This window comes from Papio anubis, chromosome 4 (assembly GCF_008728515.1).
Source record: "Papio anubis isolate 15944 chromosome 4, Panubis1.0, whole genome shotgun sequence".
Classification (NCBI taxonomy): domain Eukaryota; kingdom Metazoa; phylum Chordata; class Mammalia; order Primates; family Cercopithecidae; genus Papio; species Papio anubis.
The window spans coordinates 129,054,225-129,115,228 of record NC_044979.1 but is presented as its reverse complement, the minus strand read 5'-3'; the positions used below and the strand labels follow the sequence as shown (position 1 = coordinate 129,115,228).

The following is a 61,004-nucleotide window of genomic DNA, read 5'->3' as shown; positions in this document are numbered from 1 at the left end:
AATGGCGTAAACCCGGGAGGCGGAGCTTGCAGTGAGCCGAGATCGCGCCACTGCACTCCAGCCTGGGCGACGGAGCGAGACTCCGCCTCAAAAAAAAAAAAATAAAAATAAAAATAAAAAAAAATAAAAACAAAAAATAAGTGAATGTTTCAAACTGCTATCCTTTCCCCCTGCCCCTTTGTTGGGAGAGGCTTTGCAAGTCCTGTTCCAATGTGAGGAAAGCCGTGGCCCTTGCTGTACAGGAGGTGGTTTCTTTCTCATTGTTTAGGTCTAAGCTGTGAGAGACCTTCCCTAGCCTATCTGAAATACTACCTACCCCAACCTACCCTACCCTCACCTCCATTGTGGACCCAATTCTCTATGTCCTATTTCTTATATTTCTTTGGGGGTGCAGGGGTAGAGGCGGGGTCTTACCACGTAGCCCAGGCTGGTCTTGAACTTTTTATAGATGTGAGCCACCATGCCCAGCCCTCATGTCCTATTTCTTTGCCTTCCCTCCTCCTCCTTGAAACAGGGTCTGACTCTGTCATCTAGGCTACAGTGCACTAGTGCAATCACGGCTTACTACACTCGACCTCCCCAGGCTCAAGAGATCCTCTCACCTCAGCCTCTTGAGTAGCTGGGACTACAGGCATGTGGTATCACGCCTGGCTAAGTTTTGTATTTTTTGTAGGGACAGGGTTTTACCACATTGACCAGACTGATCTCGAATTCCTGGCCTTAAGTGATCCACCCACCTTGGCCTCCCAAAGTGCTGGGATTGTAGGCATGAGCTACTGCACCCAGCCTCCATGTCCTATTTCTAATAAATATTTTTTATTTACTTCTTTACTTGTTGGTCTGTCTCCCTCACTGCAAAGAATGCAATTTGCTGAGGACAGAGACCTTATTTTCCTTCTCCACTGTTACATTTCTAGTGATTCAAATAGTACCAGTGTGATGTTATAACCTATATTGGTTTTCGTCCACGGTCCCTGGCTGGTAACTACCATAGTCCTCATCCTAGGTTTTCTGTTTTTTGTGAGACAGGATCTCGCTCTGTTGCCCAAGCTGGAGTGCAGTGGTGAGGTCTCAGTTCACTGCAACTCCGCCTCCTGGGTTCAAGTGATTCTCCTGCCTCAGCCTCCTGAGTAACTGGTACTACAGGTGCCTGCCACCATGCCCATGGTGTATTTTAGGTAGAGACGGGTTTTCTGACCATGTCAGCCGTGGGCTGGTCTCAACTCCTGACATCAAATGATCTGCCCACCTCAGACCTCCCAAAGCGTTGGGATTACAGGCATGAGCTCACCATGGCCAGCCCCAGGCTTTGTGTTATAAGGCTGGGTGTGTTAGGCCCATGGGCAGCCTCTCTGACTTTCTACCCTCCTTTACCTGCCCCAAGGCAGGACTCACTTGATTGGTCTTAAACCCTCCCCAGAGAGGGTCCAGCTCTATACCTGAGGGATCTAATGCTTGACGTCATCAGGAAGCCCATAAAACCCAAGAGAACTGGGCTCCAGGAAGCTTAAGCAGGTAGCTGAACACAGTGAGGTTCCTGAGGGCTTACACCCAGGAGGGCATGGAAGTTCTGCACCTTCCCTAGTCCTCACCCCCAGCATCTCCCTTCACTGGACTTTGCACATCCGTTGCAATAAACCGCAAACATAAGCATCTCTCCCCTTGAGTTCTGTAAACCACTTCAGCAAATTAATCGAATCCCAAAAGGAGCCATGGGAACCCTCGGACTGGAGCTGGTCAGTTAGAGTTCTGAGGCCGGGCGCTGCGGCTCAAGCCTGTAATCCCAGCACTTTGGGAGGCCGAGACGGGCTGGATCACGAGGTCATCAGGAGATCGAGACCATCCTGGCTAACCCGTGAAACCCCTCTCTATTAAAACACAAAAACTAGCCAGGAGAGGTGGCGGCTTCTGTAGTCCCAGCTGCTCGGGAGGCTGAGGCAGGAGAATGGCGTAACCCAGGAGGCGGAGCCAGAGTGAGCTGAGGTCTGGCCACTGCACTCCAGCCTACAGACAGACTCCGCCTGCTAAAAAAAAGCAAGAAGTTCTGAGGCCCGGAGTTGCAACTGATGCTAGGAATGGCAGTCATGGAGACTGAGTCCTCACCCTGTGCAATCTGACACCATCTCCTTGGCAGATAGTGCAGGAAGTGAACACCATCTCCTGGTAGATAGTGAAGGAAGACACCCAGTCATGTGGTGTGTAGGGGAATGAATCCGCACATATGGTCATGGAAGTCTTCTGTGTTGATGAATGCTTGGCGGCGCAGAGGAAAAGTCACAGTTTGAGGAGGTTTTTCCCTGCACAACTGGGCATATCAACGCTTCAAATCTTGTTGAAAAAACAATAACTAAAATGAATAAGGTTATCAGAGACCATAGAATAACATGGCTATAAATAAGCACGATACATACCAATGCTTAATAAATACAAAAATCCCTTCCCCGGGGCCAGGTGCAATGGTTCATGCGTATAATCCCAGCACTTTGGGAGGTGAAGGTGGGAGGATGGCTTGAAGCCAAGTGTTTAAGACCAGCCTGGGCAACATAGCAAGACCCTGTCTCTATTATTTAAAAATGTTCAAAAGTCTCCTTCTCTCATGGGTGATTAGCCATTATGTTAAAATTACTCATGCTGGATGGGCGCGGTGACTCATGCCTATAATCCCAGAACTTTGGGAGGCCAAGGCTGGCAGATCACGAGGTCAGGAGTTTGAGACCAGCCTGGTCAACACAGTGAAACTGCATCTCTATTAAAAATACAAAAATTAGCTGGGCATGGTGGCATGCGCCTGTAGTCCCAGTTACTCAGGAGGCTGAGGCCGGAGAATCACTTGAACCCAGGAGGCAGAGGTTGAGGTGAACTGAGGTCCTGCCACTGCACTCCAGCCTGGGCAACAGAGAACACTGTTTCAGAAAAAAAAAAAATTATACATGCTAACCAACTTTACAAGGGAAAATAAACATCTATGGGATGGGAAAACAAACTGGGGCAAGACCACACAAGACAATACCTAACACTAAAAAGGACACACTATTAACACATGCAAAAACCTGGAGGCTCAAGAGCAACATGTTGACTTTTTTAAAAAGTGTTTCTTAAAAGGTCACATACTCTAGGATTTATACAACCTTTCCAAATGACAAAGCTACAGATATGGAGAACAAATTAGTGCTTTTTCCAGGTTAAGAGTGGTGAAAGCAAGGGAGAGGAGGGGAAGGAAAATGGTATAAACAGTTAACCCAGCAGGCTTGCGTTGCTCAAATGATGCACATTCTCAGACGGGCCTGCTTGGTCAGCTGGGTTAGACTGGCCCTTGGTCAGCTTCTAGAAACTGAGGTCTTGTACTAGCCCTATGCCCTAAGTGATAAGGGTATTTTGTATGGTTACGGTACTGAACCACACTGTACCAGCTTGTCTAGGTATTTTGTGCAAATTGTATGATTTATGGTAAACACCTGCTTTCCTTTTGGAGTTGCTCTAACAGTGGTCAGTCCCAAAGGGACTATATGCCTATGTGATATGGTTTGGATCTGTGTCCCCACCCAAATGTCAAGGTTGAATTGTAATCCCAGTGTTGGAAGTGGGGCCCGAAAGGTGATCTGATCATGGGGGCAGTTAATTATGAATGGTTTCAAGCACCATCCCCTGGTGGTTCTGTGCTTGTGAGATCTGGTTGTTTAAAAGTGTAGCACTCTTCTTGCTCCTGCTCCCACCAGGGAGACACTTTGCTCTCTTTGCTTTCCACTGTGATTGAAGCCCTGAGGCCCTCCCTTTAGCAGAAGCTGCAATGCTTCCCGTACAGCCTGCAGAACTGGGAGCTAATCAAACCTCCTCTTTCTTTTTATAAATGACTCAGTGTCAGGCATTTTATAGCAACGTGAGAATGAACTAACGGGTCACACTATGTGACTAGCCTCCAGTAAAAGCCCTGGATTCTGAGGTGTACCTGAGCTTTCACAATAAAAACACTCTTCACACGTGTTGCTAGAGTTTACAGGCTGGGGAAGTAAGCACATCCTGGGCAACTCATGGGAGAACACTTCGAATCTTAACAGTGCTGGTGTCCTAGAATCTGCTTAATGCACAACTACCCCTTTATTAATCCTGCTTTGTATCCCCCTCACTGCAACAAACCATAGCAAGGAATAAATATGTCCTGCGAGAGCCTCAAGTGAATTACAAAATCCTGGGGCAGCCCTGGGGACTGCTGATACAGGATGTGACTAAAAAGGCAGGGAGGGAAGTCTTTGGGGTAATGGAATAGTTCTGTATCTTGACTATGGCGGTGGCTACAGGAATCTACGTGAAGGAGATAAAATGCACATGACACTATAGCTACATACGTTGCACAAATATCAATTTCCAGGTTTCGACATTATATTACAAGTTATGTAAGATATAACCATTAAGCAAACTAGAAGAGGCAATAATAGACCTGTCTGTAATTATCTCTTGTTGGCTTCCTATAGATTTAAAGTTATTAATTATTCCAAATTTTGCAAAGTTTTGTTAAAAATCACATGAGACCAGGTATGGTGGCTCACGCCTGTAATCTCAGCACCTCGCAGGCCGGAGGTGGGTGGATCGAGAGGTCAGGAAATTAAGACCTTCCCATAACACGGTGAAACCCTCTGTCTTACTAAAAAAATACAAAAAAATTAGCTGGGCATGGTGGCAGGTGCCTGTGGTCCCAGCTACTAGGCAGGCTGAGGCAGGAGAATGGCATGAACTCCAGGAGGTGGAGCTGTGCAGTCAGCAGAGATTGCACCACTGCACTTCAAGTCTGGGCAACAGAGCGAGGCTCCTCCTCAAAAAAAATCACACGTGAACGTTTTTAATAAAAATAAACACCCATCATGGGACCAATGGGTACCGGGGCGTTAAAACACACCACTCATTCTGTTGTGTCGGCATAAAAAAGAGAGCAAGGGTACCACCAAAAGAGAGTGCCATCATTTAAAGGCTATGTAGTGTGGTGACAGTGTCTGTTATGGTGGAAGGCAGGAGAGTTGGCACACCCAGATTGACATCAGAGCTTACAGACGGCATAGCCTGTAAACGCAGGAAGAAACATGGGGATCAACTGCGTGAAACTCAACTCTTTCTCTCTCCTGGCAGACAGACCTGTCCCTAGACAGGTAACTACCTCACCAGCACTGCTTCCAGAGGGAGCTCTGAGGCCACACTCCAGCTCCTGTGGGAGCACCTGCATTCCAATAAAGAGGAGCTTGATTGAGCAACCTGGACATAAAGAATGCACAATTCAATTGGTCCCACTGATGTCAGACAAGACAGAGTAAAATGATTCTGCCAAGCTGGGACAGTTAGATTCTACAAATTGTGCCCCCAGGGCTAGGATTTATTCTGGGTCCAGGCACCCTCAGTACATTTGAGACGACAAAGCTTACTTTACAAAGCTCCCAGAACTATTAGTACTCTTCTTAAGGCTCTGGATGCAAGCCAAGTTTCATTCTCAGAAAAGCAAAACAAAACATTCTTTGCAGATGTGAGCAGTTTCCCCGCTATCCTTCTTGAGGGTCCGCCTTCATTCCCTGGCTCACTGTGCCCCTCAGAAGTCCTCCTCTCCAGGCAACCTTACATCTGGGACTTACAGGAAACATTCCATCAATTCTAGTAAAACGATAAGCTATCCTTTGACCTCAGTTAAGGAATAAAACTTTGGGCATTTTTTTCCTTAAATTTTCCTAAAATGAGTAAAGAATACCTACTATTGGCGGAGAATGCAGGAGCTTCCAGAGCCCACTTACTGCACTCCAGCCTATGCATAGAGTGAGACTCCATTCAAAAAAAAAAAAAAAGAACACTTACTATTTACAAAACCCGACATATATAGACAAGTAGAAAAAAAAGTTTCCGTCATCATCCAGAGACAGTTACTGTACATGGTACATATTCTTCTAATGTTCCCTCTGCACTCATTCAACAAATATTTATATACTGATGGATTACTGTACGACAGGCACTTGGGACAGGCACTTGGGATACAAATGTAAGTAAAAATAAATCAAACAGTTTGCTAGAAACAGAAACGGAATGCCAAAGGGTATGTGCATTTAAAATTTTGACATATACCAAACTGGTTTGACAAAATATACTATTTACATTCCCACCTACAGTGTATGAGAATCTGGTTTCCCATAACCTCACAAGCATAACATTATTGAACTTTAATTTTCTGTCAATCTGACAGGCAAACAAAAAAAATCATTTAACGTGCATTTCCCTAAGGTTAGCCATCTTTACAGACATTTATTGGCATTAACATATTTTCTTTGAAGAAATTAACTGATCTTGCTCATTTTTCTATGTCATTACTATTTTCTTTCGATTCATAGGTACTCTTCTTATATATCTTTCAGTCCTCAACTTCACGGTATGAAGACACCATCATTCTAATAAAAGGCTTATTAGCATTTGCACTCTGTAATCCAAGGTTCACCAACTTTCATATGATTAAATATAATGCTTCCAAAACGAATGTGAATGTCAATGTCAGAGTTTTAATGTTAAATATAACAAAACATTATTTGTCCAAACGTTAGCCTGGACAAATAATTCCAAATGATAATCAACTCCTGGGAATATAATGTAGAGCTGATTGCTGTTGGAATGAGCAGAGCAAGCAGGGCAGCATTCTTAAGGAATGAGTTTCAGACAACAGTCTTCTGTTGTACTAAATCAAGCCCTCCTTGGTTAAGCAAAATTGAAACTCTAATCTGAGCATGCCATTCTCTGGACTAACAGCTCAAAATTACACATAAGATAATCTGGCTACAGTAGCCAACTTTGTACCATTTCTCTATGCTCTCACCCAGGGAAGCAGCACAAATGGTCCATTTATTCACTAAGTTACTGACCAAAAATTATTTCTCCTAACTCCACCTAAAGGAACAGCAACCTGCAACACATGAGACGGTCTCTGTTAAAGGCATTTCTTTTCTTTACCTTTTTTTCTTTTCTTTTCTCTATCTGACATATGGTCTTGCTCTATAACCCAGGCTAGAATGCAGTGGCATGATAACAACTCACTGTAGCCGTGACTGCCTGGGCTCAAGTGATCCTCCCCACTTTAGCTTCCCAAGTAGCTGGGACTACAAGTGTGCACCAGCATCCCTTGATGCTTGAGGCGACACTTGAGGGACACTTGAGGCGGGAGGATTGCTTGAGTCCAGGAGTTTGAGACCAGCCTGGGCAACACAGCAAGACCCCATCTTTACAAAATATTTTAAAATCAGCTTTGTGTGACAGCACCCATCTGCAGTCTCAGCTACTCGGAAGGCAGAGGTGGAAGGATCACTTGAGCCTAGGCAGTTGAGACTTCAGTGACTCATAATCTTGTCACTGTACTCCAGCCTGGGTGACAAAGTGAGACCCTGTTCCCAAATAAATAAGCACCTCCTTATAGTTACTGGTCTCCTCTCCTTTGGTCCCCCCCTCTCCCTCACTCCACCCTGTTAGTCTAAATGTTACTCATTCTTCAGGACACCTGCAGAAAGTATTCCCTGATCCCTTCCAGGCTCCACACCCAACAGCATGGCCTAAATGCCCGGCTCCTTCCTCGGTGCTCCATCTTAGCTCACACTGCTTACCACACTGTTTTCAAAGTATCTTGACTGTCCCTTCTCCTCAACTGGGCAACTTCTAGACAGCAGAAACATGACTGCTTAGAAGGTCATTAAAAATTCAAATCCTGAACATTTCTTAATCCTGTGGATATGAATCAGTAACTCGTAAAAGCAAAATGTTATTTATCATTAAATATTAACAATATAATCACATTTTCATCTCTGGCAAGTTTCTTGGTACAACAATTTTAAGGAACAGACTCTTTAACAACAGTTAAAGCCGCGCGCTGGCTCACGCCTGTAATTCCAGCACTCTAGGAGGCTGAGGCGGGAGGATCACTTAAGGCCAGGAGTTTGACACCTGCCTGGGCAACATTGTGAGATCCCATCTCGAAAAAAATAGTAAATAAAAACAAAGCAGTTTTAGGTTTAGAGGGGGGATAGTAGCTCTCCAAGCCAAAAACCAACTCCCAAGGTGCTCCTGTAAACTCGCCCTGGAAAAATCTATCTAATCTCAAAGGCAAAACGAGCCCACGGGCGCCCACGACACATTTCCCAACCACAAGGATTGGTCACCCGCGCTGAGACACCGCCAGCTGCCTATGACCTAGCCTCCAAAGCGGCAGAGTCCCTCCCTCTCTCTCCCTAAACTTCCGCTATAGCATACCCCGGCTCTCCTCCCAGACGGTTCGGAAATAGGGACTTCGACTCCTAACCCCAGCCCCACAGCCTCGCCAGCAGCCACGGGGTGGAAGTCAGGACCACAGGCTTCAAATCCCCTCCCAATTCTGGGACGCTTCTGTCCCCCCAGGGCCACGCGGCATCAAGTCCCGGTGCCCCCGCCGCCGCCTGGGGCTGTGGTCTGGGTCCGCGCGTCCCATCCCGGCGCATTCCGGGGAGGTCCTGGGAGGGGCCACGAGCGAGCACAGATGTTGCTTTGGAGCCCGCGTCCTGGACGGGAAGTGGGAGCCAGGCCCAGGGAAACCGCCGGAGACGGAGGCAGCCAGGAAACGCTCCGCATCAGGCCTCCGGAGCTTGGCCGGGCACTGGAGATTCCGGCAATGAGCGCCTGAGACAGAAAGGCCGCGCACTGTGAGGATTAAAGGAGCCGAGGGCGGCCTGGAACGGGGCAGGCGGCGCTGATGGGGCGGGAACGTGGGACGACGGACAGCGGGAGGCACCGACGCGCAACTGCCCCAGCCGCGCGGATGGCACAGACCAACCGCCCCGCCGCCCCCGGCCCGAGAAGCCCCGCCGCCCCGCCACCCCTCTCCCAGAGCTGAGAGCCGCGCAGCTCTTAGGCCCAGTCCATCCGCTCTGTACCTCGCCCGCGTCTCCACCGGCGCCCAAAGCGCCGCTCGCTCGCGTCTTTCGGGTAGGTCTCGGCTCCGCGGTCCACTTCCGCCTCAAACCCACCCTCCTGCTAGCCCCGCTCCCGTCACTGCCAGCGAATGCAAGTTAGGCACGGCGTGCAAACGTCACTTCCGGCGCTTTTGGCTCGTGGCAGGAGGAAGTGCCAGCGGATCCAAAGGTGGCGCGTCCCTGTAACCCTATCTACTAGGGAGGCAGAGGCAGGAGGATCGGTTGAACCTGGGAGGCGGTGGTTGCGGTGAGCCGAGATCGTGCCAGTGCACTGCAGCCTGGGTAACAGAGTGAAACTCTCTCAAACAAAAGAAAAAAAAAAGGAACCCAAGATCAGATCACAGAACTGGCAGGTTTGGTTTCTCTTGAGGCCTCTCTCCTTGGATTATAGATGGTCACTGTCAGGCCTCTGAGCCCAAAGCTAAGCCATCATATCCCCTGTGACCTGCACGTATACATCCAGATGGCCTGAAGTAACTGAAGAATCACAAAAGAAGTGAAAATGGCCTGTTACTGCCTTAACTGATGACATTACCTTGTGAAATTCCTTTTCCTGGCTCATCCTGGCTCAAAAACTCCCACTGAGCACCTTGTGTGCCCCGCCCCTGCCCGCCAGAGAAGAACCCCCTTTGACTGTAATTTTCCTTTACCTACCCAAATCCTATAAAACGGTCCCACCCGTTTCTCCCTTACCTGACTCTCTTTTCGGACTCAGCCCGCCTGCACACAGGTGAAATAAACAGCCTCGTTGCTCACACAAAGCCTGTTTGTTAGTCTCTTCACACAGACGCGAAAGTCACCTCTTCACTGTGTCCTCACATGGCCTTTTCTCTGTGAACATGCATTTTTAGTGTCTGTATGTGTGTCAAAATTTCCTCTTTTTATAAAGTCACCAGTCGAATTGGATTAGGGCCCACCCTAATGGCATCATCTTAACTCACCTCTTTAGAGACACTGTTTCTAAATACAGCCGCGTTCTCAGGTACTGGGGTTAGGACTTCAACATATGAATTTGGTGGGGATCACAATTAAGCCTATAATGTAATCATAATTACTTTAAAAATAAATAACATGGTGCTATAGAATAAGCAGGCAGGAGTGAGGGATTGGGAGCCTAGGGAGACCCTGATAAGATGATGGCTCCAAGTTGAGACCATAAGGGACTATGAGGGTGAAGCCACACGGGACGGAAGAGGAGAAGGAAGATGCCAGCAGTTCTGGAGTTTAAGCAAGACTTAAGTGACTTTCAGACTGGTCACTCATCCAAACATGAAAACTCTCAGGACTCAGAAAATGATAGTGAGGAAAGAGAGAAACCCTCTCATATTGTTTTATATTGTTTTATACTCAGTACCTGTTTTAAGAAAAAAATAAGGAAGTAAAACCAAAGACAGGCAGCCCAACGACAGGCCTGAAACCAGGCCTGGGCCTGCCTGGCCTAAACCCAGTAGTTAAAAATCAACTCATAACTTAAAAACCGATGTTATTCATAGATTCCAGACATTGTATAGAAAAACATTGTGAATCTCCCTGCCCTGTTCTGTTTCTCTCTGACCACCGGTGCATGCAGCCCCTGTCACATACCCCCTGCTTGCTCAAATCAGTCACGACCCTTTCATGTGAAATCTTTAGTGTTGTGAGCCCTTAAAAGGGACAGAAATTGTGCACTCAGAAAGCTCGGATTTTAAGGCAGTAGCTTGCCGATGCTCCCAGCTGAATAAAGCCCTTCCTTCTACAACTCGGTGTCTGAGAGGTTTTGTCTGCAGCTCATCCTGCTACAATACGACTAAGCAAAAATGCAGCACCAGTGCAGATGTTTTGGCTTCTTCTTGTGTAGCTCATCTCATATCTCGCAGTTACAAAATTTCTTTGTATTTAATGTAGAATCAGTCTTGCTGGGATATAAACCTGTATCCTCCTGTTTTGTTCCCAGGGAAGAGATGTCACAAGTCTGTTCATTTATTGGAATACTATTATTTATCTTTTCTGCAGACTTATTTTCTGCAAGTTGTTTTGGCTTTTTTTCTGTAACTGGATCTGGGTAACCTGGCAGTGCAGAGCCAGGCCCTGGGCTTCAAGACAGGGACACACTGACGCTCAGGACACAGACATGTCCCCACTCTGCTACCCACCAGCCTAGGGACTCAGCTGGACTAGTTGGCTTTGTCAAACTCTTCATCTGGGAAACAATGTTAGATTCTAGTTAAATTTAACTCTGAATATGATCTTATCTATAATAATTTTTAAGGTTTCCTAAAAATCAAGTACTCTGTATTTCTGTCAAGCTTTGGAGCCTAAATTAGAAATAGTCCTGAAATCGAAGTCTGGTTTCTGCCTATTTTTTTTCTTTACATTCTATTTCAGCTAATGATGTTTGTTCATTTTTTGAACAGCTAAATAGCAGCTTGGACTCAAATTCACTATAAAGTTCACAATTACTCCTCGGCCATTTCCAGCCAACGGTGGCTGGCATATTCCAGCCATGCCTTTCCTCATTTCAGTCACCCACTGACATCTAAATTGCTCCCTAAATCCAAGAGTGTGTGGGCACTTGGCACATAGTTGGTCTCCATGCTGGTCATCCGTGACAATGGCCCATTTGATTTTTTTCTTTTGCTTTGTTTTGAGACAAAGTCTCACTCTGTTCCCAGGCTAGAGTGCAGTGGCGCGATCTCGGCTCACTGCAACGTCCACCCCCGGGTTCAAGCGATTCTCCTGCCTTAGTCTCCTAAGTAGCTGGGATTACAGGTATGCACCACCACACCTGGCTAACAATGACTCATTTGAGATTCTCACCTTCTGGCTTCTAACTGCCACCTCCCCTCGCAGAGTTAGGTAGAGTTGATCCCATCCAAAATCTAGTCTTATGGAATCCCCATCTGATGACCATCATCTCATTTCCTCAACACCCTTGTGTCATAAGCTTGCTTTCAGACCCTATCAGGCTTTGGACCTGTACACCTTTCCCATTTGCAGAGTCCAGAAACTGGCCCCTGTCTTATTGCTTCTTTACTTCATCCAGGTCCCATCATTCCAACCACATTCCTGAAGGTTAGCCCCATCCTTTGATGCTTACTGCTCGAGCACTGCCTCTACTCGTCATCTTGCCAGGACCGACCAGCTATCTGGCTTTCTCCCTCTCCCATGCTGATCACTGGGCCTTGTAAGACAAATGAAACACTGATCTCATCTGAGTTACTGCAACTCATCAGAGCTGGTTTTCTCACTTCATCCAGGTCCTCAGTGCTGCTTGGCAATTATTGTTTGTCTTCACACGGTTTCCTCTCTGTTTCTCCCACAACGGCTAGCCCAAAATGTCGCCACTTTGCTCCAGCGCCTTCCTTGACCTACCTGTTTCTTTACAGTTATCTTTGTTTGCTGATCCCTCACTTCTCTGATTAAAGGTATAAATTATTCAAATTACTCTTGATTTCTTTCTCCTAATACAAATGACCCTAAAAACAAGACAGGTCAGATGACCCAAGGAGACAATGACGGTGTAGACCTTTCTTTCTTTTTTTTTTTTTTTTTTTTTTGAGACTGGGTCTCACTCCATTGCCCAGGCTGGAGTGCAGTGGCCTGATTACAACTCACTGCAGCCTCGACCTCCTGGGCACAGGCAATCCTCCCACCTCAGCCTCCTGAGTAGCTGGGACTACAGGCATGTACCACTACACCAAACTAATTTTTTTTTTGTATTTCTTGAAGAGAGGATTTCACCATGTTGCTCAGACTGGTCTGGAACTCCTGTGCTCAAGCAATCTGCCCATCTCAGCCTTCCAAAGTGCTAGGATTACAGGTATGAGCCCCTGCACCCAGCCCAATGTGTAGGCTGGTCTTACATGTCAGATATAAGGTTCCAATAATTCCATGTTATTTATTTTGAATGGGTGACATGTGAATGCACGTGGGATGGCATTTGGGCAGAGCAGCAGCGCCTGAGTTCATCTTCCTCTCTTGGGTGGGACATCAGGAATAGTCCCCACTGGTGTCCACTTTGGGAAGCTCTGGGTTTCAGCTGACCTCTGCTTCTCATGGGTACCTAACTGCAACTTGCAGTGCCTTTCTCAGGCATAAGAGCTGGAATTTCCATTAATCTCTCAATATTTGCATAGGTAATGAAGTGTCTTCTGAAGTCAAAATATTTGAAAAACAATGGCCCACCCCCATTGTGTGGGTCAAAATCTCAGGTTCACCTTGGCTGCTCCAGGCTGCTGTGGATAGACATCCCTGAAGGGGTTCTTTCAAATGGTGCCTCTAGACCTTGAAACTGTTGATTATATTGCAACTGTCACACCTACGAGGACTGCTGGCCTCAGCCAACCCCTCATCATGGAGCTGTAGAAACAAGGGAGAGGCTGCCCCTGCTCATGGCGCTCTGTATAGCCTTACTGAGGGGTTCAAGTGTGTCTTGGGTAAGGCAGGCTGGGAGAAAAGATATCCAGGGTTTTCAGCTATTGGAATGTTGGATCCTTAGCCAGGGATCGGGTAAACCATGTCCTAAAAAGACAGAATGATTAGGTAAAAAACAGAGTCACAAATGGCCAGTACTGCTTATAAACCCCAGAAATCCTGGGACACGGTGAGAGCCTTCCACTCTGGAAACATCACTTGATACCTTGGTTGGACTGTCTGGAAATTCTACCTTTGGATCTCAATCCACAAATCCAGGTTGTCCCAGGAGTGTCGTTGCCACAAAAGGGTCAGAATTGCCATGCAAACAGAGAACAGTGCTGACAGGTGTTCAAAATCAAGTCGTAAACTCCATCTCAATGGAATCCTCTAGCCCATGGAAGTGGTGGAATATTCCTGCAGGTAACTGGACAGGGGATTTCCTCTCATTGTTCTGCCTCTCTGGACCAATGGGAGTTTCCAGATACAGCTGCCTTTGAAGAATAAAATTAGATAATTGGGTGGAATATCCCCTGAATATGTCTGGAAGCAATTACATTCTGCCTTGACTCCTGGGAGTGCTGAGTGAATAATGCCACCTTCATTGCATCTAATAGCGATGTGGTCAGCTCATTAGTGAAGTTCATATTTTTGTTAAGAAACTCGTGGTGAACTCGGTTTCCAGGCAAAGTATTTATTTATTTATTTATTTATTTTACTTTTTATTTTAGAGACAGGGTCTTGCTCTGTCACTGAGGCTGGACTGCAGTGGTGCAATCATGGCTCACTGCAACCTCAACCGCATGAGCTCAAGTGAACCTCCCACCTCAGGCTCCCAAGTACCTGGGACTGCAGGTGCAGGCCACCATGCCTGGCTAATGTTTTTTATTTTTTTCTTTTTTTTTTTTTTGAGATGCAGTCTCACTCTGTCGCCCAGGCTGGAGTGCAGTCACATGATCTTGGCTCACTGCAACCTCTTGTTCTTGGATTCAAGAAATTCTCTGCCTCAGCCTCCTGAATAGCTGGGATTGCAGGCGCCTGCCACCATGCCTGGCTAATTTTTGTGTGTTTTTAGTAGAGACGGGGTGTCACCATCTTGGCCAGGTTGGTATTAAACTCCTGACTTTGTGATCCACCCACCTTGGCCTCCCAAAGTGCTGGGATTACAGGCGTGAGCCACTGCGCCCGGCCTGAATTTTGTTATTTTAGACACAGGTTCTTGCTATGTCGCCCAGCCTGGTCCTGGAACCCTGGCCTCAGGCAATCCTCTCAAAGTGCTATAGGATTACAGGTGTGAACCACCATGCCTGGCCAGGCAAAATAATTAGATTCTTCCTTTCTGGTACAGAAGGTGAAACTAGTGTCTCTGCTCAGTGGGATCCTGCAGGATCCTCTGCAGCTGTTGTGGAGGCAGATGCAGAGCTTCCAGGATGTGTATCCATCTTACCTTAACTTAGGTGGATATAGAGCCTGCAGGATCCTCTGCTGCTGCTGCTGCTATGGAGACTGAAAATGCTCTCCAGTTCCTAGCAGGCCAGATGTAAAAACTGACTTGGAAAGCAAGGGACATCAGTGCTGAGAGCACCTACCTGCCTGAGAATAAGAAGCAGACAGTCCTGGGTATGGCATCACTGTCATGGTTGCCTAACAGGTATCAGATAAGGCATGGCCAGAAGTGGCCAACCAGCTTTTAAATGCCAAAGACAGGACAGTTACAGAGGGGAGAGGTGGAGAGGACATGGTGAAGGGACAGTAAACACCTGCAACATGTGCACACACAGGTGGGCCCTTGGGGCAGAGTCAGCTGAGGTATGGTTGGTGATGAAGATGCTGTGTTGAGACACTGGATACCCAAGGCATTTATAAACGTTCATACACATTGGAGGGACTTAAGCCTACTCATGATACCACCCGGATCTCTTTACAAAAATACTGAAGATATAAAGATTTCTCCAATTGGACTCTGAACCTGTAAGTTTCTTTTAATGAGGGTCAAGCTCCAAGTTTTGTGTTGCTATGTGATTCTATTTCTTGATTTTAATAATGACAGAGAAAAGTATGGATACCTCCATTCCAGAAATCTACTGGGGCTGGGCTATTTGCCAGGATCACGTGATACGGGGAAGAAATGAGGGTCTGTATTACATTAAGAGAATCCTGGCCAGGTGTGGTGGCTCGTGCCTGTAATCCCAGCACTTTGGGAGGCTGAGGTGGGCAGATCACCTGAGTTCAGGATTTTGAGACCAGCCTGACCAACATGGAGAAACCCCGTCTCTACTAAAAATACAAAATTAGCCAGGCATGGTGACGCATGCCTGTAATCCCAGCTACTCGGGAGACTGAGGCAGGAGAATCGCTTGAACCCGGGAAGCAGAGGTTGCATTGAGCTGAGATGGCACCATTGCACTCCAGCCTGGGCAACAAGAGCGAGACTCCGTCTCAAAAAAAAAAAAAAAAAAAAGATGGCAAAGGCCGAGCATGGTGGCTCATGCCTGTAATCCCAGCACTTTGGGAGGCCGAGGCAGGCAGATCATGAGGTCATGAGATCGAGACCATCGGGCTAACACAGTGAACTCCCCATCTCTACTAAAAATACAAATTATTAGCTGGGCATGGTGGCAGGCACCTGTAGTCCCAGCTACTTGAGAGGCTGAGGCAGGAAAATCACTTGAACCAGGAAGGCAGAGGTTACAGTGAACTGAGATCATGCCAATGCACTCCAGCCTAGGCAACAAAGCGAGACTCCGTGTCAAAAAAAAACAAAAAAATTAGTCTGGCGCAGTGGCTCACGCCTGTAATCCCAGCACTTTGGGAGGCCAAGGCAGGCGGATCATGAGGTCAGGACCAGCCTGACCAATGTGGTGACCCCCATCTCTATTAAAAATACAAAAATTAGCCAGGCATGGTGGCGGGCGCCTGTAATCCCAGCCACTCAGGAGGCTGAGGCAGGAGAATCGCTTGTACCCGGGAGACGGAGGTTTCAATGAGCCGAGATTGCGCCGCTGCACTCCACCCTGGGCAACAGAGACTCTGTCAAGAGAAGAAAGAAGGAGAGAAAGAAAGAAATAAAGACATGCCTGAAACTGGGTAATTTATTAAAAAAGAGGTTTAATGGGCTCACTGTTCACCATGGCTGGAGAGGCCTCACAATCATGACGGAAGGCAAAGGAAGACCAAAGGCACATCTTCCATGGCAGCAGGCAAGAAAGCATGTGCAGGGGAACTGCCCTTTTATAAAACCACTGGATCTTTGAGACTTATTCACTATCATGAGAACAGCACGGGAAAAACCTGCTCCCATGATTCCATTACCTCCTACTGGGTCCCTGCCAAAACACGTGGGGATTATGGGAGTTAAAATTCAAGATTTGGGTGAGGACACAGCCAGACCATATCACTGGTCTTTCCCCAGGTTCCCCCACCTAAGTCAGGGGATGCAGATGGATACTTGTGAGAAAGGGCACCATTGAGGTCTAGACACTGAATACACTGAGGTCCCACCTCCTGCTCTGCCAGGATACCCTGTCCCACCTGCTAGGAGCTCCCCTCAACCACCTCCCTGTTCAGGAGGTGCCATATATTCAAGAAAGAGTTTTCATAACTTTCTTTTTTTTTCTTTTTTTTAGACAGAGTCTTGCTCTGTCACCCTGGCTGGAGTGCAGTGACATGATCTCAGCTCACTGCAACCTCCACCTCCCAGGCTCAAGAGATTCTCATGCCTCAGCCTCCTCAGTAGCTGGGATTATAGGTGCACACCATCACACCCGTCTAATTTTTTGTATTTTTAGTAGAGATGGGGTTTTGCCATATTGGTCAGGCTGGTCTCAAACTCCTGACCTTGAGTGACCCACCCCAGTTGGCCTCTCAAAGTGCTGGGATTACAGGCATGAGTCATCACACCTGGCCAGTTTTCATAATTTTCTTTACTTCCACTATAGTGGGAGAACTGTCTTCAGAGAAAACCATCCTGGACAGGTGGGTTGGCCCAACCAGGAACAGGTTTCAATGAGGTGTTTTAGAAGCAGTGATGCCTGTGTACCCTGGTGAGAAGGAGCATGGCATGAACATCAGAAACCAGACTTCACCTTAGAGAAGGAGAGGCCACAGGTGGGGGCTGAAGGAGCAGTTCTCACAAGTGATCCTGTGGGCACTGGGGCCACACCATGCACCTTGGTGCACAAGTGTCAATGTGGTTTGGAGTGGGGTAGAGGACTCAGGGTATTAAAAGCATCAAGGCATCCAGGGGAGAGCCACCGCACCCAACTTTACTTTCACCCACAGACTGATGCACCCAACTTTACTTTCATCCACAGGCTGATGCACTCAAGGAAATGTTACTCCACGATGACCTCAGTGATACACACAGAACCTGTTTGCCAGGCCCTTGCCACAGGCTGTAATCTCAAAATGGGGGCCACCAAGGCTTGTTAGAATAACTGGGACTCAGAGGAAAATTTTTTTTATTATTATTATTTTTGAGACAAGGTCTTGCTCTGTCACCCAGGCTGGAGTGCAGTGGTGTGATCATAGCTCACTGCAGCCTGTCTCCCAGGTTCAAGCCATCCTCCTGCCTCAGACCCCAAGTAGCCAGGACCACAGGCGCACACCACCACACCCAGCTAAGAAAATAATTTAAACATTTTATTTATTTATTTATTTATTTATTTATTTATTTATTTATTGAGACGAAGTCCCACTCTGTCACCTAGGTTGGAATGAAGTGGCAGGATCTCAGCTCACTGCAACCTCCGTCTCCTCAGTTCAAGTGATTCTGCCTCAGCCTCCCGAGTAGCTGGCATTATAGGCGCCCACCACCATGACCAGCTTATTTATTTGTTTGTTTATTTATTTATTTCGAGATAGAGTCTCACTCTGCCACCCAGGCTGGAGTGCAGTGGTGCAATCCTGGCTCACTGAAAGCTCCGCCTCCTGGGTTCATGCAGTTCTCGTGCCTCAGCCTCTGGAGTAGCTGGGACTACAGGCGCCCACCACCACACCCGGCTAATTTTTTATATTTTCAGTAGAGACAGGGTTTCACCATATTAGCCAGGATGGTCTCGATCTCCTGACCCTTTGATACACCCGCCTCGGCCTCCCAAAGTGCTGGGATTACAGGCGTGAGCCATGGCACCCAGCCTAATTTTTGTATTTTTTGTATTTTGTATTTTGTAGAGATGGGGTTTTACCATGTTGGCCAGGCTGGTCTTGAACTCCTGACCTCGGGTAATCCGCCCACCTTGGCCTCCCAAAGTGCTGGATTACAGGTGTGAGCCACTGTGCCGGCCTAATTTAAACATTTTAAAATTTTGTTTACATTTTTAAATAAAATCTCAATTTGGTTTTTAAAACAACACTGTTGGGGTTGTGATGACTCACATTTGTAACACCAGCACTTTGGGAGGCTGAGGTGGGAGGATCACCCAGGAGTTCAAGATCAGACTGGGCAACATAGGGATACCCAGTATCTCTAAAAAGTAATGATAGGCCAGAACTGCTTGAGCTCAAACTCTTGGGCTCAAGCAGTTCTGCCTCAGCCGCCCAAGTAGCAAGGACTACAGATTTGCGCCACCACAACGGCTTTTTTTTTTCTTTTCTTTTCTTTTCTTTTCTTTTTTTTTTTTTTGTGGAAATGGGGTTCTCACCATGATAGCCAGTCTGGTCTCAAACTCTTGGCCTAGAGTAATCATCCCACCTTGGCCTCTCAAATGGATGGGATTATAGGCCTGAGCCACCATGCCTGGCCATCTAGTCTCTAAATGCTAGTTAACTGCTTTGATGGAGCGGGCACGGTGGCTCACATCTGTAATCCCAGCACTTTGGGAGCCTGAGGCGGGTGGATCATGAGGTCAAGAGTTTGACCTTCGAGGTTTAAGTGATTCTCATGCCTCAGCCTCCCAAGTAACTGGGATTACAGGTGCCTGCCACTATACCTGGCTAATTTTTAATATTTTTAGTAGAGACAGGCTTTCACCACGTTGGCCAGGCTGGTCTCAAACTCCTGATCTCAAGCGATCCACCTGCCTCGGCCTCCTAAAGTACTGGGATTACAGGCACAAGCCACCAGGCCCAGCCAAGATTCGGCCTATTTTTTTTTGGGGGGGGGGGAACGGAGTCTCGCTCTGTCCCTCAGGCTGGAGTGCAGTGGCACGATCTCCGCTCACTGCAAGCTCTGCCTCCTGGGTTCACGCCATTCTCCTGCCTCAACCTCCCGAGTAGCTGGGACTACAGGTGCCCGCCAACACACCCGGCTGATTTTTTGTATTCTTTAGTAGAGACAGGGTTTCACCATGTAAGCCAGGATGGTCTCGATCTCCTGTCTCCTGACCTCGTGATCTGCCCACCTTGGCCTCCCAAAGTGTTGGGATTACAGGCGTCAGCCACCTCATCCAGTCTTTTTTTTTTTTTTTTTTTAATAAATTTATTCATTTTCTTTTTGAGACAGAGTCTCACTCTGTTGCCCAGGCTGCAGTGCACTGGCACTATTTCTGCTCACTGCAACCTCTACCTCCCAGGTTCAAGCGATTCTCCTGCCTCAACCTCCCAAGTAGCTGGGACTACAGGTACGCGCCACCATACCCAGCTTTTTTTTTTTTGAGACAGAGTCTCACCCTGTCACCCAGGCTGGAGTGCAGTGCCGCGATCTTCACTCACTGCAACCTCTGCCTCCTGGGTTCAAGCAATTCTCCTGAATCAGCCTCCAGAGTAGCTGAGACTGCAGGTGCATGCCACCATGCCCAGCTAACTTTTTTGTATTTTTAGTAGAGACGGGCCCAGCCCCTAAGATCTTTTTAAGGAGCTTAACAAACCAGTAATTTTTAAAGAAAAAAGTAGTGGGAGTGTCTAGTACAACTAAAATCAGGAATCGAAGTCAGCAGTCAAACATTCCAGGCTGGGCACAGTGGCTCACGCGTGTAATCTCAGCACTTTGGGAGGCTGAGGCGGATGGATTGCCTGAGGTCAGTAGTTCGAGACCAGCCTGGCCACCCTGGTGAAACCCCGTCTCTACTAAAAATACAAAAATTAGCTGGGCGTGGTGGCGGGTGCCTGTAACCCCAGCTACTCGGGAGGCTGAGGCAGAATGATCACTTGAGGCCAGGAGTTTGAGACTAGCCTGGGCAACATAGTGAGACCCTGTCTCTACAAAATAATTCTAAAAATTATCTGGGCATGGTGGTGTGAGCCTGTTGTCCCAGCTACTCCAGAGGCTGGGATGGGAGGATCACTTGAAGCTAGGAATTGGAGGTTGCAGTGAGCCAGAATTGCACCACTGCTCTCCAGTCTGGGTGACAGGGAGAGATTTTGTCTCCAAAAAGGAAATAAAGGAAACAAGGAAGGGCTTCTCTTCCAAATACTCCCACTTCATTTGGGGCAATTACAAGATTCCAGGAAACATGGAAAACCTAGCTTTAGTACCTTTTTGGATGTATGCTAACGGGAAAACAAATCTCATTAATTAACTCATAGATGGCTAAGAGAAAAGGATCTTAGCGGATGTGTAGTTTCACTTCCTAAATTTAAACATGAGGGAACTGGGTACCGAAGAGACTCACCAGGTAGAGAGAGAAGAGCCTCTCTTACCACAAGGGGTCTCTCATTGAAAACCCAGCAAAACTCGTCCCCTGCCTGCATTCTCCAAGATCATATCCCAACATAGGATAGAAATGTCTCCACTTCAGAGGACAACCGGTTTGTCCTTTGCCTTTTACACTCCTTTCAGCAAGGAGTATTTCTCAACTTTGTGTTTATGCAAACTCTTGAGCAGCACAAACTCCTGAGCTAAGAGACACTCCACTCTGTTTGCAATTGAGGGCAAAGGCTGGGATACTTGGGCACCACTCCAGGCTCCTTTCCCAGAAGTCTGGGGTGGCAGAAAAAAAAAAGCATTTATTTTTCACACACTGAGTAGAGACTTGGCTCATCAAGTAAAGGTAAACTTACGCTTTTGCTCTTTTTTTTTTTTTTTTTTCCAAGACAGAATTTCCCTCTTGTTGCACAGGCTGGAGTGCAATGATATGACCTCAGCTCACTGCAACCTCCACCTCCTGGGTTCAGGCGATTCTCCTGCCTCAGCCTCCCAAGTAGCTGGGATTACAGGCACGCACCACTATGCCTAGCTAATTTTTGTATTCTTTTTTTAACTTTTTAATTATTTTATTTTATTTTATTTTATTTTTATTTATTTATTTATTTATTTTTTTTATTTTTTTTTTTTTTTGAGACGGAGTCTCGCTCTGTCGCCCAGGCTGGAGTGCTGTGGCCGGATCTCAGCTCACTGCAAGCTCCGCCTCCCGGGTTTACGCCATTCTCCTGCCTCAGCCTCCCGAGTAGCTGGGACTACAGGCGCCTGCCACCTCGCCCGGCTAGTTTTTTGTATTTTTTAGTAGAGACGGGGTTTCACCGTGTTAGCCAGGATGGTCTCGATCTCCTGACCTCGTGATCCACCCGTCTCGGCCTCCCAAAGTGCTGGGATTACAGGCTTGAGCCACCGCGCCTGGCCTTATTTTATTTTATTTTTGAGATGGAGTTTCACTTTTGTCACCCAGGCTGGAGTGCAATGGTGCGATCTCGGCTCACTGCAACCTCTGCCTCCAGTGTTCAAGTGATTCTCCCGGCCTCAGCCTCCTGAGTAACTGGGATTACAGGCACCCATCACCATGCCCGGCTAATTTTTTTGTATTTTTAGGAGAGATGGGGTTTCACCATCTTGGCCAGGCTGGTCTCAAACTCCTGAACTCAGGTGATCCACCCGCCTCAGCCTTCCAAAATGCTGGGATTATAGGTGTGAGCCACTGTGCCTCACCACTGGGTGACAACTTTTAAGTAACTGCCGTGTACTTAGTAAATTGATAGGTATGATTGTGTGTGCCAAGGCAGATCGCTGCCCTTAGGACTTTATGATTTTGGTGAAAATCAAGAAAAATATAAATAAAACCTTTATTTCAAGTTCCATCAAACAAATGTATAGTATTACCTAGTGAAAACTGTCTGGTAAGTAATGGGTAAGAAATGGTGTAGGTAAGACTCAATTCAATGTTAACCCCAAATCTGTATTTCTACGGAGCTAAAAATCTTGGGATCTTTGGGTTTTTCTTTGGCAAATTCAGTATTTTGGGGAAGAAGGAAGGAAGCGAGGGAGGGAGGAATTTTCAGGATTGAGTTGCATTTACTGCCAGTCAGTATTAACCACAGTCTTCTACAGAGACCTCATGTCTTTTCATAAACCAGAATGCTCCTTTAGTAATTCCGAAATAAGCAAAAGAGGTCATTTTTGGCCGGGTGCAGTGGATCACACCTGTAATCCCACCACTCTGGGAGGCCAAGGCAGGTGAATCACTTTAGCCCAGGAGTTCAAGACTAGCCTGGCCAACATGGTGAAACCCCAGCTCTACTAAAAATACAAAAATTAACCAGGCACGGTGGTGCGTTCCTGTAATCCCAGCTACATGGAAGACTAGGGCAGAAGAATCATTTGAACCCTGGAGGCAGAGTTTGCAGTGAACCGAGATCACACCACTGCTCTCCAGCCTGGGTGACAGAAGGAGACTCTGTCTCAAAAAAAAGTCATCTTTATTTTGTGGGGGGCGGGGGTTAAGGCCTAACAAAGCAGCTCATTATTTTTTTGAGTATTGGGGAGGGGGTGTTTAATCTTGTTAGACAAATAAATGACTGTTGTTCTCCCCTCGGAGTTAGTAATTACTGAAAATCGGCCGAGCTTGTTGGCTCACACCTGTAATCCCAGCACTTTGGGAGGCCGAGGTGGGCAGATCACTTGAAGTGAGGAGTTGAAGACCAGCCTGGTCAATATGGTGAAACCCCGTGTCTACTAAAAATACAAAAATTAGGTGGGAGTAGTGGCACATGTCTGTAATCCCAGCTACTCGAGAGGCTGAGGCAGGAGAATCGCTTGAACCCGGGAGGCAGAGGTTTCACTGAGCGGAGATCAGGCCACTGCACTCCAGCCTGGCGACAGAGCAAGACTCTGTCTCAAAATAATAATAATAATAATAACAATAATAATAATAACTGAAAATCCAAAACTGAATAAGTTTCATAATGAAACCACTTTTTATTTGTTTTTTGTTTGTTTGAGACAGAGTTTCGTTCTTGTCACTCAGGCTCCAGTGCAATGGCGCAATCTCAGCTCACTGCAACCTCCACCTCCCGGGTTCAAGCGATTCTCCTGCGTTAGCCTTCACGAGTTGCTGGGATTACAGACAGGCATGAGCCACCACCCCCAGCTAATTTTTTTTTTTTTTTTTTTTTCTTGAGATGGAGTCTCACTCTGTCACCTAGGCTTGAGTACCGTGGCGCCATCTCGGCTCACTGCAACCTTGGCCTGCCTCCCAGGGTCAAGTGATTCTCCTGCCTCAGCCTCCCGAGTAGCTGGGATTACAGGCACCCGCCACCACACCCAGCTAATTTTTGTATTTTTAGTAGAGACGGGGTTTCACCACCTTGGCCAGGCTGGTCTCGAGCTCCTGACCTCCTGATCCACCCGCCTCAACCTCCTGAAGTGCTGGGATTATAAGCGTGAGCCACCATGCCCGGCCGACCCCCAGCTAATTTTGTATATTTAATAGAGACGGAGTTTCTCCATGTGGGTTAGGCTGGTTAAGAACTCCCGACCTCAGGTGATCCGCCTGCTTCAGCCTTCCAAAGGGCTGGGATTAGAGGTGTGGACCACTGCGCCCGCCCACTTTTAAAAATTATATACCATAGAAATTATATACCATGGGCCTGTCGTGCGAAGGAAAGCCTATGATGCCGTCTGATGGCCATATCTGGAATGACTGCTAAACCTATGAAAAAGTTTAAAAGTTAAAAGAAATAAGGAAATAGATCATGAACGTCTTGAAAACTTTCTCTACAAACGTGTCCATGGCAATGCAGTTTATAAAAGCAAAACATCTGAAACAATCTAGTAATAGAGGGATTGGTTAAATGAATAATGGCACATTCACATCATAAAATACTACTCAAGGCTACCTGTAATCCCAGCACTTTGGGAGGCCGAGGCTGGAGTTCAAGACCAGCCTGCCCAACACGGTGAAACCCCACCTCTACTAAAAAATACAAAAATTAGCCGGGCATGGTGGCGGATGCCTGTAGTCCCAGCTACTCAAGAGGCTGAGGTAGGGAGAATTGCTTGAACTGGATAGCAGAGATTGCAGTGAGTTGAGATCATGCCACTACACTCCAGCCTGAGTGACAGAGCAAGACTCCATCTCAAAAAACAAACCCTCAGAAATAAGATGTAAAAATATATTTACTAACACAAAAAAATTCATATTATATTATATTAAGTGAAAATTTGAAGTCACAAAGCTGTTTAGTATGATTCTATTATTATTATAATTATTATTATTTTCATTTTTAGAGGCAGGTTCTTACTGTGTCACCCAGGCTGGAGCACAGTGGTGCAATCATAGCTCCCTGCAGCCCAGAACTCCTGGATTGAAGAGATCCTCCCACCTCAGCCTCCTGAGTAGCTGGTACTATAGATGCTCCATGACACCTGCATGACTTTTTTTTTTTTTTTTGGTAGAAATGGGATCTCACTCTGTTGCCCAGGCTGGTCTCAAACTTCTGGTCTCAAGCATCGCTGAGATTACAGATGCAAGCCACTGTTCCTGGCTCTCCATTTTTGTTATGTAAAGGATAGACAGAAAAGTAAATAGAAGCTAAGCACAGTAGCTCACACCTGCAATCCCAGTACTTTCAGAGGCCAAGGCAGGAGGATTGTTTGAACCTAGGAGTTCTAGACCAGCCTGGGAAACATGGTGAAACCCCATCTCTTCTAAAAATACAAAAATTGAAGCAGCAGGATCACCTGAGCTTGGGGAGGTCGAGACTGCAGTGAGCCGAGATCACACCACTGCACTCCAGCCTGGGTGACAGAGTGAGACCCTGTCTCAAAGAAAAAAAGACCAGCCTGGGCAACATAGTGAGACTTCAACTCTACGAAAAATTTATAAATCGGCCTCCCAAAGTGCTGGGATTACAGGTGTGAGCCAGTGTGCCCAGCCTGCTGTGAGGATTTTTGATTAACCTTGTTAATCATAAATTAACAGACCCTGATAGCTGTTAACTAATTAACTCTGTTTTCTATTCTTCTTCTCTCTTTTCTTTAAATAGAGGCAGGAGTCTTGCTATGTTGGTCAGGCTTGCCTCAATCTCCTGGGCTCAAGTAATCCTCTCGTCTTGGCCTCCCAAAGTGCTGGAATAACAGGCATGAGCCACCACACCTCACCCTAATGCTGTTTTCTAAATGTGCTATGATGAATATTAATTACTTTTGTAAAAAAAATTACAAAAACAATGAAAGTTTTTTTTGTTTTTCTTTGATATGAAGTCTTGCTCTGTCGTTCAGGCTGGAGAGCAGCGGCACGATCTCGGCTCACTGCAACCTCCGCCTCTGGGTTCAAATGATTCTCCTGCCTCAGCCTCCCAAGTACAGGCATGTGCCACCATGCCCGGCTAATTTTTGTATTTTTAGTAGAGAGGGACTTTCACCATGTTGGCCAGGCTGGTCTTGAACTCCTGACCTCAAGTGATCCATCCACCTCGGCCTCCCAAAGTGCTGGAATTATAGGTGTGAACCACCGTGCCCAGCCTGAATAACTGAAACTTGAATCAGAAATGAAGCAGGGTGTCAGCTATTAGGACATTAGACTGGGTACACTTGAAAAGATCACAGTGCGGTTAGGATTTATTTCGTTCTCTTGTGCAGGGATTGGCAACTACAGTGAGTGAGCCCAGTCTCGTCATGCCTGTTCATCTATGTCTTGTCTGTCCATGACTCCTTTCCCGCAACAAGGGCAGAGTTGAGTAGCTGAGACAGAAACCATATGGCCTGGTAAACTGAAAATATTTACTACCAGGTTCTTTACGGAAAAAGTTTGCAGGCTGAACATGGTAACTCACGCCTCTAATCCCAATGCTTTGGGAGGCCGATGTGGGAGCATTGCTTGAGCCCAGCAGTTAGAGACTAGCCTAGGCAAGGTAGCAAGACCTTGTCCCTACAAAAAATTTAAAACTTAGCTGACCATGGTGGTGCATGCCTGTAGTTCCAGCTACTTGGGAGACTAAGGCGGGAGAGTAGCTTGAACCCGAGAATTTGGGGCTGCGGTGAGCTGTGATCACAATACTGCACTCTCAGACCCTGTCTTTTAAAAAAATAAAAGTTTTGCAGACCCCTGCTCTTTTTTTTTTGAGACGGAGTCTCACTCTCTCACCTAGGCTGGAGTGCAGTGGTGCAATCTCGGCTCATTGTAACCTCTGCCTCCATGGTTCAAGTGATTCTCCTGCCTCAGCTCCCAAGTAGCTGGGATTACAGGCACCCACCACCACACCCAGCTAATTTTTGTTTTTTTAGTAGAGACGAGGTTTCACCATGTTGGCCAGGCTGGTCTCAAACTCCTGAACTCAAGTGATCCACCCACCTCAGCCTCCCAAAGTGTCGGGATTACAGGCGTGAGCCACCATGCCCGTCCCCCCTGCTCTTATAAATTATTTAAATCCTATACTGCCTTGGGATATTTTAATATTTCACTATGCCTTAATGTTTCTAGCCAACCAAAAGAACTCTCAGCTGGCAGTTCCCAACAAATGTCAGAACTCCAGAGCTAGAAGCCACCAAACGGCAAATTGTTTTTCCCTGGTACTCTGCTCCTGCCTCTGAGAGAAGCAGGTGCATCCCAGCCTCAAATCCAAAGCTGTTCATAAGAGGGTGGGGAGGGCTGGGAGAAGGAAGCCTGCAGAGTGGAGAAGCCCTAGAAGATGGGGACGTTAGGAGACAGGATTCATTTTATCTGGGTGTCGGGGATTATATTTCCAGCGAAATTCTTTTTCCACTTAATGGAATCATACTGAGGTAACAGATACTGAAGCTGTGTGGTGCTTAAATCTGAAATGATGAGCCAGTGGAAATGACACAGAAATTGGCCATAGGGTGGGAAGAGAACTGAAGAACTGAAGAAGTGGCTCCAATATACTTATACCCACCAGTGGGATGTGACCACAGAGGTGGCTAGAACAAGAGCTCACTTAGAGACGTAAGGACTAAGCTAGGTCCAGTGGCTCACACCTATAATCTTAGCACTTTGGGAAGCTGACGCAGGAGGATGGCTTGAAGCCAGAAGCTCAGGACAAGCCTGGGCAACCTAGCAAGACCCTCATCTCTACAAAAAATTTTAAAAACTACCCATGTGGAGTGGCTCATGCCTTAGTCCCAGCTACTTGGAAGGCTGAGGTGGGAGGATCCCTTGAGCCCAGGAGTTTGAGGCTGCAGTGAGCTATGATGGTGCCACTGTACTCCAACCTGGGGGATAGCGGGAGATCCAGTCTCCAAAAATAAACAAATACATAAATAAATGAGAAAGAAACATAATGATTAAAAAGTAGCATGCAATATTATGTAAGACAACTATGGATTCTCAAATTAACTTCAAGGAACACAATTTTCTTTTTTATTTTTTTATTTTTTTATTTTTTATTATGAAGTCTCACTCTGTCACCCAGGCCAGAGTGCAGTGGTGCGATCTCAGCTCATTGCAACCTCCGTCTCCCAGGTTCAAGCAATTCTCCTGCCTCAGCCTCCTGAGTACCTGGGACTACAGGTGCATGCCACCACGCCTGGCTAATTTTTTGTGTTTTTTTTAGTAGAGACGGGGTTTCACCATATTGGCCAGGCTGGTCTCGAACTAGTAACCTCACGATCTGCCTGCCTCGGCCTCCCAAAGTGTTGGGATTACAGGCGTGAGCCACCGCAATATAATTATATTAATAATTATATTAAATAAATAAATAAAAACGTAAAACAGAATTCATCAAAAGCTTACATGTAGGCTGGGCACGGTGGCTTATGCCTGTATCCCAGCACTTTGGAAGGTTAGGATGAAAGGATCACTTGAGGCCAGAAGTTCGAGACCAGCCTCAGCAACATAGTGGGACCCTGTCTCTACACAAAATTTTCAAACTTTAAAAATTGTCTGGGCATGGTGGTGCATACCTGTAGACCTAACTCCTCGGGAGGCTAAAATGGGAGGATCACTTGAGCCCAGGAGTTTGAGGCTGCAGCGAGCTATGATCACACCACTGCACTCCAGCCTCGGCAACAGAGTGAGACTCTGTTTAAAAAAACAACAACAAAAAGAAAAAGAAGCCTACATGTAAAGAGCTTGGGATGAGAGCACTTCAGGACCTGTGTCATCGTGCACAGTGAAGATACCTATGGTGACTAACGTGCATCCCAAACCAAAGAGCCCTCCCTGAATGCTTTGCTCTGGTTAATACTCCCAGGGACTGTCACTACTTGGGGGAAGCCCCTTCCCACCAGCCCAGCATTATAGTATCCTGGGATTCCCTACCTCTATGATATTAATAACAGCAATTTATTCCTCTGTATGCTAATAACACTAATGAAATAGGTGAGAAAAAAGTCTATGGTCAGTGGTAATTATTTGAGCTTGATCATAGCACAAACTTCTTTCACATATCAATTTATTGAGTTTCTACTATGTGCCAGGCATTGTACTAGAACTCAGAGATATTACAGAGATGAATAGAACAGCAAAATGGATGCTTCCATCCTGTCTTTTTTTTTTTTTTTTTTTTTTTTTTTTTTTGAGACAGAGTCTTGGCCGGGCACAGTGGCTCAAGCCTGTAATCCCAGCACTTTGGGAGGCCGAGACAGGAAGATCACAAGGTCAGGAGATCAAGACCATCCTGGCTAACACAGTGAAACCTCGTCTCTACTAAAAAATACAAAAAAACTAGCCGGGCGAGGTGGCGGGCACCTGTGGTCCCAGCTACTCGGGAGGCTGAGGCAGGAGAATGGCGTAAACCCAGGAGGCGGAGCTTGCAGTGAGCCGAGATCCGACCACTGCACTCCAGCCTGGGTGACAGAGCGAGACTCCATCTCAAAAAAAAAAAAAAAAAAGAGACAGAGTCTTGCTTTGTCACCCAGGAAGTGCAGTGGTGCGATCTCTGCTCACTGCAACCTCTGCCTCTCAGGTTCAAGCAATTCTCCAGCCTCAGCCTCCTAAGTAGTTAGGATTACAGGCACCCACCACCACGCTCTGGTAATTTTTGTATTTTTAGTAGGGACAAGGTTTCGCCAAGTTGGCCAGACTGGTCTCGAACTCCTGACCTCAGGTGATCCACCTGCCTCGGCCTCCCAAAGTGCTGGGGTTACAGACATGAGCCACACAGCACCCACTCATCCATCCAGTCTTTTGACATCTAGAAAGCTGGAGACCAACACTGGGACCTCTGCTACAGCCACAGCAAAAAAGAAAAGTCTTAACATATTCGTGTCCAAGCTTGCCTGCAGAAAGAGCAAAAAGTATATGGTCTTCAATCCGGTGTTCACGTTTGCCCCCCAAATCTCCAGGACATTGATCCGCTTGGTGAACGCTAAGTCACCTGCAGAACCCAGGACACACGGTACTCTGGGAAAAAGTAATTTTAGATTTCAAGCTTCCAGCATTCAAGTGAGACACACTTCAGGGAGTCCAGAAAAGAGATGAGAGGGCTGGGAGAGGTGGCTCACACCTGTAATCCCAGTACTTTGGGAGGCCGAGGCAGGTGGATCACTTGAGATCAGAAGTTTGAGACCAGCCCAGCCAACATGGTTAAACTCCGTCTCCATTAAAAAAAAAAAAAAAATTTAGCCGGGTGTGGTGGTGTGCACATGTAATTCCAGCTATTTGGGAGGCTGAGGCAGGAGAATCCCCTGAACCAGGGAGGCGGAGGTTGCAGTGAGCTGAGATTACCACACTGCACTCCAGCATGGGCAACAAAGTGACACTCTGTCTCAAAAAAAAAAAAAAAAAAAAAAACCATGAGAAAGCCAGTCTGAACTATTAGCCACATTTACGAAGTGGACCATGGGAAGAAAAGTCCAAGCTAAGGAATAACAGTGGGTAATGAATGGGGGTGTATCAGAGACTGAAGGGGAATTGAAAGCAGTGGGCCCTTAGCCAAGCTTTTATGCCAGGGGAGGCTGCTGGCAAAAAAAAAAAAAAAAAAAAAAAAAACAACTTTTTTCTTTTCTTTTTTTTCTTGAGACAGGGTATCGCTCTGTTCCCCAGTCTGGAGTGCAATGGCACGATCTCAGCTCACTGCAACCACCACCTTCCTGGTTCAAGTGACTCTCCTGCCTCAGCCTCTTGAGTAGCTGGAACTACAGGCACTTGCCACCACATCTGGCTAATTTTTGATTTTTGTATTTTTAGTAGAGACCAGGTTTCACCATGTTGGCCAGGTTGGTCTCTAACTTCTGACCTCAGGTGATCCACCCGCCTCTGCCTCCCAAAGTGCTGGGATTACAGGCGTGAGGCACCACGCTTAGCCCCTCCTCATGGATTCTGTAGTGTTGGATTCTAGAATTAGTCACTGACTTGCTTCCTTTCCCATTCTGCATATTCTCTCAAAGTGATTTCATCTGCTTTCTTGGTTTCAACTACAACCTGTATATAGTAAAGATTCCTAAATATAAATTTCCAACCCAGAGTTTTCTCTTGAACTTCAAATTTTTATCCTATGTAAAACCAACAGCTCCCACGGATGTCCCCAGGGATACCTCAAACTTACTATGTTCAAATCTAACATCATCTTCCCACCAAATATTTTCATCTGTCTTTATTTCCCTCAATTCCTTTTTTTTTTTTTTTTTTTTTTTTTTTGACAAAGTCTCACTCTGTCACCTAGCCTGGAGTGCAGTGGTGTGATCTTGGCTCACTGCAACCTTCGCCTCCTGGGTTCAACTGATTCTCATGCCCCAGCCTCCTGAGTAGCTAGGATTACAGGTGCCTGCCACCATGCCTGGCTAACTTTTGTATTTTAGTGGAGACGGGGTTTCACCATGTTGGCCAGGGTGGTCTCAAACTCCTGACCTCAGGTGATCCACCTGCCTTGGCCTCCCAAAGTGCTGGGATTACAGGCGTGAGCTACCACGCTCAGCTAGTTCCCTCAATTCTTTCAATTCTTTGTCCCTTATCCATGGGGAATGAAGGGAGAAATATCAGTTGAGAGGGTGGAGTCAGAAGGTTGGCCTTCCCTTGCTCTGGCATCCTTAAAGTTTTTTTGGCCAGGCAAGGTGGCTCATACCTGTAATCCCAGCACTTTGGGAGGCCTAGGCAGGTGACTGTACTCCCAGCTACCTGGGGGCTGAGGTGGTAGGATTCATTGAGCCCATCAGGCAGAGGTTGCAGTGAGCTGAGACTATACCACTGCACTCTAGCCTGGGTGACAGAGTGAGACCCTGTCTCAAAAAAAAAAAAAAAAATTGATGAGAGGGGAGAATGGGACCCGCAAAAAAGATGGAAAAGAGATGGAGATCAGAGGAGAGCCAGAAGAGGGTTGTGAAATTCAAAGGAGTAAAGTGAAATAGGGCTAGGTGAGGTGGCTCATGCCTGTAATCCCAGAACTTTGGGAGGCTGAGAAGGGCAGATCACCGGAGGTCAAGAGTTCAAGACTAGCCTGGACAACATAGTGAAACCCCATCTCTTCCAAAACTACAAAAACTTAGCCAGGCATAGTGGCACACATTGGTGGTCCAGCTACTTGGGAGGCTGAGGATGGAGGATCTCTTGAACTCAGGGGGTGGAGTTGCAGTGAGCCAAGGTCACTCCACTGTACTCCAGCCTGGGCAACAGAGTGAGACCCCATCTCAAAAAATAAAAACCAACAACAACATAAAAAAACAAAGGAGTGAGATAGGAGGCAGGATTGGACTCTGGAGGTGGAACTCAGACACCACAAAAAATTGTAGACTAGCTAAAACAGGTCTGGGGTGGAAGCAACTTGCCATAAGATACACCCACAAGTGTGCATTGTCAGTTTACCACTGCCATGGCAACACTGCCCCTTTCCACAGCAGCAACCCAACGACACGCAAGTTACCACCCTCATCCTAGAAATTTATAATATAAACTGCCCCTCCATTTGCATATAATTAAAAGTTGGTATAAATATGAATGCAGAACTGCCTCTGAGCTGCTACTCTGGGCACACTGCTTATGGGGTAGCCCTGCTCTGTAAGGAGCAGTATCTCTGCTGCTGCTGTATGCTGCTGCTTCAATAAAAGTTGCTGTGTAAGCCAGGTGTGGTGGCTCATTCCTGTAATCCCAGCACTCTGGGAGGCTGAGGCAGGTGGATCACCTGAGGTCAGGAGTTTGAGACCAGCCTGGGCAACATGGTGAAACCCTGTCTCTACTAAAATTACAAAAATTAGTCAGGCATTGTGGGATGCACCTGTAATCCCAGCTACTCAGGAGGCTGAGGCAGGAGAATAGCTTGAACCCGGAAGGTGGAGGTTGCAGTGAGCTGAGATCACGCCACTGCACTCCAACCTGGGCAACAGAATGAGTGAGACTCTGTCTCAAAAAAAAAAAAAAATTTTTTTAAAGACAGGGTCTTGCTGTGTTGTCCAGGCTGGGCTCAAGCAATCCTCTTGCCTCAGCCTCCTATATAGTTGGGACTACAGGTGTGGGCCACTGCCACTATGCCCAGCTTTCGTTTTTCTTGTTTTTTGTTTTTGGTTTTTTAGAGGTAGGACCTTGCTCTGTCACTGAGGCTGAAGTGCAGTGGCATAACTGATCATAATTCACTGCAGTCTTCATCTCCTGGGCTCAGAGATCCTACTGCCTCAGCCTCCTGAATGACTAGGAGTACAGCCACTCCCCACAACACATGGCTAATTTATCTTTTTTTCTCTTTCTCTAGAGATGTGGTCTCACTATGTTTCCCAGACTGCAGTAATAAATCAAAAATTTGAGTCCTGGTAATTGTTTTTTGTTTTGTTTTGTTTTGTTTTAGACAGAGTTTTGCTCCTGTTGTGCAGGCTGGAGTGCAGTGGCATGACCTTGGCTCACTGTAACCTCCGCCTCCCAGGTTCAAGTGATTCTCATGCCTCAGCCTCCCTAGTAGCTGAGATAACAGGCGCCTGCCACCACACCCAGCTAATTTTTGTATTTTTAGTAGAGATGGAGTTTCACCATCTTGGCCAGGTTGGTTTCGAACTCCTGACCTCATGTGATCGACCACTTCGGCCTCCCATAGTGCTGGGATTATAGGCGTGAGCCACCGTGCCCGGCCCCTTGTTGGGTTACTTAATAAACCAACCCTAGGTCTGCTCAGACTTCCTGTTATGTAAGATAATAAAATTCCTTGGCCGGGCTCAGTGGTTCACGCCTGTAATCCCAGCACTTTGGGAGGCCAAGGCGGGTGGATCATGAGGTCAGGAGATCAAGACCATCCTGGCTAACACGGTGAAACCCTGTCTCTAGTAAAAATACAAAAAGAAATTAGCCGAGCGTGGTGGTGGGCGCCTGTTGTCCCAGCTACTCAGGAGGCTGAGGCAGGAGAATGGCGTGAACCCAGGAGGTGAAGGTTGCAGTGAGCCGAGATCGTGCCACTGCACTCCAGCCAGGGTGACACAGCGAGACTCTGTCTCAGAAATAAATAAAAAAATAAAATTAAAATAAAATTCCCTGACTGCTTAAACTACTTTTGGTTGCAGTTTCTTGGTACAGGTGAAACATCCCAACTGGCATAAGGATTGAAAGGAAATTTTGTTATAGGTATTTTTGAGAAAGACGAGAGTACAATGGAAGACAAGAGAGGGCCTCATGGGGTCTCCTTTAGGGCACTGTTACTCAAAGTGTGGTTCATGGACCGGCAGCATCATAATTATCCTGGTATTTGTTAGGAATGCAAATTACCAAGGGCTTCATCCTAGACTGGTCAACTCAGATTCTCTGGCGGTGGGACTGGGACTCTGTTTGTTTTTTTACTTTTACTTTTTAAGATTACATAGTATTTTACATATTTATGGGGTATCTGTGATATTTTGTTACGTGCACAGGATGTGTAATGACCAAGTCAGAGCATTAGTGGTATCCATCACTTTGGGAATTTACCCATGTTTTGGAAACAATTCAACTCCTCTCTTCTAGATTTTTGTTATTGTTGTTGTTGAAACAGGGTCTCTGTCACCTAGGCTCTGGAATGCAGTGGTGCAATCACAGCTCACTGCAGCTTCGACCTCTGTGGCTCCAGCGATCCTCCTTGCTTTAGCCTCCGAGTAGCTGGGACCACAGATGTGAACCACCACACTCTGCTATATATATATATATTTTTTTTTACTTTTTGTAGAGGTAGGGTCTAACTATGTTGTCCAGTCTGGTCTCAAACTCCTGGGCTCAAGTTATCCTCCCACCCTGGCTTCGCAAAGTGCCTTCCAGCTATTTTGAAATATACAATCCATTGTTGTTAATTATAGTCACTACTCTGCTTTTGAACCATAGAACGTAAACCTTTTTATCTAACTGTATGTCCTTCATTAAACTAAATCTCTTCATTTCTCACCCAACCATTCCCAGCCTCTGGTTTCTTTCTACTCTCTAAATTTATGAGATCGATTGTTTTTTAGCTGCCACAGATGAGAACATGCAATATTTATGTCTTTCTGTGCCTGGCTTATTTCACTTAACATAATGACGTCCATCAACGTTGCGGCAAATGACGTGATTTCATTCCTTTTCATCTGTGCTTAAACAAGGTCTCCCTCCAGGGATTTTGATGCAACTGAAGTTGGAGAAAACACAGACCTAGGACACTCCTACAGCTGTCTAATCTAGGACTCAGTTTTCTTTTCTGTCACTACACAGTGAGAAGGAGATGAGGAACTGGGTGTGAAAACGGTTTGAAAAGGAGAAGCATGGTTGTGGTGCACGCCTGTGATCCCAGCACTTTGGGAGGCTGATGAGGGAGGATAGCTTGAGGCAAGGAGTTTGAGACCAGCCTGGGCAACATGACAAGACCCCATTTCTTAGAAGAAGAAAAAAAAATTTTTTTTGAGACGGAATTTTGCTCTTGCTGCTCAGGCTGGAGTGCAGTGGCCGTGATCTCGACTCACTGCAATCTCCATCTCCTGGGTTCAAGCGATTCTCCTGCCTCAGCCTCCCCACTAGCTGGGATTACAAGTGTGTCACCACGCCTGTCTAATTTCGTATTTTTAGTAGAGATGAGGTTTCACCATGTTGGCCAGGCTGGTCTCAGCCTCCTGACCAGAGGTGATCCGCCAGCATCGCCTACCAAAGAGCCGGGATTACAGGCGTGAGCCACTGGGCCGGCCAAAATGTAAAAAAATCAGCTGAGTGTGGTGGAGCGAGCCTGTGGTCCCAGGTACTCGGGAGGCTGGGGCGGGAGGATCGCTTGAGCCCAGGGTTTACAATGAGCTATGGTGGCGCCACTGCACTTCAGCCCGGGCAAGAGCGAGACCCTGTCTTTAAAAAAAGAGAGAAAATGGCTTGAACGGGCTAAGAACCTTGATCCCCAGGAGAGTCCCTGCGCTGACCGAACCTCTGGGACTGGACTCCGCCTCCCAGCCCAGGAGCATCTTGCGGAAGGGCCTATCTCCATCTCTATGTCACGGTGGAAAAACGGTAACGGTGGGGAGTCACTGTCATTATTCACTGAACTCAAGTGCTCCGATTTGGGGTCTTCTCGTTCGGATTCCTGTGTCAGTGAGTGGGGACGGACTGGACACCCGGGCGGTGCCCTGCGGCTCCGGGCGGAGCCAGCCGCGGTCGCGGGGCGCAGCCACCTCAGCCCTCCTCCCGCCACATCCTCCAGGAAAGGGTGCTCAGGCCTTCCATTGAGGAGACAAGGACCCGCTGCCCTGGGGACAGACACTCGAGTAAATCGTGAGCCCTTGTGTGAAGCGATCAGGGATCTACCCTGACGTGGGCGGGAACCGTCGTCACCGCACAAGCGGAGGCGCAGTTATGAGAGCGTAGCGGCCCACCACCGCCGGGTCTCCCGGAGAGGGCGCGCCCGCTGGCCAGAGGACCAATCAGAGCACGGCAGGCTCGCAGGCCTCCCCCCAGGGACCACTCAGGCGCAGGCCGCTGGCGCTGCCTGCTCTTCGACTGGGCGAGCTTCCTGCCAGTCATGGCGGAATCAAAGCGGCGTCGGCCAGTAGCGGGAGGCGGTGGCGTCAGGCCAGCGGCTGGGCGCAAGCGGGTCGGCGTTGACTGAGCCGCCGCCTTCCCGCCTGCGCACTGCCTCTCGGCCCCCTCAGGCCCGCCCGCAGCCGGCCGCGTCATGCCAGGCGCTGCTAGGCGGTAGGGAGTGCCCGGGGCCGCCGCCTCCGCCCGCCCGCCCCAAGCCGCGCCCACTGCCCAGAGCCAGAGGGATGGTGGTAGTCACGGGGCGGGAGCCAGACAGCCGTCGCCAGGACGGTGCCATGTCCAGCTCCGACGCCGAAGACGACTTTCTGGAGCCTGCCACGCCGACGGCCACGCAGGCGGGGCATGCATTGCCCCTGCTGCCCCAGGAGGTACCCGGGCGGGCGGCGGGCCGTGGGGGCGTGGGGAGGGGCGCGGGGGAGAAGCGGGCGCCGGGCATAGCTGACCTTGGCAGGTGGGCGGTGCCGGGGTTGGGGGCGGGGCCCGCGGACCTGCGCCCCCCCCACCCACCTGCACCTCCCCCGCCCACCTACGCCCCTCCCCCGACCACCTGCACCCCTCCCCACCCACGTTCAACCCGTCAATTGCACCCACTAGATGTGCTTCCCCATTCCCTACCCCCTCCACCCAGTACTCTCTGGGGTGATTTACTCCCATCCCCATGTCCCACGTTTACTGAAGATAGGAGGGAGGGTGGGCCGTGGGAGGGGGACCCTGGAGCCCCGAGAGCCGATGGTGTCTGACCAGGCACGGTGGCTCAAGCCTGTAATCCCAACACGTTGGGAGGGAGGATCGCTTGAGGGCAGGAGTTGGAGGCCAGCCTGGGCAACATAGCAGGGGTCCCGGCCCTACTACGACTGGAAACACAAAAAAAGGCATTTTGGGTTGGATGAATTTTAGAAAAGAAAAGAAAAAGATGTCTTCTAGAGAATCCAACAGGATGCTGTAGTGGTTGCCCGCACCTAGTCTCCAGCTGCCCAAGGAACAAGGGAAGGAGCTGTCTGCAGATAAGGAGCAGGCCAGTTCATAGATGTAGCTACAGTCACCTGGCATCCCATGGCTTGCACTCACAGGCTGCTGTGCTCTGATGCACTGGGGCTTCCACGGGTCTTAATGTGTGTGATACTATCATGTCAACACCTGAAATGACACTCGAGACAGGAAAATATACCAGGCATGGTGGCTCACATCTGTAATCTCAGCACTTTGGGATGCTGAGGTGGGAGGATTGCTTGAGGCCAGGAGTTAGAGACTAGCCAGGGCAACAGTGAGATCCTGCCCCTACAAAAATAAAAATTAGCCAGGCTTGGTGGTGTGTGGCCTGTACTCTCAGGTGCTCAGGAAGGTGAGTTGGGAGAATCGCTTGAGCCCTGGTGGTTGAGGCTGCAGTGAGCCGTGATTGTGCCGCTGTAGTCCAGCCTGGGTGTGACACAGTAAGACCCTACCTACAAGCAAAAGCAAAAAAAGCAAGAGAAGGGAAACGATGCCAGGTGTGGTGGCTTACACTTGTAATCCCAGCATTTTGGGAGGCCAAGGCAGGAGGATTGCTTGAGGCCAGGAGTCTGGGACCAGCTTGGGCAACACAGACTCCATTTCTACAAATAAAAAATAAAGAGGAGGGAAGGTGAAGTGTTACTGGACACCGAAGATGGCTTCTAGGAGGCAGGGACTAAGATAGTGCCAGATCCAGGAGCATGTGATATGTGGAGTCCCAGGACAATGGATAGAGGCCCTCAACAGGCTGGGCTAGGTGATGATGCTCTTGGGAAGCAGATAGTGTTGTGCTGGGATTGCAAGCTGCATACACACAATGTCATGGGAAAATGAGCAAAAATCTGGAAGTAATCTCTGCAATTGGAAAAAAGTCATTAGTCACAGTGGTGCTATTTTTTTGTTCACTGTCGTTGGGAAAATGATGTGGTTTGAGGGAAAGAGCACAAGACCACAGACTGCAGACCAGGGCCCCACCGCCAGCTCCCCCCGCTGATGACATCTGCCCATGTGAGCTCCAAAACTGTTTCCGATGGCTTTTGTCCTCTCTGCTTCAATCCTCTCGTCTCTAATATGGAGCAAACACTTGGATTGGTATGAAGTATCTTTGGAAAAGGTTTAAAGAGCTCCAGAAATGTTCAGTATTATTATTCCAAAATGTTATCTGAGCCCTTGATATACACATAAAATGGTTTTAGAGGACCTATAGAGGAAGCACAAGGCATTTTCATGTCCTACGGGTACAGAAGAGTAACAGTGCATACACACACAGAGGTGTAACTCCCTGTCTATTTTGTTCGTTCATTCAGTGAATTTTGGGTCTTTACGTGAGCCAGGCACTGCCCAAGGCCCTGGGTCAGCTTTATTTCATGTATTTGTACCCTATTTTATTTCACAAAGGATTTGAAAGCTGGGAAGGGGACTGTGTAGACAAGCAGACTTTCACTGGAGCAGGAGAGACGTAATATTGAAAAGGACGCATGGCTATAATCCCAGCACTTTGGGAGGCCAAGGCAGGCAGATCACTTGAGGTTAGGAGTTTGAGACCAGCTTGGCCAACATGGTGAAACCCCATCTCTACCACAAATACAAAAATTAGTTGGGTGTGGCCATGCCCACCTGTAGTCCCAGCTACTTTGGAGGCTGGGGCAGCAGAATCTCTTGAACTCAGGAGGCAGAGGTTGCAGGGAACTGAAATCGTGCCATTGCACTCCAGCCTGGGCATTGCAGTGAGATTCCGTTTCAAAAAAAAAGATGCATAGGGATAAAATTTGAATTGATCTGGAGGAAGTTTGTGGGAAGATTAAAGAGAACTTAAAATGACCTCATTTCTTTCAAATGCAGTTTGGTAGAAACCACAAGCAGTGCAAAACAGGAAAGAAAAAAAAAAGAAAAGAAAAAAACCTTGCATTTTAAGGGAAACCTCGAGCTTCTTAGGGTACATTTATGCCATCATTTTCATGTTCCTCACTCAGCCCTTGCCTCCAGAACCTTAGCTGGACTGGAGACCGTCTCACGTAACAGATTAGGAGAGGAGTAGGTACCTGGAAGTATTCAACACACAACTACTGAGCTCTGCTGTGGGCAGCCCGTGGTTGGTGACCAAGATGCTTTCCCTGTCTTTGGGAAGCTTGAGGTCTAGTGGAGTGAATTGACAGAGGAAAATAATTGGCAATGTATTGTGCTAGGTGCTATTATAGAGGAGAATGTGGCACACGATGAAAGCACAGTCGAAGAATGTGTCAACTCTGTCCTGGGGGCAGGTGAGGGACAGTAGAGCAGAAATGCTCACAGATGAGGGGAACTTGAATAGAAATTTCTGGAATGAGTAGATGCCACTAACCTGTATGGTACGTTGGTGTGAATTAGAAAAAGGGCACATAGCAGATCACTCTCATCCAGCTTTTATGCAGTGAACAACCTGTAACACTATATGGGGCCATTTACCTTGCCATATAGACAGAAGAAGGAGGAGAGTGGTAAGAGCGTTTTGGGCACAGAAGACACTGTGAGCAAGAACACTAAGATAGTAAATTCAGGAAGTGAGAGGACACTGAAGGCTTGAGCTCTAGAGCAGTGATAATGGAGTTGAGGTGAAGAGACCTGATTTAAGAGCTATCAGGGGGCCGGGTGCAGTGGCTCACACCTGTAATCCCAGCACTTTGGGAGGCCAAGGCGGGTGGATCATGAGGTCAGCAGATCGAGACCATCCTAGCTAACACCGTGAAACCCCGTCTGTACTAAAAAAAAGTACAAAAAAAAAAAATACAAAAAATAACATGGTGGCAGGAGCCTGTAGTCCCAGCTACTTGGGGAGGCTGAGGCAGGAGAATGGCGTGAACCCGGGAGGTAGATCTTGCAGTGAGCCGAGATCGCGCCACTGCACTCCAGCCTGGGAGACGAGAGCGAAACTCCATCTCAAATAAAAAAAACAAAAGAGCTATCAGGGTTTGAATGGGTAAGACTTGGCAGGTGATGAGGGTGGGGCAGAGGGAAGAGAGAAAAGAAAGTATTCAGATGGACCCCTGGGCTTGAGTGACTGAATGAATGGTGTGGCACCAATCAGACCCGAGGGAGTGAAGATGGAGCAACCCCAGCTCTCAATCCCCGCTGCCTGCCTGAGAGCCCTGGTGATTTCTTTCCAGTTTCCTGAGGTTGTTCCCCTTAACATTGGAGGGGCTCACTTCACTACACGCCTGTCCACACTGCGGTGCTACGAAGACACCATGTTGGCTGCCATGTTCAGTGGGCGGCACTACATCCCCACGGACTCCGAGGGCCGCTACTTCATCGACCGAGATGGCACACACTTTGGGTATGTCTCTCCCTGTACAATCAACTTTGTAGTGCTAGCAAGTGATTAGCCTGGGCTTGAGTATGGGACTTTGGTATCTTCCATAGTACCTAGAAGAGGAGATAACATATTGATGAAATTTAATAAATTGGCTTATTGAAAGAGATCAAATTTTTTTTTTGTTTGTTTGTTTTTTGTTTTGTTTTTTTGCCAAAGGAGACAAAGACAGCCAGAGAAATTCCAAATAACACACACTGGCTGGATGAAATTGCTTCCATCCTAGACAGTTAAACAATTTTTATTTTCAGCTGGGCGTGGTGGCTGTTGCCTGTAATCCCAGCATTTTGGGAGGCTGAGGTAGGTTGATCACTTGAGGCCAGGAGTTCGAGACCAGTTCACTACAGCATGGTGAAACCCCATCTCTACTAAAAATACAAAAATTAGCTGGGTGTGGTGGCTCATACCTGTAATCCCAGCTACTTAGGAAGCTGAGGTAGAAGAATCGCTTGAACCCAGGAGGCAGAGGTTGCAGTGACCCGAGATCGCACCTTTGCACCCCAGCCTGGGCGACAGACCGAGATTCCATCTCAAAAAAACAAAACAAAACAAAACAAAATTTCATTTTTATTTATTTATCTAATTATATACACATGCACACACAGACATACACATACACACACACACATATATGTATATATATATGTGCTCTGATGCACTGGGGCTTCCACTAGTCTTAATGTGTGTGATACTATCATCATTTTATATATAGATAGATAGATAGATGATATAATAAATGATGATATATACTATCATCTTTATATATATATATAAATAGAGATGGGATCTTGTTGTGTTGCCCAGAGCGGTCTCAAGCTCCTGGCCTTAGGCAATCCTCCTACCTTGGCCCCCCAAAATGCTGGTATTACAGTATTTATTTAATTTTAGGTGCTTTTTTGTTTTTTGAGGGGGCTGTTTTTTTGGAGATAGGGTCTTGCTCTATTGCCCAGGGTGGAATGTAGTGGCTGTTCACCAGTGCCATCGTAGCTCACTGCATCCTTAAACTCCTGGCTCAAGCAGTCTTCTCACCTCAGCCTCCTGAATAGCTGGGACTACAGGCATGCGCCACCACACCTGGCTATCCTACGCAATATGAGACCAGGAAGTTGTCATCTGTGTGGAGAGGAATAAGTGTAATCCCATGTCGGGGGGTACTCTCAAACAACTTGGAGAATACCTTTAGATCTGGATTTTGGGGCTCAGCCTTGCCATGGGAAGGAAACGTGTGTAACAATGGTTACCAGACTTCTTCAGTAGTTTAAAACAGTAAAAAAAGATGAAAGACTGACATAGTGTTGTTCTCCTTTAATTTTGACAAGGAAAGTCTTTAAAAAAAAAAAGAAAAAACCTCTGTTGTTCCTGTGAGGTAACACTAAAACGTGACAAAACACAATCTCAACAACAGCAAAATAGCAGCCAGGTGCGGTGGCGCTTGCCTGTAGTCACAGCTACTTGTGAGGCGGAGTTGGGAGGATTGGTTGAGCCCAGGAGTTGGAGGCTGCAGCGAGTTGTGATCCCACCACTGTGCTCCAGCCGGGGCAAGAGTGAGACTGTCTTTTTTTTTTTTTTTTTTTTTTGAGTCAGCGTCTTGCTCTGTTGCCCTAGCTGAGTGCAGTGGCGTGAGCATGGCTCACTACAGCCTTGACCTCCCAAGTGCAAGCAGTTCTCCTGTCTCAGTTTCCCAAGTAGCTGGGACTAGAGGTGCACACCACCACGCCTGGCTGATTTTTGATTTTTTGTATAGATGAGGTTTCACTATGTTGGCCAGGATGTTCTCGAACTCCTGAACTCAAGTGATCCTCCTGCCTCAGACTCCCAAAGTGCTGGGATTACAGGCCGTGCCCGGCCGAGACTCTGTCTCTGAAAAAAGAAAACAAAACCTTTCCCAAGAAAGGACTTCTGACAGTCTTACACATAAACAATTTAAAGACTTTATATCTCAGGTTCCATGTTTGTGAAATGAGAAATAATTATAGCTGCTTCACAGGCTTGTCAATGAGGATTATATAAAGAGCCTTGGTATGACCCCTAGCCATGTCCTTTTCAGAGTACGTGACTGGAACTCTTAGCTCTTTCAGTCTGACATTGGAGATGACTAGAGACCTTGAACCAAGTGTCCGGGAGGCAGAAACTCTCCAACCACTGCATCTCTGTGCTGGCCTCCAAGTAGGATTGCCCACACTGTGGGAAAGATCATTTTTATTCTCAGAAAGGAGCCCTTGGTCAGATAACTTGCTTGGAAGCATCTGGGTTTCCCCAGTGGGCTATCAGCTGCCTCCAATGCTGAGAAAACAAAGTGTCACATCGCTCTGCAGAACTATAAAAAGATATTTGTTTGCAGGCTGTTTGGGGAAGGAAAGTGCCGGCTCCAGCTGGCAGCTCCCACAACACCCTTAGCTGGGCCTTGCCCCAGGGTTTTGTTTTTCAGAGCTCACCAAGGTTTGCTGAATATTTAGAAGGCATTTTGGGGAGGGGGGTCCGGGTTTGACTTGAGGTGGATGTGCCCACGCCCAGGTGGCCACAGTTAGAGAGTGACAGCGCCAGGCAAGGGCATGGCAGAAAGCAGGAAATGGCGACATTCATACTTTGGCTGATGAGTTCCTGTGACCTATGATTCATCAGCAGCAGATGAAGTTGTTGAATGACTCAGATAAAATAGGGGGTTCAGGGCATTTCGTAGGGTGCATTTCTTGCTATACAGCTTATGCACCCCTAGCATCCACCATGAAGGCCGCTTGGGCCTCCACCTGGGGTTGTTCCCCATTGTCATCAGCTTGCCACACTCTGGTCCAAATGCTTCTGTTGAAGCTGGACCATGGTGGATGTGGGCGTAGAGTCAGCCATGGCTGGATCTGAGCCTCTGGCAGCGGTGGCTACTTGAGCAAGCATGTTCCTGAACCTGGCTGGGCCCCACTTGAGCCTCATTTATGACATAGAGATAAGATAGCACACACCCCCAATGTCATTGAGAGGATTACATGGGATAACCCATGAATAGTGGCTGGCACCGAGTAATACTTAGCGAGTGTTAGCTGGTGTTGTATTAGGTCATAGACTAAGCTATTATTGAGGTAGCAGCATAATCTTGGGGTTTATTTACTCTCTTCCACACGTACCAGTGATGTATCTGATTACTCTTAGCACTAAATAATCTGAAAAGCTGGTGGCTTGCACCTATGGTCCCAGCTATTCGGGAGGCTGAGGCAAGAGGACTGCTTGAGCCTAGGAGTTAGAGGCTGCCTTGAGCTACGGTTGCACCACTGCCCTCCAGCCTGGGTGACAGAACAAGACCCTATCTCTTAAAAAAGAAGAAAAGAAAATCTGAAAAGTGAATTAGAAGGACAGAATTTTTATTTTAAGAAAATACAATATGTGATTTTATTCAGCCCTGGAACTGTTCTTTCAGACATTATGGTTAGGCATTTTACCTGCTCTGCATAGCTACAGAATAATGCTAGTGGCAAGGATGGGGAACACCTAGAACTCTTCTGCATTGCTGGTGGGAATGTAAAATGCTGCAACCACTTTGTTAACCACGTGCTTACCCTATGACCGAACAATTCTACTCCTGATACTTACTCAAAAGAAATTTGTGCTTGTGTCCACTAAAGGTTTTTTTTATTTTGAGATGGAATTTCACTCTATAACCCAGACTGAAGTGCGGTAGCATGATCTCAGCTCCCTGCAACCTCCGCTTCCCAGGTTCAAGCAGTTCCCCTGCCTCAGCCTCCTGAGTAGCTGGGATTACAGACGCCCACCACCATACCTGGCTAATTTTTGTATTTTTAGTAGAGATGGAGTTTCACCATTTTGGCCAGGCTGGTCTCAAACTCCTGAGCTCAGGTGATCCACCCACCTCAGCCTCCCAAAGTGCTGGGATCACAGGTGTGAGCCACCGTGCCTGGCCTAAAGGTCTAATATAGGAATGTTTATCCCAGCTTTACTCATAATAGCCAAAAACTGGAAACAACCCAAATGTCCATCAAAGAGACAACAGGGTAAATAAATTATACCATATTCATGCAAGGGTATACTTACATAATAAATAATAATAATAACAAACTACCGGTTTGTTTTTATTTATTTGGTGGATAAATTTCAAAAACATTATGTTAAAGGAAAGAAGCCAGGTATGAAAGAGAACATACTGCATAATTCTATTTATATGTATTTCAAGAAAAGGCAAAACTCATCTTTACTGATCGAAGGAGAAGTTAGAGTGGTTCCTTCCATAGGGATTAACTGGGAAGTGGCATGAGAAACCTTAAGGAATGGAAATTTCATCTTGATCTAGGTGTGGTTGGATGGGTATATTCATACTTAAAAAAAAATTGAACTGTACAGTTAATATTTGTACATTTATTGAATATTTCACCTCAATTCTAAAACAAATGTGTATAAAGGGCTAGATGTCTTATCTTCCCATTATACTTACATATGCCTAATAATACCTAATATTATACCTAATAATAGTAATTATAGTTGCTTACTGATAACAACAACTGGTAACACTTATTGAGGCTCTACTCTGTGCCAGGGATTTTCTAATCACTTAATTCCTAATACATCATGAGGTTTTATTGTTTTCTCCAATTTTACAGACAGGGAAACTGAAGCATGGAGAGGTTAGGTTCATTTACCCAGTGTAACACAGCTGGCAGTCTAGTTTTAGACTTTGTCCAATGCACTGTATGGCACTGCCCAGGAGCATGAGCTCCTTGTCACTGACCCTCTTTCCTTCCTGCTCAGAGATGTGCTGAATTTCCTGCGCTCAGGGGACCTCCCACCCAGGGAGCGTGTTCGAGCTGTGTACAAAGAGGCCCAGTACTATGCCATCGGGCCCCTCCTGGAGCAGCTGGAGAACATGCAGCCACTGAAGGGCGAGAAGGTGCGCCAAGCGTTTCTGGGACTCATGCCCTATTACAAAGGTGAGGGTCAGCTGCCCAGGATGGTGGGTATGTGGGAGGCGGTCTGCAAGGCATCTGTGAGTGTTTAGGTCTCCATCACAACACCGGGGGCAGCGTTCATCCAGATTTCTCAAGATGGGAGGGAGTGTCGTCCCCTCCCAGTCACACTGGGGAGATTCCAGTTAAGGTGGTCCTACCTGGCCTGTGACAGTCAGCAAATTGTGTTTCAGAAGGACAACCCTCGTCCCATTGGCTCTCCTTTGCTGTAGAGAACCATGACCCTTGTTTCAGTTTGTGCCCTTCGTTGGCCCCCTGAATCCTTTCCCCGAGAAATCTGTCTTTCCCCTCCTGCATCCTCCATCTTCAGGACTGTTTCTCTGTGCATCTCTGCCGCCCTGTCCTGCCCCTTCACCCCAGTGATAGGTGTTGTGTTCATCCTCATAGACCACTTGGAGCGGATTGTGGAGATCGCCCGGCTGCGTGCGGTCCAGCGGAAGGCCCGCTTTGCCAAGCTCAAGGTCTGTGTCTTCAAGGAGGAGATGCCCATCACCCCGTATGAGTGTCCGCTCCTCAACTCCCTGCGCTTTGAGCGGAGTGAGAGTGACGGGCAGCTTTTTGAGCACCACTGTGAAGTGGATGTGTCTTTTGGGCCCTGGGAGGCTGTGGCTGATGTTTATGACCTGTTGCACTGCCTGGTCACGGACCTCTCGGCCCAGGGCCTCACCGTGGACCACCAGTGCATCGGGGTGTGTGACAAGCACCTCGTGAACCACTACTACTGCAAGCGCCCCATCTATGAGTTCAAGATCACATGGTGGTGAGTAGCCTTGGTAGGCAAGAGTCCCATCAGGGAGGATGTCCACCACACTTGGTGGCTGTGGGAGTAAGATCCCTGAAGGGGCTGCTGACTGCCCCAGAATCTGCCGAGGTGAGGACCGAGTCCTGAGGCACAGCTCCCAGGGGACAGAGGTGTAGCCCCACTCTCCCTGACTGCACCTCAGGGTTGGGCTCAGGGCTTGCGGCCTGCAGGCACTCCGGCCAGCGCTCAGCTGGCCTTTCCTCAAGGCATGGTAGTCTTTCCTTGAGGCTGATAGCTAGGGCTTGAGCAGGAAGTCCCGAGAAGTTTCGTCACCTTCTTGACCTTGCAAGAGAGTTTCTGCCCATTTTAGAGCCACGTTATCAAATCGATGAGGCCTAATCACTTCCTCGACCCTGTTCAAGCGTCCCTCCCTTGTGCTTAGTGTATTGGTCTGAACACGGAACATGATGGGGGATTTACCTGACCAGCCACCCCGTAGCCCCTGGCTGAAGAAGAAAGAGCATCTTCTGTCCCACTGTACCCCTTCTCCTCCAAGAATAGTTGCCCACTTTCCTAAAATGTGGAAAGACTTCTCTTTTCCTTCCGGAACATGTTCTTCACCACCTTTTGGAGATTTAACCATAGCTGCCAAAGCTATGCACCCAGTTGGCCTTAGAAAACCACAATGTTTACAGCCCTGTCTTAGGGCCACAGCTTCTCCTATCTTCCACCACCCTCCTTGCTTGCAGGGTTGTCTTCTCACAGGGCTGGAATGCAAATTTCAGAGGCTTCTTTTGAAGATTCCCCAAGTCAAGCAGGCAAGATGCCTAGATCTTCTGTTATGTTTGACATGTAACATCCTTTTTAGAGGCTCAGAACACCTCCTTGGCTGCTATCTCATGTGTTAGAATCCAATTTGTGGTGAACCTCTTTGGAAGGGGCCCCCTCTTTAAACCTTGTTGCTCTGTCCTGGTAACATTCTCCTAGGAGAGCATGTCTTCTGAGAAGGTAAAGGAAGGGCTGGGTGAGACACACAGCTATCCTAGGAGCCGTAGGAAGACAGAGAAAACTTCCCTTTTGTTTTATTCCTCACTCCTCTATTTTTGTCTTACTTCTCTATATTTTGTTTTACTCCTCACTCCTCTATATTTTGTTTTACTTACTCCTCTATTTCAGAAATTGAAAAAGATCCCCAAGGATCTGTTACTACTGCATTTCCTTCTTGCTCTGTCTACAGCCTGGGCCAACTAGTCAGGGTCTGGACATGCATCTCCTAAAGGAAGAACTGTGTAGCACCACTGATCACAATGTAACATTTCCATGCTGCATTAAGGGCATCTCTCTGTAATCATGACCGTACCTGTCTCTTCCTGGGTATTCTTGAAGGGAGATTTTTTTTTTAAATGTGTGAAGAATTGATGTGAGCCAGGAACATGTCTGTAGTCCCAGCTACTTGGGCACACGCCTGTAGTCCAGGCTACTCAGGCACACACCTGTAGTACCAGCTACTCCGGAGGCTGAGGCAGGAGGATCACTTGAGCCCAGGAGATGAAGACTGTAGTGTACTATGATCATGCCTATGGCTAGCCACTGTGCTCCAGCCTGGGCAACACCACCGTTAAAATAAATAAATAAAGGAATTGGGGAGGACAACCTCCCCGGTCTCAGACTTACAGGACCAGATAGATGAGATGGCTATAGGGGGAGCTGAAGTCTGTGTTCATATGAGGAAAAGAAGACCAAGCCCTGGGACTTTGGTTGAATTCCTCCGTGGGGCTGGAAGGCAGTGACCTCCTGTTCCCTCTGTGTAAACAAATATTCCAGGGCATGGTTGTGCACTCCTGTTGTTCTCTTTTAGAGGTGGAAAAGAGGTGAATACTGAGATCTAAGAGGAAAGAACAGTCATTCATGTTCTGAGATATGGGCTCTCTCTATTGTACTCATATACAAAGGGATAGTCTCTTTTTTGGAGCTGATGTCCCTGCTTGGAGGTTAGCCCAAAAACATGGCTCTTGAATTGTTCTAAGAGAAAAGTCTTTGATTTCGGTTCTTCTGATTGGTGTTACCTACTGCCTAATATGTGTTCATTTTTTGACAGAGAGGCAGACTATTGATAAAGTCTGTGTGAACAGAGAGCAGTTCATTAAGCCCAATGCTTTCAGTGATGTGGCCTTGACCCTTTCTGCTACCCGCCATCCCACGGAGCATCGCAGGGCTTGGTTATTTAGAGTCCATACATGCAAGCCAGGGAGAAACTTGTTTGCTCAAATGCAGGTTTGCTCAAAAACAGGTCCTGAAGGCTGGCTTAGGGTTACAGGGATGCTGGGTAAGAACACTGTTCTTGTGTCTCTCGCTGGAGAAACCCCTGTTTCTCTGACTCCCTATGTGATCCTCACAATAATGTCTTCTGTGCCACTGTAGGACACAAGGCTCTGGCCAGTACAGAAGACAGAGAGGTGACACTGGGCAGCAAGCTGAGAGCTCTTTCTAAATAGAGTGAACGAATTCAGTGGTCTAGTTTCTCCATTCTCTGATGAGAAACCGAGGCCAGGCTAAAAAGTGAATTAGATGTGGTGGATTGTGCTAATGGCCTCCAAATAAAGGGGTTATCCCTGTGGAAGTGATTTCTCCCCATTTGATCCCTTTTCAACTCTGAATGGCCAGGCCCAGAGCAGAAGAAGGGTTGGGTCTGGAAGGAAGGCTCCAAAGGTTGAAAGCTTCTCCCTGATCAGAAGGAAGTGCATCTTTATAGAATTGTTGTGTATAATGTCAGTAAATCCCTCTCGCTTGACAAGGGACTGGATTCATCTTGCCTTGAGACAGGCCAGTGAAAGTTTCAGGAGATGGGACCACATGGTGAAATGCTCGCCATAATACAATTCCTTAAAGATAAAAAAGCTAATGTTATAGCAATGAAAAAGACTGAAGCAAAACCACACTGAAACACGTCCCATTCCAGGGGAGGAATTCTTTGCGTAACACTCTAAATCAAAGGAAGGAATCGTCACCTTCCTTATTCTACCTCTACCTTGTTCACCAGGCTGCCCAGTCCTAAGGCAGAAAGCAGTCAGCTGTACTCTGGAAGTTTCTGTTCTTTCCTGGGGCTTAGGATATTCTGGGAACTGTCTGAGCCTTGTGCTTCAGGCTTATCAGGTGATATAATCTTCCTGTTCTGGGTTGCTTGCTGGAGGACTAGGAAGTGACATTTATAAGACACAGGCGGCGTGAGCATCCATGTGTGGTCTTGGTCTAAACCAGCTCTTGAACAGGTTAAAGCAAACAGCAATAACAAAACAAAAACTACCCACACTGAGCATTTTGATCCCAGTAATATTTCAAATATTGTCCTTCTGCATATGTTCTATCCATATTTGATTCCAATATACATTATTAATTTCTTGGGTACTATTTTTCTGGGGCTCTTGCATGAAGGTGGTGCCTGTCTCATGATCCTTAAAAGAGAGAGGCTTTTTTCATCCAAAGCTGGAGTGTTGGGAACTGGGGTGGGAGAGGCACTTTTTGGAATTCTGAGGGAATCATATCTGTGTATATACGTATTGAGTGGGGAAGGATGGGGGTTGGCAGGGGTTGAGGGAGGTGGGAACAAACAGTGGGTATGGGAACAGGCAGTCACCTCGAGTCACCTGGGTCCGTCGTCGTCCTTCTGTACGGTGTTGGGTTTATGTACACAGTATAACACTTCCTGTGTGAGTTCATGTACCTGTCTGTGAGTGCTTTGGTGTATGGAGCCTCAGTACACTCCAAGGGCATTAAAGTCAAGAACTAGAACCTGCGTGCTGCGCCTTTCTTTTTTAGAGATGTGTGCTCATCCCTTCTCTGACCCCCACTTTGTCAGCAAATATTTTTTATTTCTGCTTAAAATGTGGTATGTTTGGGGATGTTCCACACAACAAGACAGGCTTTTCCCTGAGACCAGCAACTGAGCTTCTGCCCTGAAAGGGAGGTTGGCCTCTTGAGGACCCTTCTGGAGTTACTCTAGACTTGTCTCTGTTTCAGGTAGGCAAGTGCCCACCCCAGCCTAGGCAAAATCTCTGTCCTCTTCTGTTGGGAGTTCTCCAAGGAAAGAAGAGAGTACAGGTGCAGTCATGTGTGTGGCTCACAACCATGTCAGGTAGTTCTAAAATTCTTCCTGTCATATCACCACTTCCTTTTCAACAGGGAAATAAGTGCTCTAAATTTATGTGAGCCTCAGTGGTTAAGACCCTTCCTTGGCTGGGCGTGGTGGCTCATGCCTGTGATCCCAGCACTTTGGGAGGCTGAGGTGGGCGGATCACGGGGTCAGGAGATTGAGACCATCCTGGCTAACACAGTGAAACCCCGTCTCTACTTAAAAAAATACAAAAAATTAGCCGGGCGTGGTGGCGGGCCCCTGTAATCCTGGCTACTTGGGAGACTGAGGCAGGAGAATGGTGTGAACCCAGGAGGTGGAGCTTGCAGTGAGCCAAGATCGCGCCACTACACTCCAGCCTGGGCGACAGAGCGAGACTCCATCTCAAAAATAAAAAAAAACAAAAAACAAAAAACAACCCCACAAAAACCCTTCCTTAAGGAAAATGGACATAAGTTGCCCTTCCTTCGAAAGCGGAGCTTGACACCTTCCTGGCTAATGAGCATCCTCATCAAGATGCCCTTTGGAGTCACATCATGGATTAACCCAGAAAGGTGAGTTCTGAAGTTCCGAGTAGCTTCATACCCTCCAATTGCTTCCCCTAAATCTGATTATTCTGGATTTTAAACAAAAACACTGCATCATCTCTGCCAAATATATTCCCTGATCTAATTACTGAGCACAGTCACATAGTAATAGTACACTAACAATACAGGCTGGAAACTGAAGCTCATAGAGGTACAGTTTCCCCGAGAGTGCAGAGCTAGTAAGTGGAAGAGTCAGCATTCAAACCCAGAGCCCCTTTCTGAAATCCTCAGGGTTGTTCAACAGCATGATCCTCCCTTCCTCTTGAAAGATAAGTATCCTCCTTCTGAGGTTCAGGGCTTGACTCTGCCTGACCTATGAAGATTTGGAAAGCACATATCTAGGACAAGTATTAGTCTTCGGCCGGGCACGGTGGCTCAAGCCTGTAATCCCAGCACTTTGGGAGGCCGAGACGGGTGGATCACGAGGTCAGGAGATCGAGACCATCCTGGCTAACATGGTGAAACCCCGTCTCTACTAAAAAATAACAAAAAACTAACCAGGCGAGGTGGCGGGCGCCTGTAGTCCCAGCTACTCAGGAGGCTGAAGCAGGAGAATGGCCTAAACCCGGGAGGTGGAGCTTGCAGTGAGCTGAGATCCGGCCACTGCACTCCAGCCTGGGCGACAGAGCGAGACTCTGTCTCAAAAAAAAAAAAAAAAAAAGAAAGTCTTCATACTTCAGGAAAGGATTCTAGGAAGAAAGGAAAAAAAATCTCCCATAGATGTTGTATTAGTCCATTTTCACACTGCTGTAAAGAACTACCTGAGACTGGATAATTTATGAAGAAAAGAGGTTTAATTGACCCACAGTTTGCATGGCTGGGAGGCCTTGGGAAACTTATAATCATGGCAGAAGGCGAAGGAGAAGCAAGGCACGTCTTACATGGTAGCAGGAGAAAGTGGGGAGGCCAGGTGTGGTGGCTGATGCCTGTATAATCCCAGTACTTTGGGAGGCCGAGGCAGGCAGATGACAAAGTCAAGAGATTGAGACCATCCTGGCCAACATGGTGAAACCCCATCTCTACTAAAAAGCAAAATACAGAAAAATTAGCTGGGTGTGGTGGCATGCACCTGTAGTCCCAGCTGCTCGGGAGGTTGAGGCAGGAGAATTGCTTGAACTCAGGAGGCAGAGGTTGCAATGAGCCGAGATCACGCTACTGCACTCCAACCTGGAAACAGAGTAAGACTCTATTTAAAAAAAAAAAAAAAAAAGAGATTGGGGAAATGCACTTTTAAACCATCAGAGCTCATGAAAACTCACTATCACAAGAACAGCATAGGGAAAATCTACCTCCATGATCCAATCACCTCCCTCCAGGTCCCTCCCCTGACAAGTGGGGATTACAGTTCAACATGAGATTTGGGTGGGGACACAGAGCCAAACCATATCAAATGTGTAGCCCTTAAGTAGCCCCTGTGTTAAGGGGGTAGATGGGGCTCCCAATTTACTGACCTGAGTGAGGGACACATATCCACTAGGTGAAGGAGGCCCTGCTCACAGGGTGATGAATGGAGTATGACAGAGTAGGTGAGTCATGGCTCCTTGGCTGGACCCCAGGAGTGGGATGATCTGGAACCATCTGAGTTAATGAGACTCCTGAAGCCCTGCAGGTGTCCCTGCATAGACAAGCTGTATAGCCTACTTCCGAAATCAGAAGCGTAACAGAATGGGAGGCTCCTTAGTGTAGTTCAGGGGATGCCGTGTGCCTGGCTTGGGACTCGTGGCCCTTGGACTCAGATCTCTATACTGCCAAGTGTCCCTTCATCATTCTTGTGTAGATGACCTCTTCACTAGTTTTACTTAATTTTGGTTTGTTGAACTTATGGCATGTTCCCTTAGCTTTTATTTACTTACCTTTAGCTTTCTTTTAATTCCTTACCATTTTGTTTTTCCTATCATGTACTGTAGCTTAATTTCCCTGTTTTTTAAACATAATTTTAAAATTAATTAATTAATTTATTTATTTATTTATTATTATTTTGGAGACAGTCTTGCTCTGTTGCCCAGGCTGGAGTGCAGTGGTTCAATCTCAGCTCACTACATCCTCCGCCAGCTGGGTTCAAGCGATCCTCCTTCGTCAGCCTCCCAAGTAGCTGGGATTACAGACGCGCCACCATGCCCGGCTAATTTTTGTATTTTTAGTAGAGATGGGGTTTCACCATATTAGCCAGACTGGTCTTGAACTCCTGAACTCAGGTGATCTGCCCGCCTTGACCACCCAAAGTGCTGGGAGTACAGGCATAAGCCCCCACGCCAGCCTAGTAGTTTTTGTTCTGAGCAAGGATAGTTATGTGCTTTTCTTTTCCCTTCCCCAGTCATGTCTACAGTGATCTTATTTATTAGCTGTGAACTTAGGTACCTCATTTTTTCTCAGGTGAATACCTGCTTCTAATATCTAAATGCAAAGGAAGACTGACAGTATTACTATAGAATTCATAGATGTGCATTATCTAGGTAGATTTAAAGGACAGAATTTTGTGTCTTCTTCCAAAATGCACCCCCGACTCTCCATCACACCACACACACACACACACACACACACACACACACACACACACAAATAAATAGAGCAGCCTTAGGAAGAGGGCAGTACAATTCCTGGACTGCAAAGGATGTCTTCCCTCACATACTTGTTTCTCCTGAGGAATGACATGATCTGGAGATCCTAGGTGTCCCCCTTCTCCAACCACTTGACACCAGGTGGACACAGAGCTATTGTATACCAGGAGAAGATCCAGTCAACTGTGGGAAAGACTGAACCATCCAGAAACACTCCATAACAGGGGTCTGTCATCAGATTATGATGTACCTTTTCTAGCCACTTCTGGCCTCTATGTCAACCTTATTCACCCCTCAACAAATATGACTTCTAGAGGATTTTCTCTTTTTTTTGAGACGGAGTCTCGCTCTGTCGCCCAGGCTGGAGTGCAGTGGCCGGATCTCAGCTCACTGCAAGCTCCGCCTCCCGGGTTCACGCCATTCTCCGGCCTCAGCCTCCCGAGTAGCTGGGACTACAGGCGCCCGCCACCTCGCCCGGCTAGTTTTTTGTATTTCTTTTTTTTTTTTTTTGAGGCCGAGGTCTCACTGCTTGGGCTGGAGTGCGAGAGTGGCGCGATCTGCAGGCTGCTGCAAGCTCCGCCCCGGGTTCCGCGCCATTCTCCGCCTCAGCCTCCCAAGTAGCTGGGACTACAGAAGCCTTCTGCAGCGCCCGGCTAGTTTTTGTATTTTAGTAGAGGCGGGGTTTCACCATGTTAGCCAGGATAGTTAGATATACGCCTTGAATCCACCGCCTGTTCCAAAGTGCTGGGATTACAGGCTTGAGCCACAGCGTGACCAGTTTTTGTATTTCTTAATAGAGGCGGGGTTTCACCTGTTAGCCAGGATGGTCTCGATCTCCTGACCTGCGTGATGTGATGTCGGCCTCCCAAAGTGCTGGGATTACAGGCTTGAGCCACCGCGCCCGGCCAAGAAATCTTTATATCTTCAGTATTTTTGTAAAGAGGTCCGGGTGGTATCATGAGTAGGCTTAAGTCCCTCCAACGTGTATGAACGTTTATAAATGCCTTGGGTATCCAGTGTCTCAACACAGCATCTTCATCACCAACCATACCTCAGCTGACTCTGCCCCAAGGGCCCACCTGTGTGTGCACATGTTGCAGGTGTTTACTGTCCCTCTCACCATGTCCTCTCCACCTCTCCCCTCTGTAACTGTCCTGTCTTTGGCATTTAAAAGCTGATTGGCCACTTCTGGCCATGCCTCATCTGGTACCTGCTAGCCCACCATGACAGTGATGCCATACCCGGGACTGTCTGCTTCTTATTCTCAGGCAGGTAGGTGCTCTCAGCACTGATGTCCCTTGCTTTCCAAGTCAGCTTTTACACCTGGCCTGCTAGGCACTGGAGAGCATTTTCAGTCTCCATAGCAGCAGCAGCAGCAGCAGCAGCAGAGGATCCTGCAGGGTCTATGTCCACCTAAGTTAAGGTAAGATGGATAGACATCCTGGAAGCTCTGCATCTACGTACACAACAGCTGCAGAGGATGCCTGTAGGATCCCACTGAGCAGACATACTAGCTTCACCTTCTGTACCAGGAAGGAAGAATCTAATTATTTTGCCTGGCCAGGCATGGTGGTTCACACCTGTAATCCTATAGCACTTTGAGAGGCAGAGGCAAGAGGATTGCCTGAGGCCAGGAGTCCAGGACCAGCCTGGGCGACATAGCAAGATCCTGTGTCTAAAAAAGCAAAATTCAAAAACATAAGCCAGGCATGGTGGCCTGCACCTGCAGTCCCAGGTACTTGGGAGCCTGAGGTGGGAGGTTCACTTGAGCTCATGCGGTTGAGGTTGCAGTGAGCCATGATTGCACTGCTGCAGTCCAGCCTCAGTGACAGAGCAAGACCCTGTCTCTAAAATAAAAAGCAAAATAAGTAAATATTTTGCTTGGAAACCGAGTTCACCACGAGTTTCTTAACAAAAATATGAACTTCACTAATGAGCTGACCACATCGCTATTAGATGCAATGAAGGTGGCATTATTCACTCAGCACTCCCAGGAGTCAAGGCAGAATGTAATTGCTTCCAGACATATTCAGGGGATATTCCACCCAATTATCTAATTTTATTCTTCAAAGGCAGCTGTATCTGGAAACTCCCATTGGTCCAGAGAGGCAGAACAATGAGAGGAAATCCCCTGTCCAGTTACCTGCAGGAATATTCCACCACTTCCATGGGCTAGAGGATTCCATTGAGATGGAGTTTACGACTTGATTTTGAACACCTGTCAGCACTGTTCTCTGTTTGCATGGCAATTCTGACCCTTTTGTGGCAACGACACTCCTGGGACAACCTGGATTTGTGGATTGAGATCCAAAGGTAGAATTTCCAGACAGTCCAACCAAGGTATCAAGTGATGTTTCCAGAGTGGAAGGCTCTCACCGTGTCCCAGGATTTCTGGGGTTTATAAGCAGTACTGGCCATTTGTGACTCTGTTTTTTACCTAATCATTCTGTCTTTTTAGGACATGGTTTACCCGATCCCTGGCTAAGGATCCAACATTCCAATAGCTGAAAACCCTGGATATCTTTTCTCCCAGCCTGCCTTACACACTTGAACCCCTCAGTAAGGCTATACAGAGCGCCATGAGCAGGGGCAGCCTCTCCCTTGTTTCTACAGCTCCATGATGAGGGGTTGGCTGAGGCCAGCAGTCCTCGTAGGTGTGACAGTTGCAATATAATCAACAGTTTCAAGATCTAGAGGCACCTTTTGAAAGAACCCCTTCAGGGATGTCTATCCACAGCAGCCTGGAGCAGCCAAGGTGAACCTGAGATTTTGACCCACACAATAAGGGGGGGCCATTCGTTTTCAAATATTTTGGCTTCAGAAGACACTTCATTACCTATGCAAATATTGAGAGATTAACAGAAGTTCCAGCTCTTATGCCTGACTGAGAAAAGGCACTGCAAGTTGCAGTTAGGTACCCATGAGAAGCAGAGGTCAGCTGAAACCCAGAGCTTCCCAAAGTGGACACCAGCGGGGACTATTCCTGATGTCCCACCCAAGAGAGGAAGATGAACTCGGGCGCTGCTGCTCTGCCCAAATGCCATCCCACGTGCATTCACATGTCACCCATTCAAAATAAATAGCATGGAATTATTGGAACCTTATATCTGACATGTAAGACCAGCCTACACATTGGGCTGGGTGCAGGGGCTCATACCTGTAATCCTAGCACTTTGGAAGGCTGAGATGGGCAGATTGCTTAAGCACAGGAGTTCCAGACCAGCCTGAGGAACGTGGTGAAATCCTGTCTCTTCAATTAAAAAAAAAAATTTGGCTGGGTGTGGTGATACATGCCTATAGTCCCAGCTACTCAGGAGGCTGAGGTGGGAGGATTGCCTGTGCCCAGGAGGTCGAGGCTGCAGTGAGTTGTAATCAGGCCACTGCACTCTAGCCTGGGCAACAGAGTGAGACCCAGTCTCAAAAAAAAAAAAAAAGTCTACACCGTCATTGTCTCCTTGGGTCATCTGGCCTGTATTGTATTTAGGGTCATTTATATTAGGAGAAAGAAATCAGAAATCACAGTAACTTGAATAATTTATACCTTTAATTAGGGAAGTGAGGGATCAACAAATAAAGGTAACTATAAAGAAACAGGCAGGTCAAGAAAGGGGCTGGAGCAAAATGGTGACATTTTTGGCTAGCCATTGTGGGAGAGAGGACAAAGCAAAAATGCAGCACCAGGGCTGGGCAAGGTGGCTCACGCCTGTAATCCTAGCACTTTGGGAGGCCGAGGTGGACGGATCACCTGAGGTCAGGAGTTCGAGACCAGCTCTGGCCAACATGGTGAAACCCCGTCTCTACTAAAAATACAAAAAAAAAAAAAAAAGGCAAAAATTAGCTGGTCATGGTAGTGCACACTGTATATGAGGACAAACAGAATAACTGCCAAGCAGCACTGAGGACTTGGATGAGGTGAGAAAACCAGCTGTGATGAGTTGTAGTAACTCAGATAAATCAGCTTTTCATTTGTCTCACAAGGCCCAGCGATCAGCATGGGAGAGAGAGAAAGCCAGATAGAGTGGTGGCGTGTGCCTGCAGTCCAAGCTACTCAGGCAGTTGAGGTGGGAGGATTACTTAAGCCCAGGAGAGATTGGTAGAATGATTTAATGAAAAGGTGGATGACAGAGCCTTGGGAAATGTAAAAAAATAAGTAAAATAAAATACAACATGATCCATCTATATACTGTCTATAAGAGACTCACTTTAGATACACAGACACAAAGAGATTAAAAACAAAAGAATGAAAAAATAAATTCCATGCAAAAAGTAACCAAATGAGGTCGGGCTTGGTGGCTAATGCCTGGGATGCTGAGGCAGGTGGATCACCTGAGGTCAGGAGTTTGAGACCAGCCTGACAACATGGAGGAACCCTGTCTCTACTAAAAATACAAAATTAGCTGAGCATGGTGGCGCTTGCCTGTAATCCCAGCTACTCGGTAGGCTGAGGCAGGAGAATTGCTTGAACCTGGGAGGCAGAAGTTGTGGTAAGCTGAGATCACGCCATTGCACTCCAGCCTAGGCAAGAAGAGCAAAACTCTATCTCAAAAAAAAAAAAAAAAAAAAAAAAGCAGCAGGTGCGGTGGCTTACGCCTGTAATCACAGCACTTTGGGAGGCCAAGGCGGGTGGATCAGGAGGTCAGGAGATCAAGACCATCCTGGATAACACGGTGAAACCCCGTCTCTACTAAAAATACAAAAAATTAGTTGGGCGTGGTGGCGTCCGCCTGTAGTCCCAGCTACTTGGGAGGCTGAGGCAGGAGAATGGCATGAACCCAGGAGGCGAAGCTTGCAGTGAGCAGAGATTGCACCACTGTGCTCCAGCCTGGTCGACAGAGCAAGACTCCATCTCAAAAAAAAGAAAATAAAAAAGTAACCAAATGAGACCAGGAGTGGCCATATGTTAGGCAAGATAGGTTTTAAGCCAAAAATGGTTATGAGAGACAAGGGAATTCTACACTGATAAAAAGATTAATCCAACAAGAAGATATAATAATTTAAAACATATATGCACCTAACAACAGAGCACCAAAACCTATGAAGCAAAAAAGGACAGAATTGAAGGGAGAAATAGAGTTTCCAATGATCATTGGAGACCTCACTACCTCAATGTTAATAATACAGAGATCAGATCAACAGGAAAGAGAGCACTTGAGCAACATGATAATCCAATTAGATCTAATGGACATTTACAGACACCCACCCAACAACAGCAAAATACACATTATTTTCAAGAGCATGTGGGATATTGTCCAGAGTATACAGTGTATTAGGCTGCAAAACAAATATTAATGTCTTAAAAGTTTGAAAGTATGCAAAGTGCTAAATATTTTATAATCACAATGAATGAAACTAGAAATCAGTAATAAGGAAAACTTGAAAACTCACAAATATATGGAAAGTGAACACACTCTTAATCAGTGGTTGAAGATGAAATCATACAGGAAATTAGAAAACACTTTGAGATGAATGAAAATGAAAACACGACATACCAGAACTTATGGGATGCAGTTAAAGCAGCACTCAGAGGGAAGTGTATAGCTGTAATCATCTACATTTAAAAATAAGAAAGCCAGGAGTGGTGGCTCATGCCAACATCCCAGCATTTTGGGATGCCAAAGCAGGAGGATCACCTGAGGTCAGGAGTTCAAGACCAGTCTGACCAACATGGCAAAAGCGCATCACTACTAAAATACAAAAATTAACCAGGCATGGTATGCAGGCCTGTAATCCCAGCTACTTGGGAGACTGGGGCAGTAGAATCGCTTGAACCTGGGAGAGGGAGGTTGCAGTGAGCCGAGATTGCACCACTGCATTCCAGCCTGGGTGACAGAGTGAGACTCCATCTCAAAAAAAAATAAAAATAAAAAATAAAAGTAAGAAAGATCTCAAATCAGTCACCTAACTATACATTTTAAAGGATCTAGAAAAAGAAGAGCTAACCCCAACCTAGCAGAATACAAGAAATGAAAGATTAGAGTGGAAATAAACAAAGAAAAATAAGAGAATAGGTAAAATTAAAATTTTTTTTATAGATCAGCTAAATTGACAAACTTTTAGCTAGATTGACTAAGAAACAAAAGAAGACTCAAATAGCCAAAATCAGACATGAAAATGAGGGCATTACTGTGACTTTACAGCAATTAAGGTGATTATAAGAGAATACTATAAATATATGTACACCAGCAAATTGAATAACCAAATGAGATGGCAAATCTCTAGAAACACAAACCTACCAAGACTGAATCACACAGAAATAAAAAATATGGCTAAACTGGCCAGGTGTGGTGGCTCACGCCTGTAATCCCAGCACTTTGGGAGGCTGAGGTGGGCCGATCACCCGAGGTCAGGAGTTCAAGACTAGCCTGGCCAACATGGTGAAGCCCCATCTCTACTAAAAATACAAAAATGAGCTGGGCATGGTGGCAGGCGCCTACAATCCCAGCAACTCAGGAGGCTGAGGCAGGAGAATCACTTGAACCCAGGAGGCAGAAGTTGTAGTGAGCTGGGATCGCACCATTGCACTCCAGCGGCGGGGTGGGCGGGGGGACAAGAGTGGGACTTCGTCTCAAAAAAAAAAAAAGTAAAAGAAAAAGAAAATATGGGTAAGCCTATAACTAGTAAGAAGATTAAATTACTAATTAAAATCTTCCCAACAAAGAAATACCCTTGACTGTATGACTTTACCAGTGAATGCTACCAGACATTTAAAGGAAAAATTAATGCCAATCCTTTGCAAACTCTTTCAAAAACTTGAAGAGGAGGAAATACTTTTTTTTTTTTTTTTTTTTTTTTTCGGACGGAGTCTCGCTCTGTCTCCCAGGCTGGAGTGTGCAGTGGCAGGATCTCAGCTCACTGGAAGCTCCGCCTCCTGGGTTCATGCCATTCTCCTGCCTCAGCCTCCCAAGTAGCTGGGACTACAGGCGCCCGCCACAATGCCCAGCTAATTTGCTGTATTTTTTAGTAGAGACAGGGTTTCACCGTGTTAGCCAGGATGGTCTCGATCTCCTGACCTCGTGATCCGCCCGCCTTGGCCTCCCAAAGTGCTGGGATTACAGGCGTGAGCCGCCGTGCCCAGCGGAGGAGGAAATACTTTCTAACTCATTCTATCAGAACAGCATTGCCTTGATACTAGGGCCAGACAAAGGCAGGACAAGAAGACAGCTGACCAATATTGCTTATGAACATTGATTTAAAAAATTCTCAAGAAAACACTGCCGGCCGGGTGCAGTGGCTCACGCCTGTGATCCCAGCACTTTGGGAGGCCAAGGCGGGTGGATCACGAGGTCAGGAGTTCGAGACCAGTCTGGTCAAGATGGTGAAACCCTGTTTCTACTAAAAATAAAGAAAATTAGCCCGGCGTAGTGGT

General features: G+C 47.1%; 1 protein-coding gene across 1 annotated transcript; it reads left to right on the top strand.

Moving 5' to 3' along the window:
• Positions 1-36,361: 36,361 nt before the first annotated feature.
• On the top strand, positions 36,362-50,157 carry KCTD7 (potassium channel tetramerization domain containing 7). Its single transcript, XM_009202872.3, has 4 exons — positions 36,362-36,687; positions 40,453-40,622; positions 45,408-45,586; positions 46,010-50,157. The coding sequence occupies exons 1-4, from the start codon at positions 36,544-36,546 to the stop codon at positions 46,384-46,386; spliced, it is 870 nt and encodes a 289-aa protein (XP_009201136.1). The 5' UTR covers positions 36,362-36,543; the 3' UTR covers positions 46,387-50,157.
• The last annotated feature ends 10,847 nt before the right edge of the window (positions 50,158-61,004 follow it).

Excerpts from the sequence above, each read along its gene's own strand:
- KCTD7 (XM_009202872.3), top strand. The coding sequence starts at position 36,544 with ATGGTGGTAGTCACGGGGCGGGAGCCAGACAGCCGTCGCCAGGACGGT. Across the intron at positions 40,623-45,407 it reads CGAGATGGCACACACTTTGG|AGATGTGCTGAATTTCCTGC; the intron begins GTATGTCTCTCC and ends CTTCCTGCTCAG. Across the intron at positions 45,587-46,009 it reads ACTCATGCCCTATTACAAAG|ACCACTTGGAGCGGATTGTG; the intron begins GTGAGGGTCAGC and ends TCATCCTCATAG.